This window comes from Macrobrachium rosenbergii, chromosome 13 (genome assembly GCF_040412425.1).
Source record: "Macrobrachium rosenbergii isolate ZJJX-2024 chromosome 13, ASM4041242v1, whole genome shotgun sequence".
NCBI classification, from domain to species: Eukaryota; Metazoa; Arthropoda; class Malacostraca; order Decapoda; family Palaemonidae; genus Macrobrachium; species Macrobrachium rosenbergii.
Window position 1 is genome coordinate 61,599,730 of NC_089753.1, and position 65,459 is coordinate 61,665,188.

A 65,459-nucleotide genomic window follows, 5' to 3' on the forward strand; every position below is an offset into this window, starting at 1 on the left:
GGCGGGTACAGAAATGATACCACGGTCTGCCGAGGTAGCGCTGCTTATATCTCTAAAACTATTAAGTGTTTCCCTCTGAAATTTTGGTGAAAGGTAATGTTCATGACATTAATAAAAGTCACATAGTTTAATAGGTGTAACATTTATTGTGTACATATCATGTAACGGCAAAGTCAGAATGGTATCAAAAATGATACCATGGCCGTTCTAGTGTTAATCCATGTTTCATGAAGTTCAAATACTTTTTTTTTTCATACTATGCAAAGAAAACTTGACCCTTTAAAGACAGTGTATCCTGAAATATTTCATAATTGAATAAAATATTTTTCCCATTTGTTTATGGGATTTAACATGGCGAAATAGATAGCCTGCTTTCCTTTAGGTATCTAGCCACACATTATCCTCCTTTGTATGGTAGTTATGTAATTAAAGAGACATAGTGTCAGTCATCTGTGCGTGTGTGTGTGTGTGTGTCTGTTATGCTATCGGTTTTTAAATCAATGGTATTTATTTCTGGTAAAAGAAAAAGTAGAGGTAGTAGCTGTTGCTGTTGTTGAAATAGCTACGGTGGACTTGCAGTCACCTCAGTTTTTGTTATTCGTTAATTCTCTGTCCTGGGAATGAACTTGGTATTCAGAGTTAGCAGATTTAGTCTATTCGGAAGTTGACTTTAGGTAGTTTTGTAGGAGATAATATCTTTTAAGGAGACCATTGTTATTCTCAATGTTTTTCCTCTATGTTTTTTTTGTGCAGCTTTAGTCGAATATTTAAAATGACATTAACTTCCTAAATCATTTAGTACTGATTAAATTCCAGGAATTACAACAACTCATCTATACGGAGCATCCGTTTATTGGTGAGGATAGCCTACACGAAAAAATACAAAATCATTGGGGTTATGTATGATACAACAAAAACTTATGTTTTTATTCTTTTATGGGTGGGGTGGGAAGAATCCGGAGAGAGAGAGAGAGAGAGAGAGATGACTATCATGAAAAAAAGACAACAATTTCAACTACCTCTCTTTTCTTCATCTCCGAGATCACACTGATCTCAAGCCCCGCGTGATCGGATTCTGTAAATTTACAAACAAAAGATGCCAACCAACCGAGAGTACTTTGAGATAAAGAAAAATTTTGCAGCTGTAAGTCGACTTTTAGACTAGTTTTGACATTGGCTGGAAAAATAATTGTTTTTTCTTCTGCCATCTTTTTATAAAACGACTAGCGGGTCATGTTCCTTTGTCTGTTTCTAGTTTTCCAAATGTCATCTCCGCCAGAAATTGCCACCATTAGAAGAACGGCAGGAAGTCTCAGCATTTTTTTTTTTTTTTTTTTTACTCCTGACCTTGTGTAAATGTTGGAAGGATTTCAGCTTCGCGCCTTTGTCGCGATACTTGTCAGAAGTCTCCTGCCAGTACATCTTGTCTACATCTTGTCTCATTTTTTCTTATTATTTCCTGATATTGATATCTTGGTCTATTAATCCTGTCAGAACCCATTAACCTTCCTTTGAGCATTTTACCACTTTTTCCCTACAGGGAACCGAGCTAACTGTAAGATTAGAGGCCTGCATTTTTAAGGAGGAAAATTTAATTTATAGACAATTTATAATAATAGAAGCATCAGAAACAAGGAAAAACCTTTGAATGATATTATGAAAAAGTCGTAAGACTGATGTCATAGATATTTGTAATTCTTTAAGGTTACTAAATTTTCTCCCAAAGTCTAGCACTTGATAGGCTAACCAGAACCTCCCAGTAAACAAAGTTGTACGCGTCAGCAATCTCTGATGATAGTTTCAATAGCACGAAGAAATTATAAACGTGTGTTATGTATAGTGGCCAACTGGTGGAACTTATCCTCCATTTCTGTATTTAAATTAATTGTTCTACTCCCATCATGAACAACAACTCCTTTCCAGATAGCTGTCACCTCCACCGGGTATTAACATTTGTGTTCCATGGCTGCACTGGACTTGTGTATATATCTCCTTTTGCCTCATCAAATACAATATGTGTTGAAAGTATGCTACCTTCACAGATACACGGGTATCTGTATCAGTAGTTTTGTCGAAAAAGAAGGAAGTTGAAATTTTGTACCTATTTCTTGAAACTCATAAAAAAAGCCTAGAAAATCGGTCAACGAATCATTCCACAAAACTATATCAAATGGAATTCATCAGGGCGGTACCAAGTCGCTTTGTTCAATTTTAAAGAATTTTGAAAGAAAAAAAGTAAATTTTAATATATAAAACCATAATAAATAAAGGATTTCAAAGATATAATTCTTAAAAATTTCGGTTTTAAATTGTATTTTTATTCATCCGTTATGTAAAAATTCTGTTGTAAATCTTATCAAATAAACTTGGATGTGAAGTACAGAGATAATATAAATTATCTTTTAAAGTATTACTGCAAAGTGTGAAATCATGGAAACATTCTTTTCACAAAATAATATTAAATGCGTTTTATTATTCCTTGTTGCTAGATGTCTGAAAATTTACTTGTGAAATTGTTCAAAAGGACCTGCTAACATGGAAACGAAATCTGGATGGTTATATAAAGTGTTCTCTCTTCAAAATATACTTCCAACTGATACAATAAAAAAGATACTTCCCCCTTCAGTTGTAGTCACATTAAAGACCAGGTAAACAATGATGGAAATATTAACGCTTTAGAAAAAAAATGAAAGCGCTAAAACATAATTCTCTTGAACTCCTGGAAAGAAGCATTGTGTATTACATGCAATTTACACAGTATTTTTGAAAAATATTATGAATTTTTTTTTTTATATTCTGTATCGATAACATTACATAAGTATCAAATCAGTCATGCAATATTGGGGGTAACACATAAAAAATAAATCTAGTACGAGGCCATTTTCGGTCAGCCCCTAGGCCTTGTGTCGAATGAAGTGCAAATATTTTTGTCACGTCAGCCGATCTCTATTTTCTGTTTGTTCACTTCGAAAAGCCAATTGCAACAGCAATCGCTTTGTTAGCCACTGGCGGCCTGGTGTGACCTGGTGTTTTTCATGGCTCTAATCAAATGCAAGGGTCGTTGAGATTTTTTTTATTATTCGAGAATAAAAGATATTTATACTGCCGTGCAATTACCATTCCACTTCCAGGGATGCCATTGTGTCATTAAGATAATGGAAGATTTTTCCTTTACAAAAACAAAACATTTCAGATTCTCCTAACGCCTATGAAAATAGGGAAGGATGTTATAGATTGTCCATGATGTAGATTCTTCTTTTACTTTTTATCTCATTTTATTTTTTATGATTCACATTTGGTTTATTGAACTTTTTTTCATTATTGGTAACGGCTACGTTCCTTCATTGTTTAGGGAGCGATGAACTTTAAGTTTAATCAGACACCGACCTTTATCAGTCAGCTTTCATAAAAAAAAAAAAAAACTCTTTTAAGGAAAAGGAATAACGTTTCTTATAAACTTCAGAATTAGTACAGAATTTGCCATTAGGAAAACAGGGATCTAAGTGCACCTCCTTTGCTACCTTTAAGGAAAATATTTATTTCTGGAACTTAGAATGTTTGAAATATGGACGCCAATTGTAGCGGAACGCACAGAGAACCATTTCATGACATGTTTTAAGCGATACTATCAAAATCAACCGTTGATGTGCTTTGACCGAATAAAAGCAGATTTACTGGAATTAATTTTACTAGATTGGACGAAAGCTAATTTTGTTTGATATCTAGATAAGGAGAATCGATTCTCGATAACTGAATCCCTTTCGTAGTCCTATTTTGTATACAAAAAATTATGCTGGATGTCCCAAACACATATATTGTTTGCTTAACTTGCAATACGTTTTAATCTTATGTATGACGGTTTCTGTGATCCCGATTCTTGAAAACGCATTTAAAAACTCCACACTCCACTCTCCTTTTTAAGCCGATGCCTTTGTAACATTCCTTGGGCCACATAGCTTTAAGAAGGAGCTGTTTTTATCTTCCCAAAGGTTTTATGCTCAGCCTCTGTTGGGTAAGAAATAAGCAAACATTCACAAATATGATATCAACTGCAGTAAATTAAATATTATAAATATAAATGTACATTAGATATAAAAGAACAAAAGCATCACTGATTCTTGGAAATAAAATGAAACAAGAATTGGGAGTGAAAAGTTTTTCGCTTCTATATCAGATTTTATAACTATTTAACGAAATAAGGCGCCAGGATCATCACTATCACTTTCAAAAACTATGAGGGATAAAAGGAAATTCTTCTGATCTCTCTCCCACACTTGCGCCGCTTTTCCTCTAAAACTGATTTTAAAAGAGTTCTTAATCATAACAAATGAAAAGTACCATATGATAAATCAGAAAAACACATCACATGTATATGTATATATATATATATATATATATATATATATATATATATATATATATATATATATATATATATATATATATATATATATATATATATATATATGTGTGTGTGTGTGTGTGTGTGTGTGTGTGTGTGTGTGTGTGTGTGTGTGTGTGTGTGTATCACTGAATTAAGGTTAGGATAAATTACACTGAACGTGAGACATAGCCTACATCCAGTGGGTTGCAATATAGTGATACGGTTTAAGTCATTTTAATATCTAGTTAAAATTTGATAAATGTAACGTGAATTGTCTTTGAAGTGGCATATCCGACTATGCAGCAAACCTTCCAGTCTCAGAAAAGGAACTTTTTATATTCAAAAAAAGGATTTAAAATATAATGGAAAGTAAAAACAACTTTTTATATAAAAATTCCTTAGTAAATATGTTGCTGTCTAAAATATTCTAAATCATCTGAGCTGTCTCCTGAAATGTCGCCTGTCGGTAAAACCTTGCAATATTTTTTTTTTCTTTTTTACGCATTAAAACCTTTTCGTAAGGGAGATTCATACCAATAACCCGGCTTTCATTCTCATTCGACCTGTGTTCTCGTGTTCGACAGCAGTTGTCCTTGGGATTCCGTTCATAAATACGTCAACTCAAACTCCATCTATCCATCCATGAGGAATATGCCACACAGATACAAAAAACAAAGTGGAGCCTCTTAAAAGGAGACCATAATAGTTTAATAACATGAATAACCAAGCCTGTTTTACTTGCAAAATGTTGTTTACCCGAAATATGTTCAGTCCGACTAGCCTCTTGTTTTGCATTTACTGGAAAGACAGACAGACAGATGCAATATTATTATGGGTAACTGCGCGTGTTGTTTAATCATGAATTGCAAGAAATATTTGGCTGAATAATACTGTGATGAGGTCAAGGGAAAGTAATCTGTAAAATTATGAAGGGAAAATGAACAGTTAAGGACAGCTTCAGTGATTTATTATGATAAGTGAAGTGACCATGAACCATGTTATATATGCTAGGGCATTTAATTTTCCTTCAGATAACGTGAATGTGTATGTGTAAGCAGATATAAGGCATTGTAGTGATGAACATCAGATTTTTATGTAGGATTCGTTACATGGAAGCTCCAAGTAAAATATATATTAAGACTCAGCTCTTCTGCATACAATGATCTCAGTCTTCTCTGGAGAAATATTAGCCTGAGTAAGGATAGATAACGTGGAATATCCCGCCATAAATCACACAGAGGGGAGTTCCTTTCCCCTTAACTTCTACAGGAGGGAAGTTTCTCAGTATTCTTTTTTGTCGGATAAGTGACCATTGACGAAGAATATGTTGTAGACGGCCAACGAATGGCCTCGTTTAAGTGACGACACAAAAGGATATTAGACGTGCTCGTATGACTTGCTATTTTTTCACCTTTTTTTTTGTATATTTCTGGTGGTTTTACATATCACAGCTACTGCATTTGGCCATTTTTTGACATTCGCCATGCTTTCCTGCCATCATACTATAAAAAATCGGTGTCAGCTAATCTGTCATCAGAATATTGCCTTCTTCAACAATTTGTCGCGGCAGCACTGCTTATGATACCGGCTGCTGACTGGCTCAATTTCATCTTACTCGAATGTAACCAAATAGGCTTTGAATTTCTACCAAAACATTTATTTATTTGTGAGTCACGGGGTTATACAAAATAATGCAAAAATAACTTTAATGATAAACGTATCTTTTTGAGTTATTACTTCTATACCCAGGCCATAATGATAAAAAGTACTGGTGAATGTATACGAACAACCAGAGAAGGAGGAGGGCCGCGGGAAATGATCCAACATGACTTTCGGATTCAGAGCTTCAGCGGAAACTGAACTGCTGTCGCTTTTATCTCAATATGACAGTCTGCACTTATCTAATGTAAAATTTCTTGTTTTTAACAAATAATAAGTATTACGTAAGCATCCTTTAAAATGCATGAATCTATTGTAAAGATGCCAAATGACTTCACTGCACAATACTGTACTATTTTTATAGCGATTGTTATAAGCATCTTATAACTGACAGGCTATATCATAGGAAACAGTACTACAGAATCGGGTTATTGCTTAGGTTTGTTACGTTTTCCTAGTTCACATCTCGTTCATACTATCAGTTTTTAACATACGTGTTTCATTTACGCATTTTCCTTCATCATTTTTGTCTTTAATGGATAAAAGTGATTAAGTTGTGAATAAAATTGTATATAAAAAAATACACTACTGGCTCAGTCAGAACTCACAAAATCCTTTCTAGTCCGAATTGTAAAAAATTTTTATTGTCTTTCTTTCATGCTGTTCTCAATACTAACTTTCCTTATATTGCTTGCTGTACGAAATTTAGTAAAAATCACGTAAGAATAAAACGGGGTAGACCTATAGAGCACTGGAAGGGGAGTTTGATACAACAGTAGAGTAGCTCTTTAAAATTCTGGCCGGAGAACATTCGAGAACTGGCTATTTACAAAGCCGAGCTGTTATTTTAGGGAAAACTCGTTATATAAAATATTATCAATGTATAAAATATTGCACAAGTATTGCTTTAAAAAAAATGATTATGATCAATGGGCATATACTATGTGAGCCTAATGAAGCTAAGGACTCAAAATGCTTTCTCAGTGACGCTGAAAGAAGCACCTTATTTCCAAAGGTTTTTGAAATACTGTACGTTTCAGCCTTTTCTTCCATTCAGCAATTTATTGGCTGCTTACCCAGGTAACCTTATGAGCACTGTCGGGCTCTGACTTTGAGTATCGGTCTATTATTTTGTTGACAGTGATTGGTATTCAAAGAAGTTTTAGTGCTGCTTTCGAGTTATTAAATCACAAGGCACTTATTTATAAACTTCAGAATACTCGAGTGCGTGGCTAAGTTTTAGGTTTACTTCAAGATTGCCTTACAGGTAGGCAGCAACGAGTTGCTGTTGATAGGAATTTAGTGAGGAAAGACATGTTGTGTCTGGATTTCCACAGGGTACTGTTCTTGGTCCACTGTTATCTTTAAAAAATGTACGCAAGTGATATGGTTGTTTGCTTGGAAAACAAGGTTGTTCAGTATGCCGATGATGCAACACTTTTAGGCGCGCAAAATTCTCCACTTATGAGAAATGAAGTTGCCTTTAGCCTTAATCCTAACATGGAGGGGATTAGTGAATGGTGTAGTCATTGGGGTATAAGGCTGAACTCCAGTAAACGAAAACACTGTTGAATAGTAGATCTCATGCAGATTTTCCACCCCATCCTCCTCTTCAGGTGGATGGGACTCTGCTGATTGAGCCATAAACTTAAACTATTCTAGGTGTAACTTTTGACTCATATCTTACTTTTGAGAAAAATCTGATGAAAGTCTCAGCAAATGCCTCACGAAAGTTAGGTATTGTACGAAAGGCTTCATATATTTATAACAGTGATAAAATCAATGCATCCTGTTTTAGTCAATTTGTCCTTCCTTTACTAGAATACTGTTCTCGAGTATGGATGTCACATTCACAATTGATCCCTGATCCCTTTTTCCTACCGAGAACAACCAGATTTGCTGAACATCTGCACCAGTATGCAGTAAATGTGCCTCGCTGTCGAACTTCTCAGTTCCAGAGGTTCTTTACTGCTCACACCATTGGACAGTGGAACAGTCTCCCTGAGGATGTTGTGCAATTGGAACTTGAAAAGTTCAGGCGATGATGCAGTGCATTACTACCCCAGTGCTATTCTCCTTACATTTTAATACATTTTTATCTATTTATTAATTTATTCTTTCTTTTTAATAAGTGAGATCTCTTTCTGTATTTCCCTTTACCTTCTCTTCTTCTTAATTAGGGTAGAAGAGACTCTTTACTCTTGGCAGGCAACACTTCGAGGAGAACACTTCAAAATCAAACCAGCCAGTAAAAGGGACTCTGTAGCCTTGGTATGCTACCCTTCTAAGATATGGTTACTCTTAATACAAACCTTGTTCCAACATTGGACTGTGCAGCAGCCATTGTACTGTGGCCTTCCACGGTCTCGGGTTTGAGCTCCCTTGCCTGAGGGTACAATCAGGCATTTATCCTTATTTTTGTTCGCTGTCCTTTTTTTTTTTTTTAAAGTTGGTAGGACAGGCTGATGAGAAAGCAAAAGTTGCTTGGTGGATTATTGGGAAAGTGCATCCGTCTTTGCGTAATCTTTTCTTTCTGAGTGATTTATAATTTCTAAATCCATCCTGACTGCCCTCCCCCCGATTGTTGTGGTAAACCTGGTGGATTTCGTATTTGCCTTACAAGATGTACTGGCCCCTCCTTTTTGACCAATTACTTTTAGCACTTTTTCAGTGACATATGGTGACATTTATAAATACTTCAACAGAATTTTTGTAAATAATGTAAATACTGTTATTGTTGCTGATGGTACTGCTGCTTATTGTTCCGTTGATTTTTACAATGTTACTGTTGTTATGAGTCTATTTATAAGTTTTGCTACTGATTTTATGTTGTTAATTTTAATTCATTACAAAAAGAAAAATTGCAAAGTAATTTACTCAAATGTTCAAGTCTTATGGCCAAATTTTCTTGATCTCCAGAGTTGTGGCCATAACTATGGTTTCATGTGTTTATCTGAGAATATTGTAAGCAGTAACAAGTGAAATGTTGAGTTTTTAATCCTGTGGTTTGATGGCCCTGATTTTATTTATCATTCTCAACATCACACATGCACAAGTTATGGCTGTATACACTAACTCTGGACAACCTATTTATCATCAGAAAGATTTGGAGTGCAGTTGCCACGAAGTTAATAGTTTAAAAATTTTCAGTAAGTCCTGCAACGTGTATGTAATTTCTGTTTACCTGTTTATTCTTCTGATTCTTTCGACCTTATTAATCCCACTGTATGGCAGGGTCGGCTGCTCGAGTCAACTTTCTCCATCTATTTCTATTCCTTGTGTCTTCTTCCCCCAGTCCCACCTCAACCATATCCCTCCTCACCACATCCATCCATCTGATCCCCTGATGCCCCACATTCTTCCTCCCCATTATTGGTACGTTCTTAGCTCTCTTGGTTGGTTCTACCTCCTCTCTTCTTATTACAGAGCCATAGTATCTCAGACAAGCTTCCCTAGCCTTCTTGTTTACATTACATATACCACACATTCTTCTTATATCTTGACTCTCCATCCTTTCCAGTAGCGACATTCCAACAATTCATCTCACCATCTTCATCAATGGCATTGTCTTGCCTAAAATAACTCCAGTAACTCCTCTCCATTTTCGCCATACTTCTTTCACTCTCCTTCATGGCCTTCTTTACTACTAATCATTAGCTCTGTCTTTCCAATGTTCACTTTCAATCCTTTCTTTTCCAGGGCCACTTTCCATGCTAAAAACTTTTCTTGCAGTAATTTTTTTGTGTCTTCTATAATGGCTAAATCATCAGCAAACATCATTTCCCACAGTTCTTCTTGTTCCTTAATTTTGATGTCAGAGTGTCTATAACGACGAGGAACAAGAATGGACTCAGAGGTGATCCTGATGAAGGCCAACCTCCACAGGGAATGCCTCAGTCTCCCCATATTTTGTCTGTACACAGGTTCTTGCCACCTGATACATCATCTTCACTAACCTTACCAACTTCTCTGGCACTCCTCTCTTTTTCAAACACCAATAAACTACTCCTCTTGGTACCCTGTCATACGCCTTTTCAAGATCCACAAAACACATGTAAACTTTCCTTTTCCTTCTAAATATTTCTCACGGACTTGTCTTACTATAAAAATAGCATCCACTGTGCTCTTTCCTTTCATAAACCCAAACTGCTGCTCATGTGTATCTATCAACTGTCTCAACCTCCCTTCTACTATTCTTTCTAGTATCTTGAATACATGCTCCAATAGCTTTATTCCTCTTTAGTTCACACATTTTAACACATCTCTTTTTTTGTTTATACATTTTAATCATCCAACTATCGTTCCAGTCTCTTGGCATTTCCTCTGCATTCCAATGGTGTGTGCATCCACTCTTTGCCCAGATTTCCCAATGCTTTAATCATTCCTGCAGCTTTGTTTACTTTTCCTTTCTTTATAGCATTCTCGATTTCACTCTCTCTGATGTTTGCTATTGGTCCTTCTACTGGAGGAACATTTTTCAGTTCTTCACACTCATTCTCTGTTTAATAGTTGTGAAAAATACTTCCATCTTCTCTTGACCTCTTCTTCCAGTATTAAGATATTTCCATTTTCATCTTTAATAATTTCTACCTCTCCTACATCCTGCCTGTCTTTTCTTCTCGCTTCTGCAATTCTGTAGATTATCTTTTCTCCCTCTGGTGTTCTCATCTTCTCATACCACTCTCTCATGGCTTCTCCCTTTGCAATTGCTATCTTACTCTTTGTTTCCCTCTTTGTCCGTCTATACTCCTCTCTTGTTTGGTAGTTGTTATCTTTGCTGTTTACCGTAATCCAAACATTCACGACTCTATAAATGACTGTCTCTTGGAAAGGATTAGTATGGCTCAGCCTCAGGCTTCAAATGCTTCATTCATTATTTGTGGAGACTTCAATGCAAAACACAATGAGTGGCAAAATTTAAATTCCACATATCAACATAGCCAGTCTGCTCTTGAGTTCTGTGTATCCTCCAATTTTGTCCAGCTAATTTGAGGAACACGCACATATTTCTGGTAATAGATTAGACCTCATATTCACGGATGTTCCAGCTACTGTCAAGTCCAAGTCTGTGAATATATAGGCATATGTGATTGCTCCGCCATTGAGATGGACATATCTGCCAGTTATTATATTCCTAATGCCACCATTGGAAAAAAAGGTCTGGTTGAAATTTAGAGGCAATAGGAGCACATTATTGAAGCTTGTCAGGCACTTAATATTTCAGATGCTGTGTAAGATCCTGATCCCAAGAAGTTAACTGAAATGGTGTTGTCTATTTTAATAAGGTATGTCCTTAGAAAGGTCATCCACTTCAGGACAAATGACCAGCCATGGTTTGATCATGTAAACAAGCTTACCATGACAAACAGACCAAATTCAACACATGGAGATGAAATCGTTCAAATGAAAATTACTTGCCATACAACTGAGAGAAATTACATTAATTTCTTGAAGATGAAATTTTAAGAATTATTCAGCCTCATTTGTGGTTGGATCAAACTGGAGTCATCTTTCTTTGGGTCACGCGCATCTTCTATCTCAACACTACTAACAGATGATGGTAGATAGGTTACTGGCCCTAGAGAAAACGCTGAACTGCTTCATCGAGCTTTGCAATCAGCTGAGGATGTCCCTCTCCCTGACATTTTTCATCCTGAACCTATTCTTATTAAATTTGCATTTTGCTCTTAGGATGTTTAGAAAACTCTGGATAATCTTGAAAGAGGGGATAGAGAAGATCCTGGTGGTTTCTTCCCTTTGTTTTATAAAAAAAGTTTCTAATGTGTTGTCTCCCAAGATTATTAGGTTCTATAGATAAAGATTTTTATGTCGACGTAGTATCTTTGCGGATGAGCGCAAGCTTAGTAATACAGTGCCTATTCCAAAGTGTGGCATATCTGTAGACTGCAGTGACTACAGGTCAATTTCCATTCATCCTGTTCTCTCCAAAGTTGCAGAAAAACTTATTTTTAAGCCACTTTATAGGTATGTAGAATCTACAGGATTGCTAGCTGATAGTCAATATGTATACAGAAAGCAGTTACGTACCTGGGATGCTCTTGCAGATTTGACGTGCCATTTGCAAGAGAGCCTTGATTAGGGTTTTGAGTGCAGAGTAACTTAAATAGATTTTAGTGCTGCTTTCGACTGAGTAAATTTCAGAATCTTAGAGTGAGTGGATATGGTTTAGGAATACTTCAAGATTTCCTTATGGGTAGGCAGCAGCGGGTTGCTGTTGATGGGATCTTTAATGAACCAAGACCTATTGTGCCTGTAGTTCCACAGGGCAGTGTTCTTGGTTCACTATTATTTTTGGAGTATACAAGCAATATGGTTGTTGGCCTGGAAAACAAGATTGTTCAGTATGCCGATGATGCAACCCTTTAGGGTCTAGTAACCTCCACTTATGAGAAATGAAGCTGCCCTCAGCCTCAGCTGTGACATGGAATGGATCAATGAATGGTGTAGTCGGTGGGGTATGAGGTTGATCTCCAGCAAAACAAAAACACTATTGATTAGCAGATCTCGTACAGATTTTCCACCCCATCCTCCCCTTCAGGTGGACGGGACTTTGCTGAATAATCCGGAAGCTTTAATTATACTAGGTGTAACTTTTGCCTCATACGTCACTTTTGAGAAACATCTAACGAAAGTTTCAGCAAATGACTCAAGAAAATGAGGTATTGTTCATATGCTTATAATAGTGATAAACTCAATGCAACCTGTTTTAGGTAAATTTTCCTTCCTTTACTAGAATATTGTTCTCCCGTGTGGATGTCTACTTCTCTCAGAGATTTATCTCTTTTAGATAGAGTGGATCATGGTGGTAGGTTTCTGTTTCCTAATATTAGCAGTTATGACTTGGACCATCGGATGGTCTCTTGTTTGTCAATTTTCATAAGTTATATTTTAATAGAGATCTTTCATATTCACAATTGATCGCTGTTCCTCTTTTCTAGCCGAAAGCAACCAGATTCGCTGAACAGCAGCACCAATATGCAGTAAATGTGGTTCGCTGTCGAGTTTTTCAGTTCCAGAGGTCCTTTAATCCTCACACAGTGTACTGTGGAACAGTCTCCGTGAGGATGTCGTGCAATTGGAACTTGGAAAGTTCAAGTGAAGATGCAATGCATTACTTCCCTGATGCTATTCTCTTTGAATTTAAATACATTTTTGTGTATTTATTAGAGTATTAATTTATTTTTTTTCTTTTTAATTAGTCAGATCTCTTCTTTCTGTATTTCCATTTACCGTCTTTTACTTCCTAATGAGCACCATGTTCTTTGGAAGTTCGAATTTCGAGTCAATGGCCCCTGAGGGCTTGTTCCATATGAATAGGGTTCATCTCCTGAATAATAATAATAATAATAATAATAATAATAATAATAATAATAATAATAATAATAATAATAATTTGTTAATCCAAATAAGGGAAATAATATTGGAGGCACGTGTATAGATGCATTTTTCAACGGTTTGTCGATTTTTCCTCCAACCGGGTAACAATAATGAAGGATGCATAATAAGTAATAATGAAAGTTCAGCATACTTGAAAATCTTACACGCTTTTAGATGAGCATTAACTTATGAAATGGCAGGGCATATCATTTAACGTTATAACTGTTATATTAAAAGCACTGAATATCGTCAATTAATTAACAGCTTGAAGAAATGGGGTTGCCGTTATATCTCTATTTCCCTCTCCCTCTCCATTTGTTTGTTCCTCTCTCTCTCTCTCTCTCTCTCTCTCTCTCTCTCTCTCTCTCTCTCTCTCTCTCTCTCTCTCTCTCCATTCGTTTGTTATTCTCTCTCGTGGCCTTCCTCGGCTATTTTTCTCTCATCCTCTGTCTGAGGGCAGTACATCCCTGGACAGTGTTACATGACTGTAAGTCAATAAATATTAATTTTTCGTAGACAGACGAGTTGAAACAGAGTAGAGTTGCTTCATCCCTCCTGACGTAACTGTATAAGTGTTGCTTTCTTTAGTTCTTTCGTGTATACAATTCGTTTAAAATCATATTTTTATAAATCCACTAAAAGCAATTACTAGATTTTCTCTCTCTTATAAAAAAAAAAAAAAAACATATCAGTGCCATCTGATACAATTTTTTTCAATGATCAGGGTGTTGTGCAATATATTCCCAGGCACTGAAATTGCCTTTTAGACCCGAGTCAGTAGCAGTGCAATAAAGTCAAACACTTCTGTGTCACTTTTATCTCTTGTTCGAACATTTATTCTGAACGATAGCTTAGAGAACTTAGGAAATTTAGATTTAAAAAATAGCTGCAATGTTTACTGTTCATCTCGTATAAGAACTAATGAAACGATGATTTATTTTTAACTTATCTCTGACCCTTGTAAAAAAAATAATAAATAAATAAAATACCAACGTCCTGGGCTATGCTCCTTGTTGTTCGGGCGAAAATATTGCCACAGTTGGTGCATATATTAATTTAACATATTAATGAATGCACTGATAATGAATAAAAATGCGTAAAAAAAGAGATAGGAAATTTATAAACAAAATTCACAAAGAACTCAGTTAAGATTTGCTCATGTTTACTAAAGACGACTCCGAAGAAAAGACGTAAAAACGTCTGTTAAGGAGTATGGGACGAAGGTGTGTGAATTTCAGTGGGCCATATTTGATCATGCGTTAGATTTCTCTTCTCAAATGTTAACATTAGGTTTTTACAGCTTACTTGTTCGTCAAGTTTTCTCTTTTGTTGTACAGTTTTTATTTTGATCTATGTGTCATTTTCAGAACGTGCTCATTATATTCGGCGGAGACCTGCCTTTCAAAGTACCGATGTTTAATGCTTCATCACTGTGAGTGTTTGATAGTGTAAATTAAGAATGATAAATAAATACTGAAAATACTAAAGTCATAACATCCAGTTTTAGGAAATAAGTCCCTATGAGGAAGTACACAGATATGTCACTCACGATACTGTTGACTGAGCCTAGGATTTGCAGGTTTTGATTATTCGAGTATTCAGTTATCTACTGGTCATACTAAGGAAGAACATGGAAATTATGATATATTTCCTCGTGGAAACTAATAACAAAAGATAATCGAATTATTGGACTGCTAATCTTGGATACTTCTGCAACACCCTCGTGATGAATTTGCCTCCTGTGGCTGTCATCCGAAGGAAAATGGGGAGGAACGGGGAAAGGTTCAAGACACTTAAGCACTCTCTTTTTTCTGTTTCTTATGGTACAGTGAATGTCATATTTATACACTGTCAGTTCGTCGTCCACCAGGCTATGGTCACAACTTTTTACTGAGTACTGATAGTTATGAGAGAACAATTAAATTCTGGAAGCTTGGAGTTCCTCGTTGGACGAGTCGGTAGAGTTCTCGCTAGCACTCTGATAGGCCCGAGTTCGAGTCTCCGGCCGTCCAATGAAGAATTAGAAGAATTTATTTCTGGTGATAGAAATTCATTTCTCGCTATAATGTGGTTCGGATTCCACAATAAGCTGTAGGTCCCGTTGCTAGGTAACCAATTGGTTCTTAGCCACGTAAAATAAGTCTAATCCTTCGGGCCAGCCCTAGGAGACCTGTTAATCAGCTCAGTGGTCTGGTTAAACTAAGGTATACTTAACTTTTCTGGAAGCTTGGTGCAGTTTAATTTGCATTACTAACGCTTACTTCTGGTTAAAAGATGCAGAAATGATCTAAACGACAGAGAAATGGAAAAATCAAGAAATTAAATTATTTGGACTTTGTTGTGTTTGGTCCTGATTGAAGGGCTATACATAAGATCTTAATTCTCGGTAACAGTTACACCATGGAAACCATCGTTGGAGATGTTACAGTTTAAAAACAAAATTGCAAAGGTCAAATCTTTTTCTCAAATAATACAAGCAAATGTAAATTCTTGCCCACGCTAGTAGTTTTGCTGCATTGCATTAAATTTTTATATGAGTGGCTGATACAGCAAAATGTAGATAAGCAGCTGTTAAATAAGTTGACAGTCACTAAATAACTTTAATCGAAAATTTTGCTTATTCACAACTTTCATTTAAAACATCATGCAAGTAAGCCACATCAAATAATTTCACATCGAATAGTGTACTTTGACGTTAGAGACAATAAATTTGTCCGTTTTACCTAGGATGTACGAAGGTAACTTAACGAGGCACTAAGCACAGAAAGCTTTCTCAATAATGGCAATCAATCCTGCAGATTAACACAATAATTCCTTACGAACTACCACACATAATGATGGTTGGCTGAGAAGTATAAAAATTGCACTGTAAATTCGATTCTACTGTAGACACTAGGAAAACAAAGTGCGCCATGGTCATATGAGGATTGTTTTGGATTCCTTGTAAAAACGATAGATATTTTTGTTTGTGTCAAATAGGAAGATGCCCATCTCATAGGATCTTGCAAACATAAGAAACACAGCAGACTAATTTTATGACAGCTGCCAAAAAGTTTAGATTTTTAAATACCCCTAGAAACATTTTTTTAAGAGAAGAAACTTCTGGAGACATCGCGGCAAATCTTTCTTTGTTCACACAGTCTTCAGATAGAGCAATATTCGGAAATGAGTAGCGCATTTCAACACTTAACGATGATCCACCTTTTTCTCTCAACTCTACATGATGTCAGTTGGGCAATATTGTCAATGATCAGACCTCAGACCAGATTTGCGCTCTGGGTAATATTTTGCCTTGTAAATCCTGTTAATTTTTCCCGACATTTTCTTGCTTTTTGCATTTATACTGTTCTATTATTTAAATGAAGCTTTCTTCCTGATTATCACCTGCTATTGAAGTCTATGAGACATCATAAAAAGCTATCATTTATGAGACTTCACAAAGTACCAGCGAGTATTTTATCTTATCTGATACACTGTGTTCAGATGTAAAACTATTGTGCTTTTATTGTGGATTTATACGTACATGGCACGAATTGAATGCATATCTGGGTTATTTCCAAATCTCCCTCTTAAGACGAACACCAAGCTGCCAGGTATCTTTCGACCTCAGTCGTCAAAGCATGTCAAATTTACCCACAGGCTATCCATGAAAGATTTTAGATGCATCACTTAGCTTGTTCCTCAAAGGTGAATTTTAGCTCTCAGGGGAAATCCACATGAAAACCTATCATTTCAGAATCGGGCAGGTTATATCAATCGTAAATTTCAGTTGGTGAAGTCCAAGGATTAGGTAAGTTTAGTACACTTAAGATTAATTTTATGTGTATGCATACGAGTTAATTTTTAATGAGCAAATCTACTGAGACTTTTGTAAATGGTTAATATCTTTATTTTCACTCGTATTCTTTACTTTAAGTGTCAACCGAGATGTTGGCCAGTCCAAAGAACCTTTATCTTGTGATTACTCACCAAACCTTTCACACATTTCAGCCTCTTAAGGAAGAAATCTTACAAGATTTAGAAAACAAAATGGATTTTATGACAACGTTAGGAAAAAACAGCTGTGAAAGCCAGGGCTGGCTGGCTAATGGAGCATGGCTTTAAAATACGTACCTTCTATGCTTGTCAGATCTCTCTCTCTCTCTCTCTCTCTCTCTCTCTCTCTCTCTCTCTCTCTCTCTCTCTCTCTCTCTCTATTAGACAGATGCGACGCGTTGTGTAAAAGTCTATCACATCAAAAGGCCATGGAATATATATTACCATATAACAATTCGAGTGAGGTAATGTTTGGAAATGATAACTATTAAGATTATTATCCCTTCAGATCTAATAACAAACAATGTGCATTTCAAGTGGCAGGTAATGTGGGACGAATTAGCATTACAGGATATGCCTGTAATAACATGCTTAAAGATTCTGCTAATACAGATGAAACGGCTATTTTCGAGATGTAAAAAAAAAAAAAAATAGGGAATAAAAGATTTTACCTTCTAGGGAAATTAACAAAAATCATATTCATCAGAAATGAAATTTTCTGTATTCTCCTTCCCTTTGATACATGGCCGGATATTTGGTCAACTTTGCAATCAAGTAAACTACCTCTGGTTACGTCATATTTTGGAGTTTAACTATGACGGAACGTCTGCAAAATGGAGCATCAACATTCCAGCCATATTCCAGTGTTTAAGCGCGTGCTGAGTCCGACAGTTCAGCAACAAATTTCCTAATAATTCTGGGATAGTGCTCAATTACTTACCTACGGTTATCCTTCATCAGAGAATCATGACTATTTCTCTTATTCTGAATTACGAACAAACCAGCTTAGCCAGAGGTAAATTAAGAGAAACCGTTACGTTATCACAGGGAGTTGGAGGATGTATTCTTTATCAATAATTTCCTATTTACCTACTGAAATGTCCAGGAGAAGCGCCACACACCTTTTAATATGTGAGTATGGGTGGAGAGATTCAGGGAGAAGAGAGGCCGAAGTCAAAGAGGAATAATTAATTTTCATAATAAATGATAAAGTTGTGCATGAAAGCTGCTTAATTTTGAGACGAGGCAAAAGTCATGGGAAAAATAAAAGAGGAAATGAAATACAATGAATTGAAAAGCTGGAGTCTTTTCAAAAAGCAAATAATATCTTGGATGCATAAAGGAAAAGTGGGACAGGAGAAAAGTGTGCTTCGTCTGTGGACAAAATACGATTTCGACGAGGTCTGTCTGCATTTAGGATAAGAACGGTTTTCATATAGTTCTCAAGCACAAGCAATTTCCCATGAGGTTATTCGAGGCTAGACACCTACGAAGATGTGTTGGTAAAAAACATATTTTTTGGGTAATTGGAGAAATTATAAACAGTATAATCACAAATGTGCCTTGGTGGTAAAGAGCTTTATAAAGCCCAAAAATGATGCCAATTTTTTGGAATTGCCTGCTTCATTTCTGCTGGTGATGCTTCCAAAGAATTTCCACATGGGAATAAATGAGTGCCTTAACAATCAAATACTAAAGCCATTTCTTCATTTAAGAAACCGCATTTTGACTTGATGTCGAGTTACGTTATTTTTCTGGATAAATTAATTACAAAAGAAATGCTACAAAATAACTAAAGTAGATTTAGCCGCAATTCTTTGCGAACGTTATCACAATTAGTGTCATGCCAAGAAATAAATAAGACACATACAAGCCCTTCTCACACTCCGCCGTGAATCAAACAAAGATTTTAATTCTGAGTCACAACGACAGTCTCTTTTCTAAACATTACTTTTTCATTCAAACTTCAAATAACCTTCGATACCTCGATGTCGTTACAAAAGCCACTCACTCAAGTATCTCTCTGAAAGAAGTTGGATAAAAACCCTTTCTGAAATTTTATCTAATCGAAAGAGTTCTATTGACCCAGTTTCTCCCCCTTTTTTTTTTTTTTATAGAATCCTGAAATGGTTTTAATCTTCATAAGAGCTTTTGTTTCATATCCGTTTAGACTACCCAGAAATTGTAGTTATTTGGCTATTTTTACGACGTTTTGTTTTTGATTCTTGAAATGCAGTTTCCTAGCGGTATTGTTTATATATTAGTATAAACTGAGGATTAAGCAAAACAAAAATATTAACAACAGTAATCAAACAACACAAAAAATAGATCAGAGAGGATGAATAAAACCTTATTGTATTTAGTAAACGGTGCATAAATCATTTGACAGTCTTGAAGGACGGACGAGAAAACACGTTTTAAAGAGTACAGGGTTCCACATTAGATTGCATGAGTTGTGTCACTGTTTACATAAAAATCAACACAGCAATTGCACTAGGCAGTGCACGTCACAAATTGGTTGGCTATCATAGGTTGTCCACTCTTTCCCTATATATTTATGGTGTCTCTTATCTATCGTTTGCCACATGCAGGGCATTTGTGTGAACTTCCATTCTTTCTTGTAAGCTACTGTAAATTAGGGCAGGTGGGAGATATCCTTATCTTCTGTTTACATGCCACACATTCAAAAGTTTGTGTTGTCGAATTAGATATAATAAAGTAATTCATTAAAGAGATAGTAGCTTACAAGAAAGAATGGAAGTTCACACAAATGCCCTGCATGTGGCAAACGATAGATAAGAGACACCATAGATATATAGGGAAAGAGTGGACAACCTATGATAGCCAACCAATTTGTGACGTGCACTGCCTGGTGCAATTGCTGTGTTGATTCTTATGTAAACAGTGACACAACTCATGCAATCTAATGTGAAACCCTGTACTCTTTAAAACGTGTTTTCTCGTCTGTCCTTCAAGACTGTCAAATGATTTATGCACCATTTACTAAATACAATATGTACTGTATGCTGAAATAAAAACATTTAATTTTGCTGGCATATTTTTTCTACAGTTAAGCCATAACGTTTTGCAAATATGGCGACGTTACAACATTATGATCACGCTACATTAACAGCTATTTTTTCAGCAGTCCTTAAAGATTAGTAAATGATCTTTGCAGTATTTAACAAAGACAATGTGTATTATATGTAGAAAGAAAAATATTTATCCTGTCTGCATGTAGTTTTTATACACTTGAGCAATAAAGTCGACCAATTGGAAGACGTTATATGCCTTTCTTACCACCATAAATTTATAGTTTTACTCTCCAGAGGCAGAACTAATTATTATCGTTCTTTATTCATGGACCAAAATGACAGGCAGTAAAATTTGACAACAGGATGCTAAAATAATTGTCATCTCCAACGCTGTACAATAATTTTATTAGATTTTAAAATTTACTGTACCTGATACTATTAATAGGGATACAATTAATACTGTAGTTTGCAGGGCTGTATAAATCTTGCCGTTGCCAGTACTGGTGTATACGCCGGTATCACTCTAATATGCACTCCCGTGAATTATCACTCCCCAGTCGTTTTTATACGTATAATTTGCACTCCCCAGTCATTATTATACATAAAATTAACACTCCCCAGTGTAACATTACCTGTGTCCTTTCATCGTCAAATGTGGAATATAAAAAGAAACAAAATTTGTGTGATTTAAAACCATTAGTTCAAAGGAGTAATAGTGACAGTGTTAGTGACCAACCAGATGCTAGTGCAGAGGCAAAAATTCTTACTCGAATGTAGATTCCTTCTCTTGGACTGACTGAGGATTAAAAGCAGATGATTATTAATAATGATTGGTTGACTAATAGGATTACTGGTCTGCACAGACTCTACTTCCTAAGCAGTATCCTGTAGCAGGATGACTGGGCACAACACTTTTTGCACAGAAGCCAAGTGGGTTTGATTCATCTGGTTTTAATGCTGTACAGATTCATTTTGATGGTGATCGGAATCATTGGTTCACATCTTCGACGTACAGGATGAGGATAGAGATAGCAGATAGTATGACGCCCCCTAAATTGACTGAAGCTGTTCAAAATCAGCTGAAATCTTGCTGTGAATGTCTTGCCAAATTTGGGAGACTAGAAGTGTATCTCATTAACTGTGATCAGCAACTAAATATGCATGATTGTGGACTCTATGCAATTTCAAATGCAACAGAATTCCTATCTGAGGATGGGAATCCAATGTCTATATATGACAATACCTGGATGAGGCAACATCTAATAGTGTTTGGAAAACTGTGTTGTTGCCGTTTCCAAAATCAAGGAAACGTAGGCCAGGCAGGCAAAATACAAAGCAAATTACAATAATAGTGTAATAATGATATAATTACTTTACAGTTCTTTTGTAAGGATTTATCAATTTATTTTTAGAGTTTATCAATAAAAAAAATATATGAATATGAGTAGTTCTATTACACACTGTCCTGACTGTTTTACATATAAATATTTTTATACTTCTACTATACAAAGGGTTTGTTAATAAAATATATAAGAAATATTTTTAATTTTTGCTACACACGACGTTGGCAAGGGGGAGAGCAAATAATTCAAGGGGAGTGCTAAAAATATAGATAAAAACGACTGGGGGAATGGAAATTATACGTATAATATTGACTGAGGAGTGCAATATCTGAGGGAGTCCTTATTAAATGCTACACTGTCTTGCCCCTTCTGGTTTCTTCATATTAGCATAAATCTGCTTTGGTAGCCGCATTGTTGCCTCTTAACATATTCTGGGCTTCAAAGTCTGTTGCAGAAACTGCAGCTCATGTATACCAACAGGTTTGAAAATGTACTTTGGCAGAAAATGCTTGCTGCTTATGCGTGATCAATACAGTAGTTTGGCTCTATATCTCTTCTGCAGTTTGTAACCCAAGTAAGATTTCTTGTCAGGAAATCTTAAACACAAAATTGACAGAAATCAGTCCTGAATCTCACATGTCACATATTGTTAACAGCAGTCTTCCTACAGTGACCTGCAAACATTTTAAGCCATATTTGAACCTACGAGGCTGCTCACAGATCTTATAAGAGAAACTATTTAATTACAGTATACAAGTAATTAAAATCTGCATTAATTCATATTCACACAGTTCTGATTTAGGGGAGAGTACATTGTACGTACTGTACAGAACCAGATCAAGGCATTTGAACCATGACATATAAGTGATTTGTACAGCTTCCAGTGTAATTATTACCAGGAGGTACATATATAAAGTTACATAACATGTCGCAGTCATACTTACCTATAATTCAACATACTTATTTACATTGTACAGTCTAAGTTAGGCTAGCCTGTAAGACTAACTTAGATTTCATTGTACAACCAAGACTTGAGCTGTATTCCATAGCCTGTGGAGAGGGACAGATAGAAAAATCGTCATTCCTGAAGGTTATACCAAGTTAAGCTACCTTTGCTAAGCTAAGGTTGGTCTATGGCAGGCTACTCTTGGTTATTTGATGGTCAACCCTGGTAGACTATCTAGCTGGTAAAGTTTGCTTTTAAACCTATAATGCAGTATGAATTTGAAGTATCCTTTAGAGTAAAAATGATTATGGTAAAATTGAAGAATACTACTTTGAGTGTTCTGGCAGATCAAATTCAGATGAGTCCTCTGCATACAAGGAGGTTTGAGAACTTATTGATAACATGGTAAATAACATTCTAACACTTCATTAACACCTAAAACTGCAGCAAGTCTAGGGCTAGGCCTCATGATACCATGTACACTGTAGCACTAGTAGTAAGGAAAATTGTCAGACTTAATCATGTTTATATGGTTGCCAGAGGTGTCTGTTGCTGCTGGTCTGTGCAGTAGCTGCCGCTGCATAGCAATGGCGCCTTACTTGCACGTGGCATTCATGTGACTGTCCAATCTCTCCCCTCTATATCCATGAGAGACACTTTGAAGGAAACTGCAACGCAGGTTCAAAATGAGCACAAATGCTTTGTTTGGCAGGCTCAGTTCTCAAGAGTTTAACTTCTCAGCTTATTTGTGTCATCTTATCTGTTTTTATTGTTATTTCTGTTTCCATACTGAACTGCTTTCCTTACTGGAGCTGTTGGGCTTGCAATATTCTGTTTTTCCAACTACGGTACAGCTTGGCTAATGTGATAACAATATTAACAAAGCCTGGTGAACACAATGACAATGACAGTAGTATGGTTTACATGTGTACGTTAAACTTGAATCTCAGTACAGGTCATATGATATAAAGTGAGAAGCTGAAGAAACAGGCACAGACAGTCTAAGATTAAGATAATAAAAGCATAAGTCTGTATCCTCAAGATTTACGTCGTGATGTCACAGTCGTACCTTTCACCATTTCTTATAGCACTTCTTGTATTTCTTGTAGTATCTTCACTTTATATGTTTTTTATTTTTCGTTTGCCCTCAGTGTTCTTTTAAAGGCCTTTTCATGTTGCTATATTGTATCTAAATGTTTATGTCTTATTTCACTACTAGGTCTTCATTTCACCCTGATGCAGCCCAGTACTTTGAAAAAATATACAAATATCCCTCTAGCGTGTGAGTTATGGTTGCACCATTTTACTTATGCATGAAATCATCTACGCTTGTGTTAGAGAGAGAGAGAGAGAGAGAGAGAGAGAGAGAGAGAGAGAGAGAGAGAGAGAGAGAACAACAATATAATTATGTTTCATTTTTCACAACTGAACATACAAGTAATATGATAGTGAAAATAAGACAAATATATGTTTAATCATTAAAGAATTATAGGATAAATGTACCTTAAGATTTGGATTATTCTATCAAGTTTACGTTAATTAAGCAGGATAAGGCTCTTCATTTCAAGTGTATATGACAATTAAAAGATAAATTTCTATTTATGCAGCTCATTCCAAGACGTGCATTCAGAACAATTCGGAAACACACATACACAAAAAAGTAGACTTTTCAAATTCTCTGTCAGTAAAATCAATGATTTTCATTTGCATTATATTTTAGGGAAATATATAATTGTTAGATTAAATATGGTTAACATCGGGGAATATGACTAGTCTCCTGGGTGACATGAACTGGTAAGTTAGTTTTTCATTGAATAATGATTTTTCTTCTCTGCCTATAAGGTACCGCGGGATTGGAATACAGATTCAATATATCCAGAGCAGAAGTTGTTAAGTAAAGGTTGTGAACTCTGTGGTGGTAGGAGATGCTCCATAAATGGTAGATGAACATCTTGTCTGGAGGCCAACGGCAACTACACTTCAACTCCAGTGAGACTGGACCGGGAATAACAGCATTTCCGACACTGCCCAGTGTGAAAATCACCAGATGGCCGGGAGCTTCGTGTTTGCAGCGATGCACAGAACCTAAATTCGGCTTAGATAAGTGTGATAGAGGCAAAATCTTTTCTTATCTCTGTCGATAGCGGATGACAAAAAGTTACTGTCACTAGTGTTCCTACCAGATAGGTTTACTTATAATACATATTTCTCTTTGTGCTATTTAACTCCAGGCTATAGTATTTCGATATTAATGGCTCGTTTGTGGCTAAATACTTAAAAGTATAGTATTCCTTTTGAAAATTATTAACAAAACTTTTAGGATGTCTATTTATATTTAGAAAGTCATGTCATGCGTAATTATATTAAATAAATAAATATCAGTGTGTATTCCAAATTGCACATGATGTTGGTAATTGTTTAAAGTAAGGCTACCGGGAGCAAAGTGAGTGATTGGCAGTGTAGCAACAAAGGTATAATTATTGGATATATGAAAGGATTAGAGAAAAATTTTCTCGTAGAAAGTTAAATTTCGGGGAAACGTTTCTCAAAAAATAGTTTCGAGAATTATGTGGTTAATAAAATTAAGATGAATGCAAGTACGAATGAATTTAATGAACTAACTTTCAAAACGTCTTATATAGTATTTCTTAAGTTAGTCATCAATATGCAATCGGAAGAAGAGCAGATATCAAAGTACCCAAGATATCAGTCTAATATCTATTGGAAGAGACGCTAGAATTCCATGTTATAATAAGTAATACTTTCAGCAGTTCCACAGACCGACTAATTGCACTTTCCTTTATTATATGCGATGCACTTGTCTTTCTTTTACAGCCTTTAACAGCTCAATGGTGTGAAATTATCTTTGGTCCTGTAACTTTCTGTATAATGAAGTTGAATGCAATGAAGATTACATAGATTCCTTGAATAGCTTTTACCACACGGAGATTATACAAAATGATATGTACTTTCGCAGGATTGCTAAGCCTACGATTTCATTAGTTTAGATCCCATCATTACTACAAAACCGCACGTTCTTTTATGTGAATTGGATTCCCTCCTTTAACAATTTTCTCATATTAACATATGATTAATTCTATAGATACAGCATTATATTTTAGCATTATGTAGCTGAAAGAAGACATTGAACATTAAGATTATAACAACTGTATGGAAGATGGCCACCTTATCGACCACGTTAATGAAAGCATAAAGTTCACTTGTAGTGTTGTTAATGCCTATCCTTTCTTGCTCTTCATTCACAAAGCTAACCACGGTGAAATTTTTAGTAAGACGACGGAAATGTTTCTGAATAATACAAGGTGCTCAAGCAAAACTTAAAATACAGCAAAGTATTCAGCATAAGTATCTATCTCTATTCCAGGTCTCCGTGCTGTTATTTAAGGTTTTGTTATTTTTTTTTTCACATAAAACGCTTAAATTTTCTTCATGCAACACCACAGTCCTTTGTGATCTTTTACCATATTAAGTTAATGTAACTCAGTTATCGAAGAAACATTACTGTTTACAGTGTAAGTAATGTGTTTACAATTAGCCATTGGTGGCCAACATTTAGTACAACTTGACCTATTCCTTTTAAATAAGCAAACGCTTATTTACGTGCTTGAATCTTTTTTCAATTCTAAATTGATTTTATTTCTTTTAGCCTGATGAACACTCCTCTTATATTTGAAGTCCTTAATTTTTGGTTTAGCCTACCAAAACTAACAAAAGGACAGAAGCATATTTGACCAGTGTTTGTAGTTGCGCGCACTAGATTTTCATATTAATGATTACTTTTTAACCAGTTAAACTAGCCTTGGAAGCTTTCAAAGTTCTGTTTTGCTCAGCCTCAATTCAAGAGAGGGTCTTTGCTATCTTGCCTGGTCCTGCATAAGAAAAGTGTCCTTACAAAGCATGGGTTTTCTCTGAATTAGATGTCCGTCCCTTTTTTATTCCCATGGTTTTTGTTAAAAAATACATCTGCAAAAACCCTAGGATCGTAATCCATGATACCTTGTGAAGTATTAACATAAGATAGGCGTCCTAAAGCAATGTTAGTAACAAAACAAAGTATATGTTAAACGAAACAAAAAAAAAAAAATTATTATCGGACAATTTAAAAAAAAAATATATATATAAATTCAGAAGACTTTCAACAAATATCGCAAACAAGATGTAGCCTTATAAATCCCTTGAACATTTCCACCAGTTTGGGCACTAATAAAATTTTGGCGATTCATTTTGTTGGAAAAAATTAAAGTGCCCCACAATGGCTATACTGGAAGAATATGCGTCAAAAGAGTTTCACTCTCTTTCTAAGTCTTGAAGTGAACCTTGCCCAGCCAGGTACCTTTCTGAAGGAAAAATATGGAAACCTTTTTCATCCCCACCTGCAGTCAAGGACGGTTTAAAAATCGATCAGTGATTCACTGTCTCTTAGGATCTCTTAAGAACCAAACTTTTCCAACGAAAAATTTTCCCCACTATACTAAGAGAATGCATTCTTCCACTCTCAGATGGAAAACGTGTCTGAAAGAATTTAAAGATTATGTGATTACGAAGAGATATAAATAACTGAGGTCACAAGAGGAAGAAAAGACGATTTTTTTCCAAATGGTCGTACATATTCCCTACCTTGAAATGTTTTTCCTTCCCTATTAAATTTTCAGTCATATTAGAAAATGCCGAACGTAAAATTTTCTTTTAATCATACATGCATCTTAAAAATTCAAAAGACGCTTCTGCAAAAACCGAACGTGCGTTAGGTAAAGCAATCAAGAAAATGGATATAAAATTATATTATTTCAAAATTGAATATCTAATAAATTGAGAAAAGAGAAAAATTCCCCCCGAGAAAGAATTCTTCCAACCGAAATACTCGTACTCTTCCAGATGTAGTACGTTTCTCCTTGAAGCTGGAAGATATTTCTTAATAAAATCATTCTCTCTCTCTCTCTCTCTCTCTCTCTCTCTCTCTCTCTCTCTCTCTCTCTCTCTCTCTCTCTCTCTCTCTTTGCATACGTTATACTTTTAGTCACATTAGAGTAACCACATTCTGTTTTTGGTGACATTCCAGGCTTCTTTCCAGGTCGGAGAGTCTTGGAGAAGAAACAGCAAAGTCGTTAAGTGGGTGGGGACAGAGTCTGTCCTCTCAGGACCTCTTCAGGGTCGCTTTCGTTGTTTGTTATTTAGCTGTTGTTTTTGTAGTAGTCACCGTTTCAGTGTTTATTCATGGTTATAACTATTTCTTCTTATGCTACTCCTAACAAAAATTAAGGAACCGAGGAAACACAATAAGATTTAGTAATCGGCGATATTATTCTCTCATCATGTTAACTGCTATGCAAATAAAGAAATTCTTGAGAAAAAAATGTGACTATGCTAAAAAATTTAACTTCTAATAACGTGTGACTCGTTCATATTTATCACCACCCTACTAACTAATTTAACTTGAATTCTCGTTATTACAAACTCAAGAAAAATGAAACCAAAACGTATCCTGTCGACAAATTCCAGTAAAATGATGTTTAATAAAAAATGATACTTAATAAAAAAAAAAAGTAAAATTACTTGACCTCTGACCCTTCTCCACCCTGGCTACGACATAGCACAGCTGGCTAACTGTTAGTCCACAAGAGGCACAACGGACTTCCCGGAATGTGCCTAAATAGTTTGACCATAGGCTTGATCTAACTCAGCCCTTTGCATCGGCAAGGCATGTGTTCTAATTGCTAAACTGTGAGGTTCAAACGCTTGCGAGGGAGCCTGTATTTTATACGAAACTGAAAATATGTACAAATATGTTTATAAAAATATATATATATATATATATATATATATATATATATATATATATATATATATATATATATATATATATATATATATATATATATATATATATATATTTTTTATCCAAAATTTCCGTTTAATATCTTTAAAATTTCTGTTAACTTCTGAGGTATAATGGTTACTCCTGATAATGATTTAATGAAAAGAACAACATGTATCCCGTTCTAATAATACTATCAGTTGATGAATAATATGATAAGCCATACGAGTTCTAGATATTGATTCTCCAGATCAAGGTCCAAAATCAACATAATTAAGCCTTTCCTGCAAACGTTAATACAAACATTTGATGTTATCAGTTCGTTCTGTGTAATAAGTTGACAAGCTCTTCATATGCTTCTGTTTCAAGGGAGTTTTTATATCTAGAAAGGATTTGATAACAGTCAGTCATTATGACTGGAGACTGCTGATAGAGAACGTGCTTCTATTCCCTTCATTTCATCATGATTTGAAGGTAATATTGCGTCCATCATTCAAGTCCTACACAGCCATTAGTTAATTACTGTGTGGGTTTCGAAGGAGGATCGTCGGCTCAAAAGAAGTTTTTCCCTTTTGCTAAAAAGACATAAATCCATCACAGTACTGGTGTAGTTGTCAGTGACTTCCTTTGTGTTATTTTTTAGTTACTGTATCCTAAAAAAGGGAATATATTCCTGATTTAATAATTAAGTTAATTATTTGACATTCAGTTAGATATTGCTAATACATATAAATCCAGATTCCGTTTTAGAGCTAGGAATCTTCTTTAGATTTGACAGAGTACTTATGTACCTCAAATGACATGTGAAAATGTGTAAGTAAAGTCTATTACACAGAAATGAGCATTTTTCCTGCCTTTGAAGATCACTTCTGAAGTGAAATTTTATTGTTATCTATCTCTGAACACTATCTTTTATCTTTTCCAAATGTCCGTGCCTTAATCATGTAAACATCACTGTGACTCGGAGTAGGATTTGCTCCAGGTGCTGTAGGTGACTCGCATTGCCCGGCAGTCGTTATTTTGTTTAGAGAAGTGCAGTGCAATGTTTCGATTTGCATGTTTACATGGCGTTTATTATGAAACATGTGCTACCTCGACACTGGCTATTTTCTAGTATGAATTTCTTGTTAATTATTAGCTTCCTAGTATTTAGAATTAGAGGAATTTATTTCTGGTGGTAGAAATTAATTTCACGCCATAATGTGGTTCAGATTTCACAATAAGCTGTAGGTCCCGTTGCTAGGTAACCAGTTGGTTCTTAGCCACGTAAAATAAATCTAATCCTTCAGGCCAGCCATAAGAGAGCTGTTAACCAGCTTAGTGGTCTGATTAAACTAAGATATACTTAATTTATGCCAAACAAGAATTCTGGAGCTGGCAGTAAACGTGGATTAGTTACAGACTATAGATTATGAAGAATAATTTTGTTGCTGATTCAACAGTGGTTTCTTGTACGATTTCTCTAATTTTTTCTATTTTTCCTTTGTAGCAGGTGATCTACAAGTTCCATCTTACTTTACCTTGCCCATATTTCTCCCAGCTACCACGTAAATGTGTAGCACCTCCAAGTATTTTGCAACTTTTATACTAATGTAAATATGCTAGGAGGTTCCCTCTACAGATTTCATGTATATACTTTCAAATATATATATATATATATATATATATATATATATATATATATATATATATATATATATATATATATATATATTATTTAGGATCTGTCAACAATTCCATATCCTATCCGCCTCTCTAATTGGTGCCTTCATAACTTTGCTCCAGTCAAAGTAACTCTAGTAGGAGATTAATGTCTTTCTGAAGTTTTTATGTTCAAGTTCTTATAGGCAACGAATAAACACACACAAATATAAAAGTAATTTTTGGTGAATATATATGTATATATATATATATATATATATATATATATATATATATATATATATATATATATGTATATACATACATACATACATATATATATATATATATATATATATATATATATATATATATATATATATATATATATATATATATATATATATATACATATATATATATATATATATATATATATATATATATATATATATATATATATATATATATATATATATATATATATATATATATATATATATATATATATATATATATATATATATATATATATGTATGTATGTATATACATACATACATATATATATATATATATATATATATATATATATATATATATATATATATATATATATATATATATATATATATATACATATATATTCACAAAAATTACTTTTATATTTGTGTGTGTTTATTCTGTTGCCTATAAGAACCTGAAACATAAAAACTTCAGAAAGACATTAATCTCCTACAGAGTTACTTTGACTGGAGCAAAGTTATGAAGGCACCAATTAGAGAGGCGGATAGGATATGGAATTGTTGGACAGATCCTAAATAGGATGTAAATTATGGTGATCAGTAAACATAAAACTTTACACATATGATTAAAACGAACAACAAACTAAGAAAATAATGCCCTTGTTTTAGTCACACCGAACATTATTTTTCTGTGAAAATGTTATGTCGAAATAGGTTCAGTTGTGGAAAACCTAGTTTTCACGTAGCCATACAGGTATCATACAAAGATATTAAACAAAATTAGTTTTCATCCGATTTACCAAAAATATAAGTCAGTAAAGAGATGATAATGACAAAGAACGAGGTTTAAAATTTAGTTATCGGTCATGATACTATAGCAGCTGGTGGTTGTGTATTCCGCGGCTTTATCTGATACCCTGGTTTCCATTTTCCAGATGTTTTCTTAAAGGTAGGACGTAACCACGCTTGGATCCATCTTATTCTACTGAATAATTTTGTTGTAATTCTGGAATTCAAAAAAAAAAAAAAAAAAATGTTGTTCCCATTAAGTGGGGTAAATGAGAAGATTTTCCTTGCACGTGATCTATTTTCGTTACAAATGCTTCGTTTTTCATAAAGCTCTGATTAGCAAAAGATTATTCATTAAAACTTCATGTTCACTGGTAACTAAAATACCAGTAAAGGTAGATGGAGGAGCGTAGATGATTGCTAATAATGAAAAATTTTAATAAAAAATGAAATGTGAATTAAGATAAATGAGAAGACAGATGAGAAGGAAAGGGAATAAAAAAGACATCAGTCATGCTTCTACATCCTACACCATTTGCATCAGGTTGAGCACTTGAAAAAATCTGAAACTTTTGGTTTTTGCAGAGCAATAATTTCCCACAAATGACATGATGAAATCACCAGTACGGTCTCACAAACACTGAAATATGACGGCAAATACTTCTCTTCTATTCTCGGACGATTCAAAGGTTTCTTTATGTCCCCTGCAACCAACGAGAGCTGTGAAAAAGAAGAGGTCACAGACAGCTGTGAATTAATATCAGTCGGCACAGCAAGCTGCCCGGATGATAAACCGAATACTGTTGCAACTAATTTTGCAAGGTGCCCGAACCGGATATAACAACTGGCTGACGTCACAAAGATGTTTTTACGACACTGATAAGGCGAAAATTGTTGACTGAAGTTAGTCTCGTTATAGTCAGTATCTTCATTTATTACCACCAATATGTATAATAAATTTTCTTATTTTTTCAACGTAACTGATGCCAGTCATGAAACAAGTAAAAAATGCGCCGAAGTTTCTTCAGGGCAATCGACTTTTCTGTACAGCGTATAATTCTCTATGAAACTTTCAGCCACGGACCCTGTGGTGGCCTATGTTGTTGGCAACTATGGCTGTGACAGACGCACGATCATGGCTAACTTTAACCTTGAATAAAACAATAACTACAGAGGCTAGAGGGCTGCAATTTGGTATGTTTGCTGATTGGAGGGTGGAGGATCATCATACCAATTTGCACACCTCTGGCCTCCGTAGCTTTTAAGATCTGAGGGTGGACAGAAAATTGCGGACGGACAAAGTCATCTCAGTTTTCTTTTACAGAAAACTAAAACGTATCACAAGTTTCATATTATACTTCGATAACGCGCTTTTCATATGAGTTGCATGTCACACCTGTTTCTTGGTGTTCAAAAAATAAGTTTTCCCATTTTCTTCTTACATACTCGTGTTTTCATAATCTTTAACATTATCTTGTATCTGAGTACAGTGGTAAGGGGTATTACCATTTTTAATGTATCAGTTGGTACATTTCATTAAAAAACAAACCGACATCACTAAAAACCAATAATCATTCTTCTATTAATTCACATAAATTCCCAAATTTCACTTTTTCCTAAGCAAATTCATATGTCAAGCAATACAGATTTTTGTAATTCACTTTATGGCATTATGCACTAATAATATAATTTCAGGATATCAGGTTTCCGGGCAACTTTGTAAAGAAAAAAGAACCTATAAAGTCTCAGTAATTTATGCTGCTGGCATATGAGATGCATTGAAGTATTTATTGCAAATATAAAGATTTAATAAATCTACGAAATTCATCGTTTTGGAAATTTCGGGGAAGTTGATTTATATTCGAATCATTCATTCTCTTACATTAGATAGAAGTGAGTATGGCTGTACCTTGGCGGATACCTTTTGCTTTCGTTTTGTTGAAAGGATAGCTAATGTTTGTAGCTCATATGAGCTCTACAGAGAAATGCTCCATTTTCACTGTTTCTTGATTTTTTCGGCAAAACTTGCGATGTGACCCCTGGAGTGTCTGAGAACGCAGCAGAGTTTCATATAGTTTATTGTACAACGGTTCTCTGTGGGATGGAGTCACAGCTGCTTTCCGTAGCATACAGGAGACGGTATTAAAGGGTCGTATTTAGAATTCTTCGGCCTCCAGGTGCATTGCTCTCCGTCTTTTCCTTTTCATTTGTTCATTTTGCCTCTTCTTAAATCTATCTCTATCCTCTGCCACTTTATCTTGTTCACATTTTCCCATTTAGTTTCTAGGTAATTTAATTCTTTCGTGCAATTCCTTTGAGAGCTTACAAAGATGCCTGCGCTCTGTTTAACTACTTTATTTTACTGATAATTATGATTATATGCTCTCATTGCATTTTTCTGAAAGAAAACTTGTGGTCAATTTCAGCTTTATTGAGGAGATTTCAGGGAATATGCAAAAGCTTGTTTGTGAAAATTTATCAAAATTTTGTGTCCATAATTTATAAGATTTTGGGAAAGATTCCTTTATATCCATAATGTTGCATTGGTAAAACTGGTATAAAATCACAATTATCTATTGGTTTGGATTAAGTTGGCCTTATGCCAGCACAGGCTTTCACCCAAATGCAGCCTGTAGGTGTGGTATAGTGAAGAAAGATTGGGAGGCCTGGTGTAAATATCTGGACTTGGAACAGCCAACCAAGACGTAAGCACAATAACTGCTGGTGTCCGTTTTCAGATATTAGTTACAACTAAAGCATTCAAATATAATGTAATTAATGAAGTTTATGAGCATCAAAGTATGTAATTTCAATGAATAATTACTTTATTGAAAAAGTCCCTTATAAGATATCAATTACGAAGTATTAGATAGATTTTGGTGTTCAGTCGCGATGCGAACAGCATCTTTAAACGTGGAGAAACGACTCGGTTTTCCTTTGTAGTTTTTGTGATCAAATTTCGCCACCGGAAAATATTTCGCGTCCATTAAAGTGCTCTCTTTGACTCCATCATGCAACCATTTTGCGATTAAATATCACACTTGATTTAAACATTCTCCACACGCAAGCCGCTGTAGCTCCAGGTTGCCTCCATGAAGGCGGAAATAATATGGCCTCAGGTATTTTTATTATTTTTTTTTTTATGAAAGTTCACACAGATTTCCACACACGCACCCTCTCTCTCTCTCTCTCTCTCTCTCTCTCTCCCGTTACCTTGACTCTTTAGTGCTTTGCTCTGTTTTAGAAGGTGAAAGATTTCCTTTTATCACAAGAATTTCTCGTAAGGAAGAACCTTAGAAGCTTCTCTTTACAGCATGTGAAAAATCCTGGCCTTGCTTCTGTGGCATAACCATACGTTATTTCGTTTTCGTTTCTGTAGTTCTCATGGCAATCGTGACACCCTGTCCTTATTAAGTAATGTCAATTTGCATTTCTGTTTTTAATAATGTTCAAGATTCTTCGTCACCTGGCATATCTCATCCTTCTCTTCTCTTAAAAAGATTATTTGATCTGTAAAATTTTACATTAATACAACAACTTTGACTTTTGAATGCGACATTTGAAAGATAAATTCTTAGCAAGATCATCACCATAGTTAATTAAGAGGAAATTATAGACCGGACAAATGAATAAAGGATACGCCTTTGAGACAACAGGTCTTAAACGAGAAGCGCATCCTTGAAGCAGTGTTAAAATTCTTTCGGCATGGCGTTATATCAGGCTGAGAGTTGGGAATATTTTGAAAATTTATATTATTTGTATAACTGGGCCAGTTTCTGGAAACAGGCAGCACCTAAAAATGATAATAAAAGAAAATGGAACAAGCACAGACTCAACATGAACAATGCGGTGGAACGAAGGTACTAGAAAGACTATTTTAAATTTACTTTTCGCAGTTAACAAATCACGCCACATCCCTAGTTAATATACGGTAGACGATAAAGCTGCGACAACTTTTACTACTGGCTGTAGTCAGGCGTCGATTCGCTTTCCTTTGGGATGTCGTGAGATGGAAATGTTCCCCCGAAATGTTTCCTTCCCATATTACCTTCCAGTACTGTGCTGTCACTCCTTCAGGCTGACAGTTGGAAGAATTTTAATTTGATACGATGATTTTATAGATTCTCCGGGTGTAACGTGTTGTGCTTCCCTGTGGAATGAAATGTTTTTATCCTTTCTTTTTCTTACGATAATTATTTAATATCTCTGTCCCTTCCATTCCTAAAATGAATTCGTATAATTTCGATCTTCTTAGAAAAAACCCAGCACCAAATTTCCTTGTACTTTGAAGCTCATCCCCACAAATTAAAGGACTCTTCAGTCTATAAACTGAAATCAAATTAAGATACAGCAAGTGCCTCAGTATGAATATGAGATAATGGGAAATGAATATATTTCTTGAAGTCACAAAAAAATGCTTTAGCATTTGAAGCCTTGTCCATCCATTCTCAAACCATCGAAACGATAAACTTCTTGGCTAAAAATTTTCTAAATATCGAAGTAGCTTCATGAATCTAAAGTGGGTCTCCTTAACCACATATTACATCCATAACCATATACGTCACTACTCCCATTCAGTTGGATATTTCAAATCAGGTATTTTAGGCGATCAGTACACCATTTGGATGAGGGAGTTATTGTTCAAGCCTAGCAAACGATTGGAATTAATTGTAACAGAAAAAAGATATATAGACTCTAAATAATTAATATTGACTCAGGACATCAATTAAATAGATTTAAACAAAATCTTGTTCTTCCCGTAATTTACACATAGGCATTTGATTCTACCAGTGTGCCTTGTGATTATCTGATAATATTATATACGCCTCTTTCATGGATTTTTAAAGAAATGGAAGATTTCATATTCAAGTAATTGCTATACCCGAAGAATATCTGACTATCTTGTGCTTCAAGTCTTCTCTTATTCCCGTTTTTTTTTTTTTTTGAGAATAAGAGTTCGTCGACCGAAACGATTCATCAATATTGCTTACAGCATTTGAGCCCTTGACACCTACCAGGTGATAAATTGCTTGCGACGTTGAGGATCGCCGATTCAGAATGAATTTTTCCTCTTCGTCAAAAAATAAGGAAATATATCATTCTGAGGTATTTGGTAATATGACAAAGTTTATTTTACGTTTATTCAGCATTCTCTGAGAGGTTCTCCGACCTCTCTAAAGCATCCTTTACATCCACGTCCATCCTCGTAATTAACATTTTTTTTAGTCTTGAATAAAATGAAATAACTGATTTATTCAGATATATCATTCTCTCAACTCGAATAAATTTGTCAGGTTATAAGAAGAAGGAATAATGAGGCATTAATTAAACCTTAGCTCCACAATTTTATGTATTATCCTCAATTTTAATTAACTCATGTGTTTATTAATATAAAAATCCCCACTTTCTTCCGATTCTCCATTCGTTAGTCTTCTCAGCACTATACATACTCAAAAATATTTTTACATTCAAATCATTTTTTTTTTTATAAACGCCCTTCACCAAGAATGCTGTTTAACTATTAAGAATATTTATTTATTTGACTTTCAGGTTTCATGTCTTTAGTATGAGCTGTATTCCCAGATTCTGTGTATGAAGCAGAGTTACAGGGTACGGGTATGGATTGGTTTCTCTCATAGTTTCTATCTTAAATCAACTGTTACCATTATCGTTGCCTTCCTTTATAATATTTTTTAGCCTTTATTACTATTATCTTCATTGTATTTCAGATAATAGTTATGTCTTATCCAAAGTCCTTGCATGTATTATATCGTACATAGAACACTACTTTTGTTTTCAAGGTGATAACTGTCCATTTTCCAACATCCACCAGTGTTTACAGTTCATCTCACTGTCTACCAGTTTCTGATTATATGTATACATTTCTTTCTTGAATTATTAAAATAATTCTCTTAAATGTAAAACATTTAACTAGGTATCTCGCTCTGAAATCACCAGTAGCCAGGCAGATCCCCTTCGGGATTTGCGGCATCATGCGACGGTCTGTACTGACTAACCGTAAGCAACTGTTTCCGCGTACAAAATGCTTAACTTTAGTTTTTCTGCTTTTTGTAACCCCTAAGCTGAACACCTCAAAGAATCTGAGATTATCTTCAAATCAGGTTGGAAGGAAAAACATATGTTACATATATGATATCACATTAAATAAGCCTTTAAAATAACGTAGTTACAAATAAACAAAGCAGTTCATGCAGATCGTAGGGAGTTTCCTTCGTTCAGTTTCGCTCGCTGCCTGTAAAGAAAATTTATGAAGATTAGTGTAGAAAATTTAAGATCATTTTTATAGAATATACCCACAGGAGTAATAACCCAAATAAAATTACCTTACAACTGAGCAACTGAGGTTTACATTAGTATCAGAAAGGAAATAAAGGGCCGGTGCATCGAAACCAAACCCAATCCTGAAATGAACGGTAAACTTAATATAAATTTGCAGGTCATACATATGGGAAACTATCCTTCATAAATGTGGTCACTCGAAACAGCATTAATGTATAATTATGATTCTCTTACTCAGTTATTTACAATGTGAATTTATGACTAAGCTACAGTTATTAGTCTTAGAGCTATGTCACCTGAAAGGACAAGAGAATCTACAATATATAAACATAATTGACCACAAAAACTATTACGAATCTTAAGCTTGGAAGGACAGAAAGGGAAACTTCACTAGACAACACAAGACACTAAGAGTTCGCACTGTTAACCTTTAAGAATAAGCCCTATTTATTCTTGGCACTCACCATTGTCGAACCTTGCACAAAGGAGTTGCAGATGGATTTTGGCAGATGGTCACAAGAGGGTGACGGAGACCAGGGATCCCAAGATATGTCCTTCGCCTAACAGAGGCATGGCGGAAGAATATGAATGGTATGGACCTTCCCAGGTGAAAGAGGTCTGCTCTGACTGCCGGAGTGCCGGGCTGCTTCGCTCCTCGTCGGCGGTTTCGCTCAAGTAAAAGCGTATGGAAGGAGGAGGAATTAGCAAACTATCGATCTTAAGAGTTTGGACGGTGGGGAAGACAGTTTGATGGTACCAACAATAGGGCAATCAAAATACCAAAGTGATAATAATTACTAGTCTTTCCTGTCGCCACGTAAAAATGAAATATTTTCTATAACCCCTCTTCCTTTATAATCGATTTTCCAGTAATATTCAAGAAAGCGGGTAATAATAATAATAATAATAATAATAATAATAATAATAATAATAATAATAATAATAAAATAAAAACACTCCACATCCAACTGACTGTGAGAAGATTTAAACCTACCGACAGCAAATGTGAAGCCCCACAATTCATCCGTTCTGCTACAGAATCTTGCTACTGACGATGTATAGTCAGTTAAGTTATTCAGTCATTTAAGATATAAATCAAAACTATAAAGAATATTTGCTATAAGCTGTCCTGCTTTAGAAGGCCCTTTAATAAACTATACATGTCTAACGACCATTGTGAGTTTGTTGTGGTTGCATCAATACTTTCCAGGATATCCGAGTATTTTCAACGCAGCATAAGAGGATTTGAAGCTAGCAGCCTTCCGCTACATTCAAGAAATCCTGGTTAACAGCCATTTCAATTTTGTTCTGGTTCTTGGGAGGTTGCGGGAGGTGGTGGGGGGAGCGGTGGCCATGAACTGTACCAGAGTTGCCATGTTATTAGATTTCTCTTCACCCTTTACTTTTCTACAACATATATTGGATTTTTATTTCATACATATCCCGAATTTCACTAAGAAAGACAGGAAATGTCTTTATTGTTTGTGATCGCATAATTTAGGGTGCCCATTAATATATGTTTAGGCATCAGGTTTTGTTCTTATGTAATATGTAACCATTTAGCGACAAATTTAAGGCGCATCAAAATTACACCTTGCTTCTAATCTCGAAACAATGGTGGATCGTTAACTTATTGTTGTTCTGTAATTCTTTCTATTATAATATATAAGTTTCTTTAATAACATACAGGTTGGGAATCTTAGATGTTTTCTCTGTCCTAAGGAGGGAAATCACAGATGTTTGTTTTCTCTGGAGCATTTACAAAAGCTTTTCAAAGGAAATGAGTGTTAGATTCAATCTCTATATATTCCTATGATTTCATTGGCATAATTTTATATAAAAGTTTTACCTTATAAAACATAATTTCTTATCTTAACCATGATTCAGAACAGCAGTTATACTTAAATAATGATTAAGAAATGAGTCCCTTTCATAAGTTTTCATTTAGTATTAATTCTTCTCTTTTACAAGGAGAACAGTTTTACGCAGCGTCGACTGAGGTCAGTTGTACATTATATATAGTACCTCTTTCTAGAAAATTCAAGAGAGAGAGAGAGAGAGAGAGAGAGAGAGAGAGAGAGAGAGAGAGAGAGAGAGAGAGAGAGAGAGAGAGAGAGATAATTTACAGGCCTCTTAAGCTCACAAAGCCTGCCATCATAAATTTAAAGAAGTACCTCTAGATTAATGGTGCCTCATTTGTAATGCTTCTCATTCTGTGTATATTAAGCTTTACATTATTTGTCTGACGACATAACTCATGATAAAAGGATAATTTACCATTTCATTCAGCCTTAATTAAAAAATTAAATAATAATCACTGAAGGCAGGGGCCAGGCCAATATATAGCTTTTTCATTTACGTTTATGTTCTCTCTCTCTCTCTCTCTCTCTCTCTCTCTCTCTCTCTCTCTCTCTCTCTCTCTCTCTCTCTCTCTTTGAATCGTTTGTCTTCATAAATAAAATGAAATCCGTTTGTGGCTATGAAAAAATAAACGACTTTTCATTTGACAATTGTTTGTAACATTTCTCTTGCTCTCTCTTTCCTTGCGTTGACAGGAAAATTCTGTCGAACAGCATATATTTTACGCTGAACATCAAATATCACAAAACCACAACACTATCACCACACCCTTTCATCTAAATCAAAATCACAAAACACGCAGGAAGAGGGACGAGTGAAAAAAGCAAAAGAGTCAAATGAAACTTTTGTATGTGGCAAGAGATACGAAGCAGATTGCAAAGCATTTGTTTCCAGGGTATTTCAGTTATCTCTTGTGACTGGCGTCCGACCTTACATATTAAGGTTAGCTTTCACGATGAATTTGCTAAATTATGATTTATATGTGCCAATCCTCACAAGTAAATTTTGCAAAATAAAACAAGAAAAAGTTATTTTGTTTTATTTATGGGCAATTTTATGTGTTAGGTAACATTATTGTTTTACTATTATTTCTTTTTTTGTTATTCTTATTATTATTTTCATATGCATCCGGATTGCCTGATTAATACTATTAATTTTCATGCTCTAAAATCTTTAACTTCCGTTTCGTTTTCTTATACCACAAAAAGTTTATAAAGTTGGCATTATGACATCTTGTGTAGTTGAAACTAGATACGTAGCATCGTTAAATAAAATAATAATAATTGAAGGCTACCTGAACGGAAATCGAAGAAAAGCTCTAGTGGAGATTAAAATGGCTTAATCCCTACATTGGAACAACGCGAAATGGAATAACTGAAATCCTTTCAGGTGAATGAAAAAGAATTTTTTTGCCGAACATACCCATACCCTTTAGTAACAATATGTGAGTGGATGAATTTTATATCAAAATGTCAAAATGCGACAGAACAAATGTTCTTATGCGTAAGAGGTTATTATAAGAGATGATCGAATGAACCTTGCTATTGGGTGTTTGCGTTAAAAATTTATTAGTGATAGTGACTGGTTCATGGTTGGTTGTGAATGGGGATTAGTAAAGATGGTAATTTTGATAACCTGAGTAAATAACTTTTCATTTATTTCTGAGGTCGTTTAAAGTACCAAGGGGTTTTGTTTAAGGGAACATTATTTATCCTTTCGATTTGCAGCTTAGTTCACAGCCTTTGCAAAGGATCTACTTTCTTTCCTCAATTTGAGTTATTCCATTTATTTCCATATCCACTCATTCTGCAGAGGTATATTTCGAGAGATTAAAACTTCATCGAAATCAAAGGTTTTGCAGTAGTGAGAGTAAATGTTAACCGTTATCAAATTTTACAATAGAGGATAAATGATTCAAGTAAGCACTTCTTTATTAATTTGTTTTCACACTCGATATTTCTTTCAGATTCAAGAAAATGTCTTATTAAATTCATGTAAGAGAAATGCCCATGAAGGTAAGAGCCTGAATTCTTATTTAAACTCAAAAATATTTCGCTAACGGCTGCTTCTTCTTACGCGTCCGGCAAGAGGGTCTTCTGGGAAATCTCAAGCATTTTGAAAATATATCTTCACCCTACTCGTCAACGTGCTTGTGAGATCTCAGGTTGAGAGCGCTAACAAGCAGTCCGCAGTTTGCCTAAAATTGGTCATTAGAGCAACACTAGTGTGAAGGATATCTGGTGACGGTGTCATAATCGTGTCTGCCTATTTCCCATGACTGATAGATAAAAACGTTCTGGATAAAAAGTGCTGGTACCTTTATGCCTTAGTGACTGAAGTAAATGGAAGTCATATGTAGCAAAAACAACATAACAGGGGCCATGCAACAGAATTTTATTGGAAAACCTGTCATCTACTAACTAAGACATAGTTCTAGATTAATTTCACATTCACATTTTTTGAAGAAGAAAAAAAATTCTATGATAAATAAGAATCATAGAAATATAATCTAGTAAAATATGGATATCTTATTAAAAAAGTGACATTTTAAGTGTCGCTTAAATTTTGCGGTTCGACGCACGTAGATTTCCTGATCAGGATTTATTAATTAAAAAAGAAACACAGAATATCTGCATTTTTGGCTCCCGTCAAAATTGCAAATTATCTGTACATTTTCATTAGTAAAATAAAAAAAAAAAACATCCATGAACGTGTCTATACCCTTTACTGAAGGAGATGAAAAGGGGCAATAACTGCAAGACTTTCTTCTCTCAGAGAAGGGTGCTGTCAGAAAAATAGAATAAAAAAAATGAAATCCGCTGATGCAACAACTATTTTAATGTATCATACATGAGGAGGGGTAACTTTGCCAGTTATCATTATCATTGTTATTATAATGTTAGGATGACAACATGAATCCATTAGTACCATCAATTAAGTTCACTATGGAAATGGAAAATGATGGGTGCTTACCATTTTTGGATGTCTTCATACGACGAAATAGTAATGGGATTAAATGCAGTGTGTACAGAAAACCCACTATGTGTATTTCTATTCCGGACAAAGCAATAAGGCTGAGAAATTAGTGTTTTCATCTATGTTTTTAATGGTATTACGTATATGTAGCCCTGAATATATTGATGACGAAATAGATAAGACTAGGAATACAGGCAGGAAATTGAAATATCCTGAGTGTGTATTAAACAATGCATTAAAAGCGGCAAAAAAAGACTACGTATCAAAACCTAAAAGAACCTTACAACACAAAAAATTTGCTTGTACTGCCTTATATAATAATAATATGAAAGATATCCCCCATCTTCTTAAGATTTTTGGTAATAAGGCCGCATTTAAGAACAATAAAACAATGAAATATGTACTTATCAAGAACTCTCCCGACAATACTAAAGGGTGTGTACATAAAATTTCATGTAAGTCTTGTGACAACTTTTATATTGGCCAAAAGGGTAAAGCACTGGAAAAGATAATAAAACAGCATAAAAAATGTGTGAGATATGCAAACGGGCATAGTGGTATTTTTGTACATGTTATTGAGAACAATCATACTATCAAATGGAAAGGGACAAAAAGGGTTGTATATTACAATAACACACTAGAATGGAATACCATTGAATCTAGCTTTATAAAAGAAAGTTACAGCCATAATATGAATATCAGTCAAGGGATGTATAAAATTGATCCTTTAGTATCAAAAGAAATTTGTAAATTGTTTAAATTTTAAGGTAGGCAGTAGAGATGCATGGAAATATGATTATCATATTTGTAAACACAGAACGTAGGTGTCAGTGCTAATGAGATTTCCAACCCCGCCTCCCTGACACCTGTCAGGTGTGGATCTGTAGTCCCCTATGGTCGCTACGTTTATCAGAATTGTCCCCTGAGAATATATTTTGATTTTTAGCCAAATGAGTTTTAAAGGTCACTCCTACCTTAGCACCCGCCTGTGAGTGGTTCTGTAGTCTCAAACGGTTGTGTATGTTCGTCAGTACTGCCTCTGTAGTATATATATTTGTGACTTCTAATACTACTGTATGTATCAGTCCTTGGTCAATGGCATGGAAATGAAGTCAGAAACCAGTCAGGACCTACACCCTGCCTCTTATTATTCACCTGTGGCAATGTGAAATATATATATATATATATATATATATATATATATATATATATATATATATATATATATATATATATATATATATATATATATATATATATATATATATATATATATATATATATGAAATTTTTATCACACCGTGATTTATATACCTCTCTTGATGGCGCGGTGGTAACGTCCACTGGAGTCGTTGAATGGGTCCATGTCAAGGGTTCGCGTCCCAGTGGTACCTGTTCATTTATCACTTATATAAATTCCCCTTCGGTGATAATTCTCCATCGGAGATACTCTCGAGTAGCGTGAATTTGATATTAAACGACATTTGTAGCTTCATGAATATATATATATATATATATATATATATATATATATATATATATATATATATATATATATATATATATATATATATATATATATATATATATATATATATATATATATATATATATATATATATATATATATATATATATATATATATATATATATATATATATATATATATATATATATATATATATATATATATACATACATACATATATATATATATATATATATATATATATATATATATATATATATATATATATATATATATATATATATATATATATATATATATATATATACATATATATATATATATATATATATATATATATATATATATATATATATATATATATATATATATATATATATATATATATATAAAGTAAGATGTGACTCACATATTGGCGTTAGCTTTCACACTGGGTGCAAGCTGTACAATCCTGAAGCATCAGATATTAGAATTCATATAAAACTATGCAAAAGTTGAATAAACTATATCAGTAATGATTTTAAGATTATACTAACCATCCAACACGAACACCACCTACCTACGTTTCGAGATCCTTGTCTCTTCCTTAAGGCTAAAAATATAAAGCAAAATATATAAATACTGCAGGAAATGTTAATATGTATGCAAAAATAAATTATGATAAAGTAAAACATCAAAACCAAAGGTAAACGTAAAATGAAATTGCTAAAAAAAGAGGAAGAAATTCCAACTAACAGATCTTATTCCTCGAATTTAAGTTGTTATATAAAAAAAAACAGTAAACTTAAGGTAGAGTGCGGTTTAAGCTATATACAGGGGCGTGGACGAGGAATAATTATTCAAAGCGGGAACAAGCTGCTTAATCGCTAACGAGTCGAGGAGCCTGGGAAAGGTTCCACCAAACATTGAAAAGAATATTAATAAAGCATTGTCATGAGTCAGGCAGAGAATGGGACACTGGTTTAACATTAACGTCATTTAAAGTTAGGAATGCTTATCAAGAAAGCATGGGATGTTCACCTAATAAGATGGTTTTCGGTCAAGAAGTAAGAGGTCCTTTGAAGATTCTTGCAGAGAACTGTGAAGAAAATCAAGAGGAAATCCGGGGAGAATATCTGAAGAACTTGAGGAAAAGGTTAAGAGAAATTAGAAAATTCTCTTTAGAAAATCTGAAAATAAGTCAAGAGAAAATGAAAAGGAGGTATGATGCCAAGACTAAACTAAGACGTTTAAGTGTAGGACAGCAAGTTCTAGTGGTCTTACCAGTGAAAAGATATCCACTTACAAATAAATTTTAAGGTCTTTACAAGATAATAGAGAATTTAAGTGCTCGAACTTATGTGATTGAAACACCAGGAAGAAGGAAACGACAGAGGAAGAAGCAAGTGAATCTTTTGAATCCGTACTTTTCAGAGACTAAAATTGAAACAGTTTCAGTAACAACTTCATCTACAGCAGACGAGGATGGCTATGAATTGGGAGCTGAAAGCAAGATGAACAATTCTTCCATATTGGAGAATTTGGAAGATAAACTAAAACAATCTGAGTGTTGAGCAAAGTGGCGAATTAAGTGAGGTAATTAGAAGTTTCCCTGGATATTTGCAGATGTACCTAGGTGGACCTATCTGACAAAGCATGAGATAAAGACCAGAGAAGGTGAAAATCCTTTTAAACAGAGAGTATATCGTCTATCACCTTTTCATTGAGATGTTTTGAAGAAAGAAGTATGATATTTATCGCAGCATGGATTAGCAGAACCCAGTTTAAGTCATTACAGTTCTCCATGTCTGTTGGTGAAGAAACCAGATGGCTCATTAAGGGTGTGTACTGATTATAGGAAACTGAATTCTATCAGTGTGGCTGACAATTTATCCCTTGCCTCTTATAGATCAGTTACTTGATAATATTGAGCAAGCTAAGTTTGTTTCCAAGATAGACTTGTTTAAGGGGCATTACCAAATTCCCCTCGATGATAATGCTAAATTACTATCAGCTTTTATTACTCCTTTTGGACTGTTTTTCCATTTGGTCTAATGAATGCACCTGCAACATTCCAACAAGTGATGGATCAACTGTTCGGATCCATAGGAGTGGTTGTGTACCTTGATGATATAGTGATTAATTCTACAACATGGGAAGAGCATCTGAGAATTTTAAGAAAAGTGTTTAAAAAACTATGGGAAGCAGGACTAACAATCAATCTAGAAGAGAGTGAGTTTAGAAAGGCAACTGTTCAGTTTCTGGGATTTGAAGTTGGAAAAGGTCTTCTTGCTTCTGTTGATGCTAATGTAGAAGGTATCTGTAAGACTACCCCACTATCAGGAAATAACTACAAAGATTTTTGGGTGTGGCTGGATTTTATCACTGATTCTGTCCGAATTTTTCAGCTGTAGTAGCTCCCTTAACTGATTTAACTAGTCTGAAAACAAAGTTTGTTTGGACTCCAGAATATCAAGAATCATTGAGAAGGTAAAACCCATTTTAACTTCAACACCAGTACTTCAAGCTCCAGAGTTCAATAAGAAGTTTTTGATACAAGTTGATGCATCCAACTGTGGAATTGAAGCTGTTCTACTTCAAGAAGATGATAGTGCTATTTTAAATCCTCTTCGTTTCATGTCTTCAAAATTGAAAAAAGCATCAGAGAGTGCATTCAACAAAAGAAACATTAGCATTAATCACAGCATTGAAAAGGTTTGAAGTGTATGTGAACAGGCCCAAGAATGAAAATTTTATTGTTATCTGACCACAATCCTCTCATATTTATTCAGAAAATGAAAAATCAGAATCAAAGACTGGCAAGGTGGTCTTTGTGCCTGCAACCATATAATGCAAAGGTGAAACACATTTCAGGAAAGAACAATGTAAATGAGATTATTTATCTCATGAATCGTTAGATTAAAACCCGGGATAAACAATCTTCGGGGGGGAGGAGTATTATGTATAGAATATGTTGATAGTATATCTTTCCAAAGTGTTATTATATTTACTGTTCTAATTATCATGTGTTCTGTTTAGTAATAATAGTGATGTAGAAATATTATTAATATTAGTTTGTAAAATGTCATTTATGTAAAATGCTATTTGTTAAGGATTTCACATGAAATTAATAACATGTTTCTTTAGATAACATATGGCAGGAGAAGATCTTATCACCCAGCCACCATGTGGTTCTGGGGTTGTCATCAAGAGATCTTTTGTTTTGATTCGAGCATCAACAGCCAAGATAAGAGAAGTCTCACGCTGGTTTGTCTGTAACATGTTTTAATCTACACTCAAGTCGAATGATTACATCAAAGCACATGTTGTATAGCAACACCTATTGTTTGAACTTCACCTGCTCTAATAGAAAATATTGCATATCCTTCCTTTGTCCAAGAGGGAGAGCATGTGTAGATAACGTAATTTAAACTCTGGTTACGATTGTTCATCTTTAAGTCAGAAACGTTTTGGTTTGATATTTATGTCATCCTTCTTTGCTAGAATGATTTATGGGGGTCTTGCTTTTGACTGGAGACCAAAAATTTTAGCATTCTGATTCTAGAGGCTGGTTGCTCTGGTTCCCTCTCTATCTCCCTCACACATGGTTTTAAACTCGTAAGGTAAAAGACTTTGTACTGGTTATTCTTTAGTGTTTGTTAAATTTCTTGAAAAATCTTGGAATTGGATTTGTGTAAGATTGTGAATCCTGAGTGTTTCATGGCGCCACAACAATTAAGGTAAATTTTGGTAATGGCCATAATCGCAGTTTACAGGTATTATAACATTTATTTACAATTTAAGTCATGATTTAAAATACTTTTGTGAATTTATATTTACATTTCATTTTCATGTTTTGTATAATTTAAAGGGTATATTTATTTTAATTACCTGTTATAGTTATTGCCCTATTGTTGACTGCTGCTGTTAACTATGGTTATTTCACTAATGTGGCTTACTTATTATATTGAAGGTATTACTATTATGAGTATTGAGGTTATTTTGCATATGACATTGATTTTGGTAAATATGTTTTAATATTGAAGTGATTATAGTAATGTACTTTGTTTTGTGAAGTCGGTCTTCATTTCTGAACCTGGTCTCAAAGTTGTAAATATGTAAAGTCTATATATAGAATAAATTAGGTTTAAGGTTATTTATAGTATTTTCTTTTACGCCTCCTTTAGATGTTGTGGACCACCATTCCATTCCAGTCTCAATATGATGTGTGGTTTAAGAACCTGGTAGTCACATTGACAAGTGAGCGTGACAATATGTATATATATATATATATATATATATATATATATATATATATATATATATATATATATATATATATATATATATATATATATATATATATATATATGTGTGTGTGTGTGTGTGTGTGTGTGCGTGTGTGTGTGAGTGAGTGTGAGTGTTTGTTTCTGCGCTTAAAATTGCGAATAAGTGAGTTTGTGCATTAATTATCAGAATCCTTGATTAGGTTAAAAGTTAAGTATACCTTAGTTTAACCAGGCCACTGAGCTGATTAACAGCTTTCCTAGGGCTCGCCCGAAGGATTAGACTTATTTTACGTGGCTAAGAACCAACTGGTTACCCAGCAACGGGACCTACAGCTTATTGTGGAATCCGAACCGCATTATACCAAGAAATGAATTTCTATCACCAGAAATAAATTCCTCTAATTCTTCATTGGCCGGCCAGAGAATCGAACACAGGTCCAGCAAGTGCTAGCCGAGAACGATATCGACCCATCCAACGAGGAACTATTTTGGTCTGGAGGACGCAGGAGGATGGTTGTGATGAGTGATCAAAAAGAAATGTAGGCGGTCGAGGAAATGACGCCGACTTGATAGCTGATAATAGGAAATGGTTTCTGGAAAATAAAAATATTCAAGAGTATTTAAAAAAAAAAAATTAAGATGGGGAAAATGAGTATGTCATGTCGCACTTCATTGCTGAGTTGGTGGAGGATGAATTCCTGGCTGCTAAGTGGGAAGAAGAGGAGGATGTCTTTTTACTGTGTTCCCTGCGTTCATTATTCCTGTCATAAAGGAAATGGAGTATTTCATTAATTGATAAAATTCAAAATAAACCTGACATAGGATCGTTGGTTTTAAAACTGGAAAAAGGAAGGTGTATCAACAATCGTAACTCTCTTGAGTTTGTTGATACTGGCAAGCAAAACCCTTTTTAAGGCAGTTGACATGTTATATATTTAATTTTTTATTTGTTGTTGACTTTTCTTTGTTATCTCTTTTTCACTGATTGTTCTTGGCTACTCTGTTTCTTTTTTCTGCAAGGAGTTCCTTTTCCTACTGGGGACCTCGTGCTTCGAGCATTCTGATTCTCCAGTTGGGTTGTAGCTAGTCCAATAGTAATATTATTAAACCATTTGCAAAGATTATTTTCATACACTCTTACTGGTTATACCTGCCAGGCATGAGCGAAATCTAACGAACTAAAATATAAAGATGATTTTTCGAATAAAATGTTTATAACAACCATATTTTAGTCTTCTGTAAATTTTTGGTTCATTATAGATTACTTTTTTTTCTCGTTGTATTTTTGTTTTTCTATTGTTACTTCAGGATGACTCTTGATTTTCCATGGGCATTCAATGGTAAATTTGCCAGTTTTATTTCCCTTGACAGTCCTCACCCACCTTAAATATCAAGGGTCAGTTTCTGACTGATGTATGTGTCACCTACCAGTGACGTATGACTGGAACTGTACGAAGCAAAAATAAAAATGTTACATCGAAATAGTCATTGGATGTTTTGTGAAAAGGTAGACATAATCACTTTGCTGCTCAGCAATATATTCGCGCAGTCAGCGCAAGTTTTATATTATACGTTCTCTCTTCTCTGTCTGTCTGTCTGTCCGTCTGTCTGTCTGTCTCTACTAAATATGTTTAATACATCGCTATTTATTACCCCTTTCTTTTAATCGACCTATTTTTAATTTAGAATTTCTTTCAAATCCAATACAATATCAAGATCTTTTCTTAAACCATTTAACTAACCAGCATTGTTGTGGCATAAAGCCACACACACACACACACGCACACACAAAACACACCCACACACACACACACACACACACACACACACACACACATATATATATATATATATATATATATATATATATATATATATATATATATATATATATATATATATATCTGTATGCATGCGTGTGTGTATTTAGGCTCTTTCCTAACTTGTAGCTGCACACGTCGATAAGTTACGTTAGAAAATCTTGCCGCCTTCATTATTTTGATGCTTTTACGACCAACCATAACACCGAAAATGCCCAAAACAACGACATTACCAACTATTCATGACTCGAAAACTTCACTCTCTTGTTTCTTGTTAAGGGCGTTGTCCTTCTTTTCATGACATGCGTTACCAACCATTTCATGACTCGAAAACTTCACTCTCTTGTTTTTTGTTAAGGGCGTTGTCCTTCTTTTCATGACATGCGTTACAACGATGAACATAGCCTTGTCATTCTAAAAAAACTTACTGGGTTTCTTCTTTGGAGATATCGTTACTAAATATTCAGTTTTTTCTCTACTTATTTTCCTGTGGTTTAGGTATGCACTAAACAGGTAAGGACGTATAAAATTCTTGGCCGTTTCAGTATTGCAAAACATCATGAACGATTCTGTAACAACAGCTTTGAACGGTAAGGATAATTTTATTTGGTTTCTGGAATACGTTATAAAAGAGGCCCAAGAGGTATTCCGCTCGTTAAAAAAACGATAGCCTGCAAGTGAATAAATTTTGTTGCTGGATTTGAGTATTGAATTACTTAGAAAGTGACATACAACAAATTATTCAAGTTAATGTTGCTGTAAAAAAGTATTTATCCTCCCTATAACAGCTTAAATATAGTATTATGACATAAAAATATGATCAAAGTTATATTACTTACTATAGAACATAGTAGTGGAATAAATTAAGCAGATGCATTCAGTTATCAATAAATATCATTCAATCGTTAAAACTTGTCATAAATTGTGAAGTATTTAAAAGGATTAATACCACAATTAATACTGAAGGAATAAGTCCGGGCAAGATAATAATGATAAAAAAGAAAATAGTGTAGAGTGAAAGATATTCCAACTCCAAGTGAGACAAAAGGAAGGAGAGAATGTCTCGAAACAAACCTGTAGAAATGACAATAACCCGTTAGCCTAATTTATTGGTGAAAGGTACATTCATATTTAAAAGCCCGCCATTACTTGAAGTGTAGAGGTGATGAAGTTTCAAAAGGGTTAGTGAGCTGCAATTGAGGTCGAAGAGCAACGGCTGAATTTATGGTTTTCGTTTGGTCCAGAACTGACTGTTACAGATTGTGTCTGAATTATTTAGTGCTGAGGAATTCTGAGCCTAAAGATTGAACTCTCTAGCGTTCTTTTTCTGCCAGTTCTTTCACTATCTAGTGCAGTTTAAAAGAAATTGTGAAACATTGTTGGAAATTTTTAGTTTCAATTTGATTTCGACATCATCATCATCATATAACAACACCACTTCAGGGAACAGATGGTTTCCTGGGCTAGAATTCAACAATTAGGTAATACTACTTACCCGCGTTCCTGTGTGATGTGTCAGCCGGACTTGGTTTGTCTTATAGTTACTGACATGATTCTGATCTTCAATCTTATCTTGATTTTGATTTGCATTTCTGTCTTTTAAGCAATTTCTCACATTCCTTTTCCTTCTTCACTGAGGAACTTGTGCCGTTAGCTCATGGAAGCCAGTCGGTCTATCAGTCTCCTCTCTCTCTCTCTCTCTCTCTCTCTCTCTCTCTCTCTCTCTGCTTTCAGGACATTTGAAAGGAGGACCCAGGTCGATTTGAATATTTGACAAAGAAATATAAATTAAATAGAGGCAATTCCATAATGATTATGACTAAAGGCGTTAGTATCAATAAAAACCAAGATGAAAATTAAAAACCTCTCTTTTCCAATAATCTAATAAAATAAGGCGTTTGGCCTTAGGAGCGACCATCAACACTTCACTTGAAACGGAAAACTTTTTTCCACCAAATGCTTCCTAAAGTTCTGCCTCCAAGCCAGGGAAAATAAGGTAAAAATTCCGAAATGTTAAAGGGAATTTCTGAGCTATGAGCACCGAGGCTGCATCACTAAAACACCTTTTGTTGGGAAAGGTTCTGGCCACTTACTCCCATAGAGCAGCCAACTTCAGCCCATAAATGAAAAGATTTTTGTCTTCTGAGCCAATTAGCGGGCGGAGGCTGCGAGGCATTGCTAGCCATACCTTCATTTAATGGCCACAATTCCGATTTAAAGGATTTTTTATTTGTCTGCTTAAAGGAATCAGTAAATGTCTAATTTATAACTGAGGTAGAAAGGATTGCCACACCATTAATGTGGAGAAGATCAAATAAAATCTGGAAGAGTTCACAAATGCATCAAAATATCTAATTATTGCGATATGAACGTTGGAAGAACGGTCATCGCGTGGACACTCTCGCATTGATAGTCAATTATTAAATAAAATAAAAAGACACAATTTGACGCCCCCTGTTTGTTGAATTCGGACCCATTCTTTGATCACAGCACTGTTTTTTTTTTCTTAAATGATTGAATGAATGACTGAATATTCATCTGGTGCTTCCACGTGTGAATCTATTTGGAGGCTAGAGTGCCACTATGTCCTATTCCTTTGGGTACGAATTCAACATTTTCGGTAATCAATTCCATTTCATTTTGGCAAGATGTTCCAACTACTCCTACAACCAACAGAGGTACTAATGTTTCCTTGATGAGATGAAAATCCCAAAAGTAGAACAATTGCTTTATTCGTATTCAATCCGCGAGTCTCTTTAATTTGCCTATCAACACTATTCTCTTTGACGATTTGCCCTTTCATTATAGTGGATACTCCTCTTTTATAGTGTTTGTATCTTGTAATGCATTTAAAAAAAATATGCGCATATGTTTGCTTTGACCGATGGATCTGTATTGTTTTACGAAAAGGAATTTGCTCTTAAAATTACCAGATTTGGCTGATATATACTGATGACCACAGTATACAACTGTAAAGGAATTAACTAAACAGTGATAACTTTATTTTAAGTAATGCGACAACAACGCAGTTTAATAACAATATCAATAATAATGACAGTGTCTTATAGTATTTCCAGTTGTAATAATTGCGATAGCATGAAGTTCCATTATCGCGCACTGACAACCTTCGGTCAGCAGTGCATCAGGTTACTTATCGCAAACTATCACGAACGATAGTAAAAATTTCACGTTAAAATAAATGTAATCAATATTTTTTTAGACCACAATAAATATAACCGACCAGTTGTTTTCCAAAACGATGAACCGTTCTGAGGGAGATTATACGCGCATCTTAGACATGCTTTTTCGTATATGCGGATTCTGTTTGAGATCCCAAAGCGATTACTATTATCATCTATGTTATGGTAACACCCATATGAAATGAGCCAAAACAATGGGGTAATCATATGAGAAAGGAGGAAATATAATCTAGAACAAATAATAGCTAATTAATAATCAAACAGATAGGTAAATAAATAAATAAATAAACTGAGGAAATACAGAGAAAACGAAAATAGGTTATCATATACAAGAAATTAAATTGAGAGAGAGAGAGAGAGAGAGAGAGAGAGAGAGAGAGAGAGAGAGAGAGAGATTATTTTCCCATACGCTCTCAAGAATCTTGATAAATTCCTAAGTAAATTTGGGCACGAATTGCCCCACATTTTGTGCCGTCCCCTGCTGCCTACTGAGGACGTGTCATGTAATGAGCTCACTAAATCTGGTAATTGAAACAATAAAGAAAAACTTATTTCAGTTGCAGGATAGAACAGAAAATGGAGAATAACACTTTGTGATCTAAGAAAATAGTTAAGATGAAAACGTTTCAAATTTCCTTGGGGAACTGGAAAGTGAATCTGTTCGAGTGGTGATTGCAGACCGTTGGTTTGTCCGTAACATGTTACGCTATCCTTAGCCATCATTTCATGAAGGGGCTGACAAGGCAGTATCATATCACTTAACTAGTAATATTACTATCACAGGTAAGTGGTTCACCTGGTGACTGAAGTCAATTTTGGATGAACTTAAATGAGGTCATTCAAGGGAGTCAAATATTATGACACAATCAAAGCTCCCTCTGATAAGTATTAATTGTAGGTTTCCCCCGATCGGATCTATGGTTGAATCGTCCTTTCTTACCTCGTATCGGAATTAGTGTCTCTGAATCTTACTGTCAGATAAAGGTTTAACTTTAATGGATATTTTTATAATTCAATAACATTCTAAAATTATGGGCAGTATTAGTATTAGCAATAAAGAGCAAGGTACCACGAAAAAGGAAGTCGTAATTTTAATTAACAGCCTATAAATTGGATTTTAAGCTGTAACTGAGAAAATAGGTTGCCCAAATTCATGTAACATACTATGTCACTTTTTTGTAATTTATTTATCTAAAGTGGTTGCTACTCACCATTGCTTTTATCTCGTAAACTTGGAATGTCTCGATCATCTAGAGAAATCTACAATATTTCATTACCTTCATTTCAGTCAAGAGTTCCCACGACTTTTAGCAGCTGAATACGCAAAAATAAATTTGTATTTTGATATCTGAAATCCACGCGATTAACTGGGATTTTTTTTATTCAAAGACATCCTCCCACACTTCAAGAATTCTTCCGCTATTTTTTAACTCTTTGTTTAAGATTTAATTTGTCAAATAATGGCGGTTAGGTGTTATTATTTTTTGGACAGTCTCTCTCAAACACACACTTGCATGTTAAGAAGCTTATTAAGTTACCAAGAAGAAACTGTCCACAGAAGGGTAGATAAAGTTGAGATCAGTTCCTCTGCCTTCCTTTTATAAGCTATAATAATAATAATAATAATAATAATAATAATAATAATAATAATAATAATAATAATAATAAATAATAATAATAATAATAATAAGGAAGGAGACCTTCTCTGAGGGTAACAGCGTTGAAAATTATAACTGTTTCCACGACATTTAATTTATGTAGAGTCTTCTCTATTCGTCTAGCAATCTTCATTTTATCAGCATATAGCTGGTATATGAGGTTTCCTAAGGGCATATAAAGATTTCTGTTCGCTTAGGTTTATATCCTCTAATGTGGCGACAGCGCACTGGCGGTCATCTAAGAGAGTACAGATGCTAATGAATTGGGATATATGATATACTGGTATTGATAGCAGGCGGGGTGTTTACAATTGGTGGGTTGGTTAGTACCCCGCCTGCTATAAATACCTGTACATCATGTATCTCAATTTATTAGCTTTTGTACTCTCATAGGTGACCGCCAGTGCGCTGTCGACACGTTAGAGGAAATAAACCTAAGCCAACAGAAATCTTTATATGTCCTCAGGAAACTTGATATGCCAGCTATATGCTGATGAAAAGCAGATTGTTAGACGAATAGAGAAGACTCTATATAAATTAAATGCCGTGGAAACAGCTATATTAAATTAATAATAATAATAATAATAATAATAATAATAATAATAATAATAATAATAATAATAATAATAATAATAATAATAATAATAATAATTACATTGTTATTACACTTATGATGATGGAGATGATTATGATGATGGTGATTCTGATTTTTGTTATTATTATTAAATATATATAGTATATAATGACCAACTCCTTGAAAAAAATATGCGTGGGCAAAAGATCATTAACAGGTAGAAGACTGAAGAAGCATTGGTAAGAATTGAGTGTTCTCAAGGTTTCCGGAAATATCTATTTCCTTCTATAAAACGACTTCCCAGTTCCTCTCACATGCTGTTGAAAAACATTTTACTGAATTCTACTGTCTTCTCTTCTCTCTTCATAATTAGCCGCACTCCCATTACATAGCTTTTTTGTTTATTTAAACTTGATTTGTTAGATTCTCAGTGCTCTGTCTTTACTTCCAAATACTTGTAATTATCCTGCAACCATGACATAATACTGTTGTCACTGCCTTTAACTGTAATTCAATAATGATTCATTCAAAATTGAACAAAAAAACATTGACAGCCCGAGTTCTTACTGCCCTTCATGTCAGACGGGTCAATATTGCTGTCTCTGGTGCCATGGGTGGAGTCCGACAACCTTCACCGGCCTTATTAGGTGTGGATGCCTTGTGTGGTGGCTAGGGTCTTTCTGGCCTTATTAGTGATCGGTTACTGAATGGCACTCGAAGTGTTAGTGCACACTTGGAGCTGCACTTTTCCAGTTGGTGCTATAGCAGCCATAATCCTTTTTGAAGCAGTTTGATGGCATGATGGCCTGTTTACAGATTCTCGTAGACCTATATTAGTGACTCTTAAAATAAGCAATAGTAATCTGTTCTACTGACCTCATAGTATTAAGGGAGAGCTGTTAGTTGTGGTGTGGTGGCTTCAGTCTCACCAACTGGTGTCATGGGTATGACTGTAAGTGGAGATTGTCATCATACCTCTGGTTAAGTATCAAGTTGTTTGTGTCCAGCATTAGAATCCATCGCTTCATTTTCCACGCATCCTTGGAGTTACAGGAGCTTAATCACGTAGGCGTTAGTCACACATTAATGAATGATTGCTTGTAAGTTTTCATGGATTTTTTTTATCACTTATTAAGAGCCTGGCTTGTAGACTCCATTTTGCTAATGGGGAGGTTGACTTTGGAGAGTGTGTAATGCAGGTGTGTCTGATGGCACTGTGAATGTTTAAGTATGCAGAATAAGTACGAGCAGGTCTTTGTTTAGTTACTTGAGCATACCAAGTTACCGTGAGGAGATTAATTAATTCACTGTGCTAGGTTCAGATATTGCATGATAAACAGAGGAATAAATAATCAAAAAGCAGTAATATAAAGATAGAAACTTAAAATATACTGAGTAATTAATCACAAGCTTATTAGAGGGAGCGATGGAGAGGAACTCCTCGCAAAAAAAAAAAAACAAAAGGCGTGACAGCTGGTTAGATATCGACTAACATACTTTGCAAAAAAAAAAAAAAAAAAAAATGCGCCGCAGTTTCTTTGGCGCAATCGAGTTTTCTGTACAGCGTATAATGTTCTATGAAACTCTCAGCAACGGCCCATGAAACTCTCAGCTGCGGCCCAAGAAACTTTCAGCCACTGTCCGGTGGTGGTCTGTGTTGTTGGCACCTATAGCGGTGCCTGACACGCGATCATGGCTAACTTTAATCTTAAAAAAAAATAAAAACTAGTGAGGCTAGAGGGTTGCAATCTGGTATGTTTGATGACTTGAGGGTGGATGATCACCAATTTGCAGCCCTCTAACCTTAATAGTTTTTAAGATCTGAAGGCGGACAGAAAAGGTGAGGACTGACAGACAAATAACCATCTCAATAGTTTTCTTTTATAGACACCAGTAAGAATTTAATACCAAGTACCTACCCTGCATAATTAGGGTAGCTCAAGTGTAGGTCAAACTTGGAGGCCTATCTCTAGAAGCTGGCTCACAATGTGCCGGTTCCAAGAGGTAACCTCAACATGAGATATCAATATAATTAACAGACTGATACCACCATGGACAAAAAAATTATCGGGATGGTGACGAGATCACCACCGCTCCTACTAACGCCTTCCACTATTTTGTAGGCATTACTTAACAGAGCTTGCACACACTTCTTAGCATTTTGTGTTAGCTCCCATACCGTTTCCTTTCTGTCATCTTGCTTTTCGCCTTTCTGTTACTGCTTATCGACACTGTAGGTTTTCTTCCATTTTGAACTCTAGATCCTGGTATTAAATTACATTTATTTTCTGGATTTCTTTGCCTTTCCTCTTCACTGCCTTAAGCGCTGAAAAGCTGGAAGTGCGCTAGTGCATGGTTGTATAGCCTAAATTTCATAATTCATTCACTCACTAGTGACTTCGAAAATGAACTCCATTCCAAGCACTGGTATTCTAACCTTGATGATCAAGACAGTGAACAGAAACTTGGAATGGCTAGGGATCAAGATGGAGGAAATCTGATCACAATTAAAAGAATTTGAAGTAATAATGAGAAAGAGACAAGCTATTAAGAGTGATTTTCGAAATAAATAATATACACTAACGTTTTATCCTCTGCATGATAAATTGGAACCTCTATGCAAGTGAAAGGAAATGATTAAATCTAAGAACCTCACAGTCTGAAGAAACTCTGATGACTCTAGGGTTTTTACGGGGTTTCTATGTTTTCAAATTAAAACACCAATACTTATGACTATTTGATAGACGTTATTTACCTGGCCAAGGAACACTAGAATTCAACCCAAGGTATACTGAGAATCGAAACTGCAGTCACTCCATTTACGGGTTTGCTGGCTTAGCATGTGATATGTTTATTGTCTCTATTTCTTTTTTCATAATTTAGTCCCATTGTTTGCAGTTGGGGGAGATGCAGGTGGCGCTTAGAAATTTTCTTTCCCTTTCGTGGAGCTAATGTATTGACAATCTCAAAGCTCTGTACTCGAAACTATTTAAGTTAATCCAGGTTCAAACCGATAAAAATAATTTCAACAACCTCTGTCATTTTGATATTGAATTTTCAAATGTTAACCGATTTTGAGAAACTCATGATTTCAACATAAAAAAATGCAATTCACTCTTCCTCTTTCAATAGAAAAAAATTACAAACCAACTTATTAACTGTTGTAATAAAGTAATTAATAAATGAGACTTACAAACTAGAATTCAAACTCAGTCTCTCACTCTGTGTGTGTGTGTATCTGGTCTGTATGAAATGGAAAGAAATTTATATAAGTAAACTGACCAACATCCATTTCAAATCCAGGGAAAGCGGCCCATTTCCAGATGGTAATCTCCGGAAATCATGTAATTAGAGCATATAGAAAAATAATTCCTACTATTCAGTGCCAGTAAAGTTTTTTTTTTTTTTTTATCAGAAGACCATTGCAATCAGAATGTACTACAAGTAACAAAAGGAACTCTGGCAACACGATAAAAATTTTCAGCGGCATTTGTGAAGATTTAATCCTGCCTCCTATTATGATTATGGAATAGTTAATGCTTCTGGTGGTTCAGCGGCAGTACCAAACAAGTCTTTTTTTTTTTTTTTTTTGTGGGACCATTTCCTTCATTTCTTGAACCATACGTATAAAATAAAAAAACTCTTTATAGTACCTCAAAAATTTTAGGCTATCTCAGAATCAAATGAAATAAAAGTAAGCGTCCTGGTTGTAATGGCATATTTCTTCTCTGCCTTTCACATTTGTATATAGATAAATATAACACAGTGTTCACATGCTTATTTCTAGAATATTCAAAGACAGCTTATCGTGAAGATTATGGAAAACAAATCGATGTAAAGGTCTCTCTCTCTCTCTCTCTCTCTCTCTCTCTCTCTCTCTCTCTCTCTCTCTCTCTCTCTCACACCTTTGAGGGATATATTCATCTTTTGAATAATTTGTTTGGTGACATGTTAGACGTTTCTTTTCTTGAACCTTAGAATCCCTTCTAGTTTGAGTTTGTTTTGATACCCTGGCCTTTCCTATTCTTTTATTCTTTCATCAATGGTAGACCTCGCCTTCCTTATTTAATTCGTTTTATTGGTTTCCCGGACTTTCATTCAGGAAGAGACTTTAGTTGTCAATACCAAGCATAAAGGAGAAAAAGAAGTAACACCATGTCATGAGTCAGGCTGGAAATAGAAAATATGTGCTCATATCAAAAGAAGAAAGAGAAGTCTGCTTGCAGGCAATGAAATGGTGACGCTTTGAGATGCACACCAGAGGAGCATGAGCATTATCATCAGAAAACTGATATCTATTCGAAAGAGAAGTGAAAATCTTATATACAAAGATAAAAACACACTTAGAAGAGACTGTGCGAGGAAAAGGGAAGCTTTGAGGAGCAATAGAGAAAGAAAAAAAAAATAAATATAAAAAGAATGACATTCAAGGGGAAGCTAGGATACGAAGTTTGACGTTGGAGATGAAAGAAAATGTAGGAAAAACGAGAGACCCACAGGTGACACTACAAGAGGGGACCAAGGTTAATTTAGCACAACTACACACCCATTCAGTATGAATATTTACTCTTTCACAAATCACAATATTTACTCTAAGTGGAGGTTGCAAACTAAAAAAAAAAAAGCATATAACTGCTGTTAGTGCCCACCAGCCTTTCATGACCTTCTTTAATTCTTTTAAAACGAACTGTATCAAATGTTTGGCAAACTTAAAGAACAGCTGTCAATTAAGCAAAGCGCAACTTTAGATTAGTGGCCTGTCATTTTAAATGTGAACTCTTGAGTAAAGAATCTTTATTTCTTTTAAACAAATACCGCTCAAATGACCCGAAAAATCAATTTACATTAGATTTTGAAAGGCAAAATGCTTCATCCTGTACAAACCTTCTGCCACAAACGTTGATTATATCTCTCCTTTTACTTTTAATTCAGTCATTATTTAAAGTTAAACAGTAATTTTCCTGAGACCTTTTATCTGTTTTATAAAGTATATTTCCAATCTTTTAATCATCAATCAGTGGATATCTTATTTATTTGATGAGCAAACCTAACGTCATTGCCAAGATTAAGCATCTCTGCTGCTCACAAACAAATTATACGAAATTTCCTCTTGTTCACTGTAGTGGTGTAAATTATTTATCGGATTATTCATTAGGGAGGAAAATCTTTTGCATTCAATACGTTCTTAGAAAAAAAAATGGTTGAAAATATTTTATAGGTAAAACCAGGTATTACAGAACACCAGTTCCTCGGAGTCAACAAATGGCACTGAGATAAATCCGTTGTAATAACTATTGACAGAGTTGAATTACGTTACAATTGTATTAAACCAACCAGACGGAACGGAAACTGTTGTCTTTCAGGTGACAGGAAGATTTGTAAATCTGTACTCAACTGCTGGTATCAATGCTAAAGATGATATCTTTAAAGATAAATTTGCTACTTGTGGTTGTAGGTTTTCTTTATACAAGAAAAAGTTCCATAATTATTTTTTTATGTTCATCGTCGCCTCTGGCGCCAAGTGACGCAAGGCGCCTCAATGCAATTCAGCTTACTCATGGCTCTCAGGTGTTTTATCTTCCACAATTGTCAACTCACGCATTGCCAAAAGGAAAGCGTAAAAACTAGGAATTGAGAAATACCTTTGTTGATAAGAAATATTTGTGATCCTGGACTTTCCTTGTTGATGCATCAAATCCAGAGGCAAAACATCAGAGTACTGGAAGACAGGAACCCATGTATCATGGCCCGCCAATATCCATTTTGATAATAATAACTTCAACAAGATAATCATCTATGGAAGAGTTAACAGGTTTTCAATCCGTTGTTTAAGAAATTTGACAGGTTGTTCTGTCTTTAACAGGTTTATGACTGGTGAAGATACAGATGTTTTCTATTTACAATTCTTCACTCATGCTAATAATGAAGCTCCTCTTTAGGCTTAAGTTTAGAGTTTTCTGCATCAGTTAGTCAATGATTTCTACTACTTGATACAGACAGCTGTGAACTCCATATTCAACACTCATACCGATGTTGATAATAGTCAAGAAAGCCTCTTAAGCTACAGTGAAACATTTGTAAGGGTTCTCAGGAGCCATAACACCGGCAAAGGGCACATTTGATACACTACAGCGAAAACTAAATTTTTGTGAAAGAGAACGGATCATGGATAGCAAATCAATATTAACCCATTATATCCCAGCGTCCTCATTTGAGGACACACATTTCAAGATTTTACCTCTTTTCTTATCAATTTATCACATTTGAATAAATGCATGCATTATTTATTTCATATTGCACCCCATGACATTTTTTATTAGTATTAAGAACTTTACAAGACTTTTATGAACAACCAAAGTTGTACAAAAATGTGCTCTTATCCTATCGTAATTTCAAGTAATTTTTTCCAAGTTATTTTAACTAATATAAAATGAATTTCCCAAAGTATAGTAAATTACACAAGCATTTCAAGTATAAATTGTCAATTATAAATCAAAGGAAGTTGTTCATTATCAACTTTGAAAATTGTGTCCTCAAATGAGGACGCTGGGATGAAGCATTATAAATCCTGGATCAAACCTGTCGAAGTATGCTGAACGTGAACTTACCGGCCTACCTCGTTTTTTGTCTGTTTCTTTCGAATCTCTGTTGTGACCACATGCAGTGAGAGAATATCCATCCCTGGTAAGCATTATTTTATGATTACTGAAAAATTTTCTTTAAAAAAAAATAACGATATTGCTAAAACGTTGTGATGAAGTGAAACAGAGAGGACAAACATTCCAGGACAATTTGAAGAAAATGAAAGAAGACTTGGATCACCTAACACCTCTGGAATTATATGAAACAATAATGTCCCCAGATATTTATGATCACATTGTGAAGGAAACTGTTCGTTATGCCACGGCCAGCAGAAACAAACTGGATTTTGTGTTAAGTGTAGATGAATTGAAATCTCTGATAGGAATTCTTCTTTTGTCAAATTACCACAAATTACCATGGGAGAGGCATTGTTGGTCAAAAGATGAAGACCTGGGTGTCTCTATTGTAAAAAAAGCAATGTCTCGGAATAAATTTCAAGGTTGGAAGAGTGTTGTGCATTTCTGTGATAATGCAGATGCAGAAAATAACAAAGGGATAAAGATTCACAGTAAGAAGCCTGATTTCGAAGCTTCAGAAATCATTTGTTCAATATGGAGTATTTGAGGAATGCATTAGTTAGTGTTGACGAAATGATGGTAAAATATTATGGGCATAACTCCTGAAGCAGTTTATCCAGGTGAAACCTACTAGGTTTTAGATATAAACTTTGGGCGCTTTGTGGGACCTCAGGCTACTGTTATAATTTTGATCTTTACTGTGGTAAGAATCCTCAACTAGATAAGAATGATGAAACAGCATTGGGTTCAAAAGTTGTCTTGAAGATGCTTGAAGCTGTAGCAGATCCAGAATCTCATACTGTTTTTTTTATAATTATTTTACTGGTTATGAATTATTAGTTCACCTATGAAATATTGGTTTCAAGCGTCAGGAACACTCAGAGAAAATCGTTTGAAGAACTGTACATTGAAATCAACAAATGATATGAAAAAGAAACAAGAGGCTCATATGACTACAGGTTTGACACCAATGAAGAAGTACTGATGGTAAATTGGCTAGATAACAAATGTGTAACTGTTGGTACTAATTACGACACTGTAGAACCCCCTTGCAAAGGTCCAACGTTGGATTAAGACATCAAAGTCAAAAAGGAAGCGTTCCTCAACCAAATGCAATTTTCGACTATAATAAATGTATGGGTGGTGTAGATCACCATGATTGGTTAGTAGGGAAATATTCTGTTTCTATTCGAGGAAAAGAAATGGTACTGGCCTTTATTAATTAGAATGAGAGATATGGCAGTTGTGAACTCATGGATCATTTATAAATTGCTGCACCAAGGACATGGTTTCACACATCTGAGTCTACTAGATTTCAAAAGGGCAATTTCTAGCTTATCTGAAGTTGGCTTGCACGGAAGGCTCAGTAGGAAGACCCTGTGGTACCTTACACTCGCGCACAAATTTTGCTGATGTTCGTTATGATGGTAAAGATAATTTTATTGAAAAGCGCAACAATCAGCAGAGGTGTATGAACAAACCATGTACAGCAAAACCAAGAACCTTTTGCTCTAAATGCAATGTGACTCTTTGTATTGAATGTTTCAGCTCTTATCATAAAAGAAAATAAGACTGTCAGGTATAACAATAAAAGAAAGTACATTTAGTTTATGAAATTAAATTTTTTTTCAGCTAGAACTTAGGTGGGAATTCATAACATTTAAGTAAGAATGACAATATGGAACTGTTTATCTTTATCTGAAAAGATAATACTTTACTTAACAAATATAAACATAAAACCTATTGTCCCAGTGTCTTCATTTGAGGACAGCTTGAAAACATGATTTTATACCCCTTTGTCCCAGCGTCATCATTTGAGGACAGCTTACTGTAAGCTTACCCTTAGAAATAGATTTTTTCTTTCTACTTCATATGTTTTCTGGACCCTTAAATATATATTATTTAGCAAAAAATTCCAGAAATTCAAAAAATACAAAAGTTGGGATTTAATGGATTAAAGGCAATTAAACTGAAAGAGAAGGGGTTTAATTTGAGACCAAAATCCTAAAAGTTCTAGATGGTTAATTATCCAACCAAAATCTCACATTCGAAGCAACGTTGACCGTCCAAGGACCTCATTTGAGAGAATCTTTTATCTGTGTTCACATACCCAGATTTGTTAAACATTGAAAACTCAGGTTTCAAATATTTTGAACCAAATATTATGATACTCACTTATAAAATGTGGAGTTTTATGCCTTCCGTGTTTCTTTTGGGAATGTCAAATCTACCATCATTAAGTGTAATAGCCTGCATGGCTATTTATAAGGCACTTTTTGCCGATGACACTTCAAGCAACCTAAGCACTCTTGTAATGATTTCCTCTGTATAACAACTTTGAGATGACACCTCAGCCTGTCATATAATAAAACAACTACAAATTGACTTAGTATTTGCCCCGATCCTCCTTGATTATTCTTTTCTTAGCCTGTTGGATTTCAGTGTTGTTGAATTTGAAAATGCACAATGGTTAATAAAAGGCCTTGAATTTAAACTACTCTTGTTTCAGTTTCTTGACACTTATTTAGAGTTGTACAAGCTAACATATATCATTAGGTTATCAATGCGTAATTTGTACCCATTTTTCGTGTTAATTCTTTTTGTTTGTTTCATCGTGGGATGAAGATGGTGTTACAAGTCATAGGAAACGCTGACCTAATTCGACGAGAGGTGTCATTACGACTACCTTACAAATATCCAAGAATGTGAGATTGTCATCAGAGAAAACTAAAAGGTTTGTAGTGATATCATCACCCTTAGATTATTTACCCGTAGGCTCTGCTCTGTACTTACATCCAGCAACAAATAATCTTTGGTAATCCTGGAAATATAAAGTCAAACGCCAAACTACCTTATAACTACAGTGCTGGACAATAAATTTTAACAGTGAGTCTGACAAACGTGCTGAAAATAAATTAGGACACATAAGAATAAAACAGCAACAACGACATTAATTTAAGAGCATTCTTACCCTGAAAAAAAAAAAGTCAAAATCGAATTGTCATTACTATGTGGTGGCCATCTGCAATTTCAAGGAGGGTGCTCGCAATGCATGGAATATGGTATTTCTGCGAACCTTTCAATTTATGGGCTACTTGTGTGCATACTATTCCGGTGACTTGTGATTATCATTCTGGAAAATAGCTCTGCAACAAATTTTATTTCAGAAACTCGTTGCATTAATCTGACAAACTTAATGTCTATATCACAATTCCATAATCAAAATATGCAATCTCCTACCACTCCCCATTCACCATAAACCCAACATTCCTTGAATGAACAATAGAATTATGCTGTTTATTACATGAACACGAACACTACGGTACAAAGTGAGAGAGAGAGAGAGAGAGAGAGAGAGAGAGAGAGAGAGAGAGAGAGAGAGAGAGAGAGAGAGATTCGAAAAATATAAGATTAGACAAACCTCAGTTATTAGATATATTTGCTGAATAATTTAATTTGTGATACAGCGCGTCATTAATGAACAGTGTATTTCTATAGATAAAAAAAAAAAAAATTTCGACATTTTCCACAGCACTGTTGCCTAATTGACTAAAGAATAACATC

The 65,459-nt window shown here is 34.7% G+C and overlaps 1 long non-coding RNA gene across 1 annotated transcript; it reads right to left on the minus strand.

The window, feature by feature from the left end:
* Window positions 1–37,232: 37,232 nt before the first annotated feature.
* On the minus strand, window positions 37,233–38,049 carry LOC136844714 (uncharacterized). Its single transcript, XR_010854979.1, has 3 exons — window positions 37,855–38,049; window positions 37,435–37,512; window positions 37,233–37,343 (listed from the first exon to the last, which is right to left on the minus strand). It is a non-coding gene; the product is annotated as an uncharacterized lncRNA (long non-coding RNA).
* Between the last annotated feature and the right edge of the window lie 27,410 nt (window positions 38,050–65,459).